The 72,089-nt window shown below is 46.1% G+C and overlaps 1 protein-coding gene across 1 annotated transcript; it reads right to left on the bottom strand.

Moving 5' to 3' along the window:
* Positions 1–8,960: 8,960 nt before the first annotated feature.
* Positions 8,961–24,575, bottom strand: LOC127295173 (uncharacterized). The gene is made up of 11 exons (XM_051325073.2): positions 24,358–24,575; positions 23,474–23,754; positions 23,159–23,353; positions 20,584–20,930; positions 12,681–12,972; positions 11,777–11,935; positions 10,723–11,088; positions 10,064–10,129; positions 9,734–9,782; positions 9,527–9,650; positions 8,961–9,389 (listed from the first exon to the last, which is right to left on the bottom strand). The coding sequence occupies exons 1-11, from the start codon at positions 24,521–24,523 to the stop codon at positions 9,314–9,316; spliced, it is 2,121 nt and encodes a 706-aa protein (XP_051181033.1). The 5' UTR covers positions 24,524–24,575; the 3' UTR covers positions 8,961–9,313.
* Positions 24,576–72,089: the final 47,514 nt, after the last annotated feature.

The following is a 72,089-nucleotide window of genomic DNA, read 5'->3' on the forward strand; positions in this document are numbered from 1 at the left end:
TTGGAGATATGCCCGAGAGGCAATAATAAATTGGTTATTGTTATATCTTAGTGTTCATGATAAATATTTACACCCCATGCTATAATTGTATTAACCGAAAACATTAATACATGTGTGTTGTGTAAACAACCAGAGTCCCTAGTAAGCCTCTCATTTAACTAGCTTGTTGATTAATAGATGATCATGATCATGAACATTGGATTTTATTAATAACAAGATCATATCATTAGGTGAATGATGTGATGGACGCACACCCATAGTAAGCATAGCATAAAAGATCAAGTCATTAAGTTCAACTTGCTATAAGCTTTCAGATACATAGTAACCTAGTCCTTCGACCATGAGATCATGTAAATCACTTATACCGGAAGGGTACTTTGATTACATCAAACGCCACTGCGTAAATGGGTGGTTATAAAGATGGGATTAAGTATTCAAAAAGTATGAGTTGAGACATATGGATCAAGAGTGGGATTTGTCCATCCCGATGACGGATTGATATACTCTGGGCCCTCTCGGTGGAATGACATCTAATTACTTTGCAAGCATGTGACAAGGTTACAAGAGATGACATACCACGGTACGAGTAAAGAGTACTTGTCGGTAACGAGGTTGAACTAGGTATGGAGATACCGATGATCGAACCTCGGACAAGTAAAGTATCACGCGACAAAGAGAATTGGTATTGTATGTTAATGGTTCTTTCGATCACGAAGTCATCGTTGAATATGTGGGAGCTATTATGGATCTCCAGGTCCCGCTATTAGTTATTTATCGGAGAAGAGTCTCGATCATGTCCGCATAGTTCTCGAACTGTAGGGTGACACACTTAAGGTTTGATGTCGTTTTAAGTAGATATGGAATATGGAATGGAGCTCGAATGTTGTTCGGAGTCTCGGATGGGATCCAAGACACCACGAGGAGGTTCGGAATGGTCCGGAGAATAAGATTCATATATGGAAAGTCATTTTCCGGGGTTCGGAAAAAGTCCGGTGTTTTGACCGGAGCTTCTACAAGGTTTTGGAAGGACCGGAATAGTCCAGAATATTATGGAAGGTTCCGGAAGTGTCCGGGACGACCCGGGCTTTCTAAGGAAGTCCGGAGGGTTCCATAATAGGTGCAACCACGTTGCCTTAAGGGAAAATGAGTCTTTACTTAATGCAATTTCGGAATTGGCAAAAGAGTCCGAGTAGGAGTAGGTTTTTGGAACAGGAAACCTGTCGGAACTCAGTCAAACTTGGGGGCAGGTTTATGGACGACCCAAGGGGCTTGGCCACCTATTTAAAGGGACCAAGGGGCACCCCAAGGGCACCACAAGTCGCAGCCCAAGCTCTCTCTCCCAAACCCTAGCCTCTCCCCTCCTCCATATTCTCCCGCGGTGCTTACGGCGAAGTGCTGCCGGAGATCTCCACCACCACCGTCACCACGCCGTCGTGCTGACGGGATTCCGAGGAGGATCTACTACATCCGCTGCCCGCTGGAACGGGGAGAAGGACGTCGTCAACAACACCGAACGTGTGACCAAGTACGGAGGTGTTGCCCGACTGTGGCACCGTCAAGATCTTCTACGCGCTTTTGAAAGCGGCAAGTGATCGACTACATCAACAACGAGATCTAATCTCGTTGGCTTTGGAATCTTCGAGGTTAGTCTCATGATCTTCTCGTTGCTACCATCTTCTAGATTGGATCTTGGCTTGTTATTCGTTCTTGCGGTAGAATTTTTTTTTCTATGCTACGAATCCCATCAGGCAGGACCAGTCGTGATCCAAAATATATAGTTGATTGGTCCATGCACTGAGATGGAAGAAGGTCACCATCCACGTTGACACCACTACTGTCCCATGGCCTTTTCTACTGAACTTCACATCTTTGAAATGTTTTTTTATTTCATATGTATCTCTGCAGGCCTACTTCACCGTAGCGGTAACCCTCCGGTGACCCTGGACATGGCAGCACGGGGAAGGGCCAGATCTGGGTGAACGGCCACAACTCAGGGCGCTGGTCGTACAGGGCGTCCGACAGCTGCAACTACACTGGCACCTACTGCGAGACCAAGTGCCAGACTGATCGCGGCGACATCTCCTAGCAATGGTACCATGGTCATGGCTGAAGCCCAGTAGGAACCTGCTCGTAGTGCTCGAAGAGTTCAGTGGCGACCCAGATGTGTGAATAGTTTGTAGAGAAGTGGAGAAGGTTGTGGACATAGAGACATGAAGATATATCAGTTCATCGTACATTAATTGGTTTTCTAAGTTGTTAAACCTGCAAGTACAATGCTCAGACATTGTGATTGGAGTGCACTACCATGACATGTTGCTATTTCATATTTGCTGATCTTTTATTTATAGGTTGTGCTTTAGAGGTGTCAGCTTTCGTAAATAATAATGAACTATACTCCACTGAAGTTATAAGAGTCTGTTGTTTATCAGAAGCATCCAGGTTGGTGCTTGGATGTTATTTGGACGCAGATGACCAGCAAGGAGGCGCCCTTACCCAACCACTAGTGTAGAGATTACGTTCAAAGAGAACCCTCCTCTGGCTTTAAGAGAACCCTCCTCTGGCTTTCTGAGACGAAATGCCCTAAGAAAAACATCAGATTGACAGTCCCTAGAGGCTACAAATGCAGTAATAAGTTCTTAGGTTAATTATGGAACAAATTTATTTTGAATTCTTTGGTTGTGAAGCTACTTGCATCAAATAATTTCGATCACATTGCAGTAACTAGTTATTGCTAAATTCACTGACACAACTGGAGATTGAGCATATACATGACAAGCTGGATAACCAAGGTTTTATCCGAGGGGTGCTAAATAGTTTGATGATATAACAAAAATGAAATGACAAGGGTCATGATACAATTTTCGCAAAGTGCTTTTCTCGTGGATGCCACACATTTTCTCATTTTTTTTAATTTCAGCAACAATCATACGCAGAATTGTGGATTTGTTGCTAACAACTCGACGAAACTCTCACTCTCCTCATAGCCACCGCCTTCACCATCCATGTCTGAAAATTGATCAGAGTAAGATTCACGCTAGTAAATTTGAGTAGTAAAGAAATTAAACAAAGATAGTTTTCTCATGCCATAAAAGAGTAATAATAAAGAACACTGAGATATTATTTTCAGTAACTGTAACAAGGCATAGAGTTTCAGCATGAAGAAACAGAACGACAGAAGAGTTTCAGCATAGAGTACAAGTTCATTTTACCCCACACCTGTAGCCTATTTTCGGCACTGGAAAGAAATCGCAGAGCACAAATCTTGTAGTACTAAGATAGTAAGATATAATCTAGTCATCTCAAGCTTCCGGTATTCCACATGATTCACATAACAGTTCAGTAAAACGATGGGCGGTCATAGAGAAAGCTCCTATTGTTAACAAAAGAACCAACACTAAACATAGCTAACATATAGCTGGATTAAACTTTACACGTTAATACTACTATCAGGAATCAACCGACGAAGTGCAGTATGGTTTGATTTAACACGGCACAGAGGCTAATTATTTGATTCACAAGTGCAAAGTACATGGATTCAGCTACTGATATAAGTTCAGAAAAGCAGCAGCTCGTGGCGAGAACATTAGCTGCTATAGGGAGGTGGCATCGGCGGTGACTCCATCGTCTTTGTCTTCGTGTGGGATGGCGGCGGCGTCCCTCCTCGGCTCCTCCTGTGGGCGGGTGGGATGTGGCGGTGGCGGCGTCTAGGAGGTGCAGGCGGCGGCAGCTCGTAGATTTGGGGAGCGGAGGAGGAGGCGGTGGCGGCGTCTAGCAGGTGCAGTCGCCGGCGGTGTCTACGAGGCGGCGGCTCAGTGCAGGCGGCGCCGGCTCGTACTGTCGTACAGTTGGGGAGCGGAGGAGGGAGACGGTGTCGAGCGATGTATTATTTTTTTCCTGTCGGTTTGTGCTGAAATTTAGGACTAATGGGCCGGATGGGCTAAATATACATTGAACAATCTGAGCCGTGCGATTTTTCTCTACTTCTCCCTCTCAGATGGCAGTAGGAGGTACCATAAAACAAGCCTTAGAATATGCAGATATCGTCACGATGATGCTATATCCAATGTGCTAAATTTGCGCCCGTTTCCGTGACAAACAATTTTGGAGTGGACCTGATAGGAAATTGCAGGCCAGGTCGGTGTACCTTCACGGCACAAACAACGCTTGAATAAGTCGTGCTACCATCCATCCAGACGCAGCTTGCAGACGAAGTACTCTATGCTGATCGGTCAAAGACAGACACGCTGGCGTACTGGTTTTGTTGTCCTCCGCAGACCGCGGCCCCCACCGCCCATGCAAATTAGCTTCCAGAGACAACACGATTTTTTTCGTACGTATCGAAGAGTAAAACATGTTAACAGCGTCACGGTGAACAACGGACTTGGTCTGGTCAACGTTCGATGGATGTTCCCCCAAGCCTTCTTTTACATAGCTGGAGGTTGACCACCATCTCCTCCTAGTAGCCTATAAGATCGAAGCTTTTCTCTCCCTCAACTAGCTAGCTAGCAGCGCAGCTACTACTTTCATACAACACAATGGAGAAGGCGTTCCAGATTTTCGTGATTGCAGTTTCCGCCATGATCGCTGTTGTTGCACTCTTGACCATCATCGCGAGATGCTGCGGCCTTGGCGGGCCCAACGGCAATCGCATAGGAGGCTCCGGTGGAAGGGGTGGCACGGACTTGGAAACTGGAGACGGTCCAGACGATGGAGGTGGTGGAGACGGCGTAGGTTGGGGAGGTGGAGGAGGAGATGGTGGAGGCTGGGGAGGTGGAGGAGGCGGCGGAGATGGAGGTGGTGGAGGAGGAGGCGGGGGCGGCGGAGATGGAGGTGGAGGTGGTGGCGGAGGAGGAGGCGGGGGTGGTGGTGGCGGTTGCTAAGAAGTGCATCATGCAAGCAAAATACAGTAGTTCTTAAAAATCAGAATAGGAAGTCATGCAATTATAATAGGACAGCCAATGTAGCAACACTATACTTATTGTGTTGTGTACCTTTATGTATAACATAGAATTGTTTGTGAAAGCATTTGACATCTTGTACTCTGTACAGAAGCCTTTTCAACACAATTTTCTCGGAAACTTGGTGAATCCCAGATAAGCAATCTAATTGATCTTCAGACTATCAGAACTACGGAGTACTAACTCAAATGGGCATTGGTCTTTTGGGCAACAAATCCCAGGTGTCCATCTGAATAGAAGAATGAAGCCAAGTTTTACATCCCACTTTCTAAAATGCAAAAAAAATCAAAAACAATGCTAGAAGGTGCCCAGCGCCTTGAGGACAAACGTGCAAGTAAAGGCCCCGCAAAAAGGGAAAACGTGTAAGAGCATGTCTAACAGGCCCCTTATAACCCGCCCACCCCGTAAAATTCCGGCAGGATACGGGGCAGCCGCGGTTTGGGCCGTCTAGCAGGCCCCGTATTCGGGCCGGCCCGTTTCGGCGGAATACGGGGCTCAGGAAATCCGCTCCGCCACCCCCTACTTAGAGCATGTCTAAGAGGCCCCTTATTTCTCTACCCCGTATAACGCGAGTTTTTCACCCCGTATCAGAAAAGTGCGTCTAGCTGAACCATTCCGTCTAGCAGACCCCGTATTTTTAAAAATTAAAACCCCAGAAAAATTAAAACCATAGTTCATCTTCATTGATCATACGCTGGATCATACATAGATAGCGGATTCTACACTGCGATCATATCTAATCGTCGAGGATGACGAATGGCACGAACGGCCCCCTGGCGGCAGCCTCCTGCGCCTCGAATTCCGCCATGGCGGCGATGGCCGCCGCCTCCTCCTCTGCCTCCGCCCGAGCCTTCTCGGCGGCCTCCGCCTCGGATGCGGCCACCGCCTGCAGGAACGCCGCCTCCTCCTCTGCCTCCTCCGCTTCCTCCTCGCCGGCACGCGGATCGCCTCCGCTTCCTCCGGCGCTGGTGCTGCCGATGCGTGCCGCCCATGCCGCCTTCGCCGCGCGCTCACGCTCCCACTCGGCGCGCCACTTCTCGAAGGCGCCGCCGCTCATCGGCTTGAGCGGCGAGTCTTCTTTGTACCACCGCCCGCCCGCGGCGAACTCACGGAGCGACGACGGCATGTACAGCGCGCCGGCGTACCGGCAAGCCGCACGGCGACTCCCGACGGCGGAGCGCTTGCATTTTCGTCGCCACGCCTCCTCGACGGTGTCCTGCGAGCGGGATCGCTTCGATCTGCTCGCCGGCGAGGCAGTACTGCGGCCGCGTGCGTACATGCCGAACGGCGGTCGAAATGCGGAGCTGGGGTGGGCGGGATTTCTCGCCGGAGCTAACTGGGGAGGCGGCGGCGCACGGCGGAGCTAGGGTTGCGAGTGAGGGGTTAACCCCTCACTCGCACCTTCGCCCCGTATAAGTTGGGGGCGGCGGAGCGGATTTCCTGGGCCCCGTATTCCGCCGAAACGGGCCGGCCCGAATACGGAGGCTTGCTAGACGGCCCAAACCGAGGCTGCCCCGTATCCCGCCGGAATTTTACGGGATGGGCGGGTTATAAGGGGCCTCTTAGACATGCTCTTATACCGGGCGAAGGTGCGAGTGAGGGGTTAACCCCCTCACTCGCAACCCTAGCTCCGCCGTGCGCCGCCGCCTCCCCAGTTAGCTCCGGCGAGAAATCCCGCCCACCCCAGCTCCGCATTTCGACCGCCGTTCGGCATGTACGCACGCGGCCGCAGTACCGCCTCGCCGGCGAGCGGATCGAAGCGATCCCGCTCGCCGGACACCGTCGAGGAGGCGTGATGGCGGCAATGCAAGCGTTCCACCGTCGGGAGTCGACGTGCGGCTTGCCGGTACGCCGGCGCGCTGTACATGCCGCCGTCGCTCCGTGAGTTCGCCGCGGGTGGGAGGTGGTACAAAGAAGACCCGCCGCTCAAGCCGATGAGCGGCGGCGCCTTCGAGAAGTGGCGCGCCGAGTGGGAGCGTGAGAGCGCGGCGAAGGCGGCATGGGCGGCGCGCATCAGCAGGACCAGCGCCGGAGGAAGCGGAGGCGATCCACGTGCCGGCGAGGAGGAAGCGGAGGAGGCAGAGGAGGAGGCGGTGTTCCTGCAGGCGGTGGCCGCATCCGAGGCGGAGGCCGCCGAGAAGGCTCGGGCGGAGGCAGAGGAGGAGGCGGCGGCGGCCGCCGTGGCGGAATTCGAGGCGCAGGAGGCTGCCGCCAGGGGGCCGTTCGTGCCATTCGTCATCCTCGACGATTAGATAGGATCGCAGTGTAGAATCCGCTATATATGTATGATCCAGCGTATGATTAATAAAGATGAACTATGGTTTTAATTTTCCCGGGGTTTTAATTTTTAAAAATACGGGACGAAATACGGGGTCTGCTAGACGGAATGATTCAGCTAGAAATAAGGGGCCTGTTAGACATGCTCTAAGTAAAGACATCCTGTCATATTTTCTCGAATAAGCAAATTACCAACAGCTAGGGACAAAAACAAAATATGACAGTGTCCATTTTTTAATTCAGCACGCTATGGCTGTAAAACCCAGAACGAAGTGCTCAAAACTAACAGAAATGACAATGAATTAACTCCCCGACTTGGAAATGAGGTGTGCTCCAATGTCTCCCCCTCCTCTCCTACCACCATCAAAATTGAAGCAATAAGTTTGGCCACGAAGGGATATCGAGAGATCATGGGAATCAAAATTTGCAAAGGGGGAACATCGAAGCAAAACCCTTTAGAAATACATCCAAGAGCACGACAAAACTTTATGCACACCACGAGTCCGTTTGCGGGTGGTAACTGGTTGTACTCTCTGTGAAATCAGGAGCAAAAGCTCTTTAATTAAAAAAAAAAGGTCACGTGGGTGGTATCGCCGGAGGAGAGAAAGAAGACATATTTGATATGAGTCCACCGTGACCGTGATGCATGACAAGTCGTAGCATGCATGCTGATGCAGATGCAGGCCGCCACGCGCTTGCAGATGCAGATGAATTACTATATGTAGTTCGGTCAAAGACGACACGCTGGCGTACTGGTTTTGTTGTCCTTGGACGCAGCCTCATCCCTCATGCAAAAACAACGTCACGCTAGCGGAGAGTGGCGTTTGACTTGGTCTGGTTAACGTTCGATGTTTCCCCAAATCCATGTTGTAGTAGTCGATCGGAGGTTGACCACCATCATCTCTCCCCCCATATATAGCCTGCAAGAAGCTTTGCTCTCCTTCCGAACCAAAACGAACAGGAAACTTTGCTCTCACTCAACCAATTAGCTAGCAAGCAACGCAGCTACTGCTTACAATGTTGATACCGTTCACGCTTTTTCTGATTGCAATTTCCGCCATGATGGGTCTTGTTGCAATCTTGGTCATCCTTGCGAAATGCTGCGGCCTTACCGGGCCCAAGGGTATTCGCACGGGAGGCTCCGGTGACGACGATGGAGGTTTTCTACAAGCGGGTGGCATGGACTTGGAAACTGGAGGTGGAGGTGCAAACGCTCCAATTCCAAACTTAGTAGATGGAGGTGGGTCTGGAGGTGGCTCAGGCTGGGTAGGGGGAGATGGAGGTGGGGCTGTCGGTGGCGATGGGACAGGCTTGGGAGGTGGAGATGGCGGAGGCTGGGGAGGTGCAGGCGGTGGAGATGGAGGTGCAGGTGGAGGAGGTTACGGTGGTGGTGCTTGTTAAGCAGTGCATCATGCAAATAGGCACCGGAACGATGTGGTCTTCAACGGTGTGGTGGCTTCGCAGTTCACCATTAGAGACAGGATTAGTCTGGAGTTTGATAGGTGGCGGTTGGCCAAGCTCTTCCGTGGCACCCTTTTTGTTTTTCTTGATCCTAGTATTCTCCCGTGGCAGCTAGGAGAGTAGGCGTGCGTGGGGAGCTGCTCCCCCTTGTGGGCAGCATCAACTTTGCCTTCTTTGGCTTTCTTCTATGCGATTGATACACCTTTCCATGGTGTATCCTCGAAAAAAAAATGCAAATATGCAATGCAAGAGAATTCTTGAAAATCAGAATAGCAAGTCATGCAACTAATGATAGGACAGCCAATGCAGCAACATGTGTTATCTACATTTTGTGTATAAAAAAGTTGTATTCATGTGCGCGTGCGTCGAATTGTTTGTGAGCTTGCTGCACATTGTACTGTGTGCGGAAGCATTTTGAACCGAAAACCTGTTTTGCCAACGATTTTCCAAGGAACTTGCTGAATTCTAGATGGAACAATCGTATTGGTCATCTCACTACCAGAGCAACTACTAGTTCAAATGGGCCTCGGTCTTTTGGCCAGCAAACCTGAGGTGTCTATCTAAATCAAAGTTCACCTTCTGAAATGAAAAAATAAATGCTGGAATGCGCATCACAATCAATCCCTCTGTGTCATGCCCAGAGCCTTGAGGATAAACGCGTAAGTAAAGGCATCCTCTCGTAATTTCTCGAATCTGCAAATAACCAACAGTTAGGACAAAAACAACACATGATGTTGTTCTTTTCTTTATTCAAGGTGCTATGGCCGCAAAACCCGAAACGAAGTGCTCAAAACCAGCATAAATGAATATGGACTAACTTTACTTCTTACCTCCCCGACTTGGAGTTGTGTCCAGCACCTAGTTCACACTTCAACAACAGAAGATTGTCGTCTGTTTTCAATTCCCTCAGCTTCGCCACAAATTTAGCAGGTTCGGAGTACATCACGCAAGGATCTGATCATCACAAAGCAATGAGGTGTGATACGACAACTATCCATAGTCAACACAACTTCAGAATTAATGAGAAGAATGACTACCATTTAAGCCCGCAGTGACGAGAATATGGGGATACTCTTGTGCTTTCACCTGCAGTATGGACAAACATGATACCACGGATAAACATTATAACACTTAATATATATGGACTTCCCAAGCCAGGAAAAATAAGAGTCAACGCATAGCACTCTGTAGAAACAAGCCACACTGTAAGAATCGCACTTCTATTCATGCATATCTTTCGAAAATCTAAACCAATAAATAAAATTATTCTTACTGCCTCTGACATAGGCACCAGAAATAAACACATATAGTGTGCAATCCTAGTTTAGTAAATGCTTGCAATCTAGGAATGTAAAATCAGCACTTACGTTATCAACAGGAGAATATGATTTCATGTAATAGTAGTATTCTTCTTTTCTTGGATCACCCCACTCCTGAACCAAGGACATGAGTTGATGAGAACAGAAACAAAACTAGAGTAACACAAATAAGTTGAATAAACCAGATCTTATTAAACCAGATATAATTAAGGTAGAGCCCACCAGGGTGTAACAAACTATAGGTGCCCAAATTATATGAAAAGGAATCCGATGATAGATATTATAGCAGGAGTAGTGTGTCCTCGCCTAAGACCTGTTGAAGAGGTGAAGGCCAAGCTATCTTTCCCTAAGCCTAACTCCAAACTCCCGACCATAGGCCAACATAGCCTAGGCCAACCTCAAGCTAAGTAAAAAAACAATCGAGCTTGACTCATCTGGACTTTTTTTTCAATAAAGGGAGCTTTATCAATCATCGCATCAAGGCGATATAACCGCATAGAGTTTACACCCGGCCTCTACATAACGAGATGCACACCACCCAACTCATCTGGACATATATAAAAAAATGGTATTGACCTGCTGGAAATCACTTCATAGAGGGGTGATTTAGTTATGCCTAGACTATTTAAACTAGTGTATAAAGTGACAATATGATTGTGAAACATCGAAATAAAACTAATTACAAATGTACCAGAGGATATGAATACCTCCCATTCAGCTGTAGTCAACGGGATAGTTGGATCAAGCATAGTTGTGAGTGCATCAACGAAAGGAACCTCAACAACGGCTGCCTTGAATAAATCAGGCCTCATATTTAGGGCAGCACCAATCAATAGGCCACCTGCACTTTTGCCATGAATGCAAAGCTTTTCCTTCGAAGAGTATTTTCTTTCTATCAAGTGCTCGGCACAAGCAATGAAATCAGTGAAGGTGTTCTTCTTCTTCAACAGCTTTCCATCTTCATACCACTTCCGGCCCATTTCACCACCTCCACGAATATGAGCTATCGCATATACAAAACCCCGATCTACTAGAGAAAATATTGATCCACTGAAACTCAGATCTATACATACCTGTTGGCATAGGGGATGTACAAAACATGGTGTTGGTTAGCATAATTGCACTGGACTGTACAAAACTTTTGGGAACACGTTAGAAACTTGAATCAGTTGATAGTGTGTTTTCCAGGTTGGCCAAGTTTTAATTTTCCAGAACACACAAAAGACTTGCCTGCCATTTTCATTAAGATTGGTAGAAAGTTTATATACAAGAGTTTATGTGTTCCGTGGGTGAGATTGCCAATGCAAAATCACCAAAAGCAAAAAAGGAAACTATGTGATTCTTCTATCTATTCCACTGCTACGCGCAAGACTAAGCCGGGTCAGCTCTGCTCTAATCTTTCCTGCGACAACTTGTTCAGGGTGGAACTTGTTTTCAAAAACTAGGTTGGCCAAGTTTATGGGTTGAAAATTGTTGTGTTTGTTCAGTTGTTACAGACTAGCAGACTTGACGAAATACCTGCAAGACTAGTATTGTCATAGCCAATATGTTTCCAAATATTATGCTCTGTTTGTTCAAGATTCCTGTACAATTCAGGCTTTCTTTTGTTGCATACAGCCCCTTAAATTACAGGCTTCGTTTCCAGATGAGTCATGTCCATCCAAGATGAACCAACGATGTTGGCATAAATTATAGACTGCTCTACAGAATAGTCTAAAATGGGAATTTTTCTTTCTGTTTCAAGAAGATACCATATTGTACCTCATAGGAGCCAAAGCCATATAGCAGCATGGGGTCTGAACCATCAAGGTTCACAAGATCTTCTCTGTATATAACGGAGATAGGTATCTGCGTACCATCAGAGGCGGCAGCCCATGTTCTGTCTGATACATAATTTGATGCATCAAATCCCCCTAAAACCTAAAAACAAATGTAAGGTCAAATCACCTGGAGTACATAAGACTTCTTTTCTACCTCAAGGGGTAAATAAATTTACATATTTGTTAGTGGGACCTAGAGCATTTACTATGCAAAAATATAATACTCACACATAATATATTCATAAATAAAACAGAAGTTCAAATTATTTAGCTCAGGTTAATAAAGACCAATGCCACTGATAAGAGACCCTTCTCACTCCTTTTCTTTTAAAATCTAAACCATTCTTGTGTATGTACATGCGGACTTTTGCAACTTTAACCACTAACTGAAATTTAAAAGAAAAACTGTCCACATGAAATTATGTAAGTAATTTTTTGCCGAATTACTTTCATAACACGTTTAATATAATTTGTGAAATTTACTAGCATGCTAGCGCAATTGAGGTAAACGTTGCATATTGAACAGCAGGTGAAGTCAAAATTGAATTACATGTGGAAACACAGAGTATTAGGTTTGTAAAGCAAAATCAGCACAGAGACTTTAGCATGAGCAATATATTATATAGACCATCACCAAGCATACTATCGGAAGCAATAGCATATTAAGGAAAGTAAAGCAGTAACATAAGCAACAAACAGAAACTACTCAACAACTTTTCATTTGTTGAAATAATGATATTCACTGGTATTCGGTTAACATGGCCAGGTATAAAGTGAATCTTAAGAAGCAGATGTGCAATTTGTTCCTAACAACATAAAACTAAGTGGTGCAAGTGATAGCTTACAGTATGAATTTTCTTCAGTACAGATACTCCTGAATCCATATCATAGTCAAAGACAGAGGGTGGTGTCTTCAGTGAGCTATAACGGAACCGAACAATAGATGAACGGAACTGTGACTCCTCAGGTTCCACTGCATATACTGGATCAACGAAATCAATCACCCGTCCACCCTGAAGTTGCCCAACTGACTCTCCACTGGCCGGTAGGCCATATACAGTTAATTTTGGTAGACCATTCTCACGCTCATAGACAGCAATATGATTCTCAAAGAGCTGGAAGTCCTGAATTTTCACACTGAAAGGAGCTTCAGATTTTTTACGCAGCTGTGCTAGTAATGTTGTCAGTTGGTGATGCATCATCGCTAATACAATATTACAGTTTTGCTATTTTTTAATTCAAGTACATACTTCTTCAAAAAATTCGAAACAGTTATAACTAAAGTCATCCTATTAATGATCCATCGAGCCGATCCACCCATGATTCGTACGAGGTGCACGAATATATGGTGGTCCTGCTTGATCAAGATAAAGCTAATGAGATCTACGACGATTTAGGGTTTTCACCGCATAATCGGATCATCCTACTCAGGATTGGGCCTCGCGGCCACGCACGGTGCTCGTAAGCCGATCCTAGATAGGGCCTAAAAACCAACACGAGGTTGATCCCCGGAACATCCTGTCTAGGACTAGCAAACGACACCCTACGTGCCGCTGGATCCTCCAGCCCTTTGTAAGGCCTAACTATTGCAGATATTAAACTAATCCTTGATGAACAAGGAGCAACCGTAACGGATCGGATCTACTAAATAATGATCAAGCGGGGTGCCGCCCCTACACCTAAGATAGGTGTAAGGGCGGCTAGATATGCAAGGGTTGCACTACGATAGCATGTTACGCGAAGAACTATGCTAACCCTAACACATCTATGATAACTACGTTGCTCGCCATCAAAAGGCTTCGATCAGCAACGCATGAACAACGTGGAGCTTGTGCTGCCTAGATCGCAAGATGCGATCTAGGCAGCATGTTGCTTACCGGTAGAAACCCTCGAGACGAAGGAGTTGGCGATGCGCCGAGATTGATTTGGTTGGTTGAACGTTGGTTGTTGTTTATTCCATAAACCCTAGATACATATTTATAGTCCAGGGGACTTTCTAACGTGGGAATAATCCCCACCGTGCACGATACAAACTCTAACTTTTAATCTAAGATACAATCTACCATAATTAAAGATACACGGGCAATCTAGCCCAAACTCTTCGTGCAAGGCCGCTTCAGAGATCTTCCACGTGTAATCTTCCAAGCCCATCTCCCTTACGGCCCACCTCCTGATTTGGCCAAAATCTGGTGATAACACATGCCCCCCTGGTTTTGGCAATGATAATTTCAAAACCACTGCTGTTTTCCTTCGAAGGGTCATGTCGTGGCGGAAGCACACTGTCGCAGTATTCTTCATCATGACGCCCTGTCTTTCCAGCTTCTCTGTAAAATTCGATAGCCTTGGCATCACTTCCTCGGAAACTGCAATGGCATTAAATTTCCACCAGATCTCTCATTATTTATCCGTGCCGATCGATTAGCCCTCTTCATCCCCTTCCTCTGTTCTAGCTACCGGCACCAAAAAACCCTCTTCTTCCATAGCCATGTCGTCTTCTTCCTCCTCTTCCGTCTCTCTCCAATCCTCTTCCTCAAGCGAGTTGGTTCCAGAGCACGACCAGATGGAGGCGTACAACCGCCGGGCTCCCAAACATTGGGACAAGCGGGAGTGGGACTTCGACTTCGTGCCGGAGGGTGAGGACCTTGTCTGGTCAGATGGAGCCACGCCCCTAACCGACGGGGAAGATGACCTCCCAGACTGGTTGACGAGCACCTTTGGAGGCGGAGAGCGATGACAACGACCCTTCCTTCCGGGGTAAATTTACCTCCGTTACCAAAGAAAAGGAGGACGACGAAGAAGAAGACGTCTCCTCCGACCCGAAGAAGGAACAGGAGGACGACACCTCCTCCGACGAACCACCACCAAAGCGTATCCGGGGCTGGGCTTGGTCAGACGAGGACGATGATGATGACGAGGAGGAGGCCTCTGCTGAAGGTCACGATGGCGACAACGAAGACCTCGCCGACAAGCAATGGCGGCGACTACCTCGGCGATGGCATCGACAAAGAACGGCCCTTAGAGTAGGGATTTGCTAGCATAGGGTTGGCGTAGTAATCCGTCCCCTTTTGTTGAACAATCGGCTTCTCCTTGTAAGAAATTTCATTATCAATGAAAACTTCTTTTGACTTTGCCGATGCCTCAGATGCTGATTCAGCCGATTCTCCCTCATCTGGCTTTGTCGACCGTTAGCCCAATCAATGTCCAATGACTGATGGCAACGCATCGGTCTCTCACGATATTCTGCGAGACAGGTCAATTCAATCATCCCTCCAAATTAGCCAGTCTTACCGATGATGATAGCACTGCCGATCGCAGATGGCCGTGGGTTTAGTCTTGAGCAAGTGTCTTTACAAGGACCCCGGAATCGTCGTCGAATCGACTTGGATGCTAAAGTCGATACCTCGTAGCAAAAGCACCCCTTTTCGTAACAATTGCGATGTAGAGCCACCGATTCCAACCAAATATGCTCTCTAGAGCCAAGAAACTTTCAAAGTAGTTGCCCCCAAGCCTCACCCAAGGCAAGAATAGTGACGAATCAGCTGAACACGTTACCATTGGCTTCCAAGTTATTAATATGGAACCAGCCGATTCCAACGAAATCGGCTTTCCAAAACAAAGAATTTTAGGGCGAGCTGCCCCCCGAGCCTCAATCAAGGCGAGAATACGGCATGGATGCACAGATCAAACAAAAAGGGCTCGACCTTAGGTAATCTGGTAATCCGAGATAGCCACCATGAAGAATCGGCCGGACTTGCCCCCATCGATCGGTTTCCTTAATCGACTTGGCGACAATGTGAGCCACGAGCACATAGCCGTAGGTCTTGGTCTTGTGTGATCGTACTAGAGTCGATGGTCGCGCATCGGCTGTATGTTATGAAATTTTTTTTTATTAGCCGATTTTTCCTAATCGGCCCCCAATGTTTCACTGCGCATATGTTTACACATGTTTATCTGCCTATACGTTCATCTGACTATATGCCCCCCGAGCCGAATCTGCCAGATGACTGCAGATATCGGCTTTTATGGTTAGCCAGGGCACTGCACTTGCACGTCGGCTCCGCAAGGATTCGTGCTGACTTTCATCCGCCGACGTGGCCGCTGCCCGATAGATCGATGCTTGAACACAGCGAGTAACATGTGGTGAAGATAATTTTGGCCGATTGCTTTGGAATCGGCCTCCATATCCATTGAAGCGGCCGACGAAGGTTCTGCAATGCTCCTTCATAATTTTTGGGGCCGATCACAAGGATCAGCCTCGCCCGTTTGCTCATCGGTTTGTTCTTGCTACTCGGTCGCTGGTGGATAAAACCAGCCCAACCTCGACTTGATGCGCCTGCTGTCGTCCACCTTGAGTGCATCGTAGAATCGTGGAGCACTAAGCTCCGTCGGAAGGACGAGCACCATGTTTGTACCAGCCGATGTTTCATCATCGGCTTTCCTTTGCTTGGGACGCCACTCCATTTTCCGTGGACGACCCTCTTCATCCAGGGTTCGCCGAACTTTCACGACCAGAATCAGTCGTGCCTTCCTTAGCGTATGCAAGTATAACCTTTCGGCTTCCTCCAGCCGCGCAATCGCCGAACCCTGCGCTTTTGTGAACGGCTGAGTCCATCGAGGCACCACCTTGGCCGGTGGTACTGTCTTCTTCTCCTTGTCCCTCGTCTTCGAGAATCCTCGAGATCCGCCCACCGAGGGGACTCGCCGCGTTTGCTTTGTGGCGGGAGAGGCCCTAAGCGCCCGAACACAGATACGTTGGCTGCCTCCTTCTTCTTCTCGGTTGCATTACGGGCAATTGCCGATTGTGGGCAATCGGCTCATTCCTGAATCCCAGCGAGTGTACGAAGAAGGGGCGGTCCCCACTGTCGTTGTCGTCTTGCTCCCTTGATTTTCCTACGGCACGGCGCTCGTGCTCCTCCTCATCGCGATCATGCCGACGATATCTTCTCGGCTTCTCTAGCCGGACGATCTCCTTCATCATCATAGCCGGACCGTCGGCGTTGGTCATCTTGACTTACATACTTGTTGAGGAGGTGATCGAGAGGGGTCGCGATATCTTATGTTCTTCACTTCTCCTCTCGTGACGTAGCGCTTGCCATCATGATGGAGCCGATCGCGTGGAGCGGCCTCCTCTCGTGTCCTTGCTACGAGAGCGGTGCCTCGTCTACATCTTTGCCGAGTGGTGCCCGGGTCCTACCATGTTGATGCCGAACAAGGATCCTGGCGGCAACCTTCAGGGTAAGTGCATTCTACCATGTTAACGGCGGGGAAGGGTCGGGTGTCGACCTTCATGGCGTGCGGTTGAAAATCGTACGCCCTTTTTCTATCGCCGCTTGGATGTGCCGACGCCATACCCTGCGGTCGTTGGTGGCATGGGAGAGCGAGTTATGCCATTTGCGGTATGGCTTTCCGTTCGCCTCTTGCACCGTGGGGAATTTGAGACCTTCGGGAATCGTCAAGCTGCTTCTCCTTGAGCAGAGGTCGAAGATTTGCTCGCCTTGGTCACGTCAAAATCAAACCCCGGGCGGGCTGGTGGCTTTACCCATTTGCGGGACACGGGAGTTCCCCCGAGTCCATTCGGCCACCGCTACCTCTTGATCTCCCGCAAATTTCGTCTTCCTCTGCATCGACCGGGACTACCGCACGCTTGAATTTGTCCTGATGCAGTCCGGTGGCGCTGTTCATATGCCGACGCTTACGAACCATGTGCGCCGGTGAGGGATAGTACGCTTGGGAGGCCATGTCCTTGAGCGGTGTTGCAAGGCCCGCTATCGCCAACTCGATCGCTTCCTTTTCGGTTATACGAACCGAATAACATCGGTTCCTAAGATTCCCGAAGCGCTGGATGTATTACGTCACGGTTTCTCCACGCTTCGACGTAATTGTGCTAGATCGGCAATGCGGACTCGGAAGCCTACGAATGGTGCGCATATGGAATCGCTCTTCCAAGCTGCTTCCAAGTCCGGATGGAGTGCGGTGGCAACGAGGTGTACCATCCGAAAGCCGATCCCGTGAGGGACCGTGAGAAGAGCCTCACGCGTAGTTGATCCGACACCGAGGCCGGTCCTAGTTGTGCCAAATATCGGCCTACGTGCTCGATGGAGTCGGAACCATCCGATCCACCGAATTTGGAGAAATCGGGGAGCCGATATTTAGGTGGTAGCGGGATCATTTCGTAGTCGTCGGGGTACGGCTTGGAATAGCCGATTGCCCTCCTTTTCGGCACCATGCCGAACTGGTCTCTCGCATGGTACCGATCTCGATCCGCATTGTCTTTGGCCGGGCAGAGTTGAACTCGAATATTCGCCGGGGTGGCGTATTTAGCTTGACCATGTTTGCTTTTCCAGCCTCTGAGCCAAGCTGCAGGAGCTGAACTCTGGAGGTTCGTCGGGGTGGCGTACTTAGTTAGCCACGTACGCTTCTCAAGATACTGTCGCCGACGTCCCTCCCGTTTTCCCGAAGTCCACGATGTTGTGGCCTGGTTTGTGAGCGCCCGATTACCGCAATCGGCACATACGTGCACGTGTACCCGTGAGGGATCTCCTTAGGCGCCTCAGGCAAGAAGCGGTAGTCACTAGGGTCACCACCGATCTTGTAGACGACGAATGCCGGTGAAGCGGCACTTCCGGTGCCGCCAACGCAAATGGCGGCGGTGGACGGACCGGAGTGGCAACTCTCCTTGATGCGTCCCGAGAGCTGGTCCCGACGGCGAGTACCGGTGCCTCATGATCTCCTGGATCACGCGAAGAGCGACACGCTCCAACGTGTTGACCAGGTTCTCGAGTGGCGGTGTAGCGAGTGAGCCACCAAGTAGTTGATCTCCTCGTCAGCGGGGACCTGGTGCGTTCTTCCGACGGGCGTAGAGGTCTATCCCATCGAGTGCACCATTAGGCGAGAACCCCTTCCACCGATGCCATGTGAACGGGTTACGTGGAAAGAGCCGATGAGGTCGGCTTCGAGGATGACTTTGATCTCGTCATAGTTCTTCTTGAGCTCGTCGGCCGGATCCTCGTATGTGATCGGCGTGCCGTCCGCCATCTCGGATGTAGATGGCGATGTGGTTGATGTAGAAGCTTGTCCCACCGGCGTGCTGAATGTGTTGACGTCCAGAACCCACCGGCGGGCGGCGACGGGCAACACCGTAGAGCCGGGAACAACCTAGGGCTGCGGTGGCCGAGGTCCCTCCGAGCGACGGCCCGCAAAGCCTTACGGTCACACGTCCGATGCCGATTGCAAGGGCGTGCCACCGACCTATACCTGGTCAGGAAGGTGATGGAGATGCCTCGCTTAGTTTCCTGCATGGCATACACGTAAACATTAAATACGAGCCTCGATCGGCTCTCAGGTTATCCTGTGGATCGGCTCAAGGAGCCGATCCACCCATGATTCGTACGAGGTGCACGAATATATGGTGGTCCTGCTTGATCAAGATAAAGCTAATGAGATCTACGACGATTTAGGGTTTTCACCGCATAATCGGATCATCCTACTCACGATTGGGCCTCGCGGCCACGCACGGTGATCGTAAGCCGATCCTAGATAGGGCCTAAAAACCAACACGAGGTTGATCCCCGGAACATCCTGTCTAGGACTAGCAAACGACACCCTACGTGCCGCTGGATCCTCCAGCCCTTTGTAAGGCCTAACTATTGCAGATATTAAACTAATCCTTGATGAACAAGGAGCAACCGTAACGGATCGGATCTACTAAATAATGATCAAGCGGGGTGCCGCCCCTACACCTAAGATAGGTGTAAGGGCGGCTAGATATGCAAGGGTTGCACTACGATAGCATGTTACGCGAAGAACTATGCTAACCCTAACACATCTATGATAACTACGTTGCTCGCCATCAAAAAGGCTTCAGTACGAGCAACGCATGAACAACGTGGAGCTTGTCTTTGCCCTAGATCGCAAGATGCGATCTAGGCAGCATGTTGCTTACCGGTAGAAACCCTCGAGACGAAGGAGTTGGCGATGCGCCGAGATTGATTTGGTTGGTTGAACGTTGGTTGTTGTTTATTCCATAAACCCTAGATACATATTTATAGTCCAGGGGACTTTCTAACGTGGGAATAATCCCCACCGTGCACGATACAAACTCTAACTTTTAATCTAAGATACAATCTACCATAATTAAAGATACACGGGCAATCTAGCCCAAACTCTTCGTGCAAGGCCGCTTCAGAGATCTTCCACGTGTAATCTTCCAAGCCCATCTCCCTTACGGCTCACCTCCTGATTTGGCCAAAATCTGGTGATAACAAATATATGGTGCCAATTGTACATGTAGTTGTAGTACAAGGGTAGTGTCTTTCAACTTTATCTTTAGCAGCAGGCTTCCGAAGAGAAAAAGGTCTATGGTGCAGCTGTGAAATATGCTTGTGGTTCCAGTATCCATATGTGGAATGCCCATATGAACACTAAAACAGAATTAAAGAGGCACCGCGGAAAAACGCTGGTGCTATAAAAAAATGTTTACATGGGAACAGATTTAATTTATAAGCTTGAATACTGACGCTAACCATGCCTTCTCTCCCAAATTGGATGCATGATGTACAAGTTCACAAATGATATAAATTTATCATTGCCAATTTCTATACCATTCAAAATATTGAATCAATACAATAACATAAATCAATTTACATTCAGAATGGTGCTTTCAGGAAAAAATGGGTGTTGTGCATCTATATATAGTCCAGAAACCAAAATAGTGAACTATTAAACTTAAATAGAAACAAAGTTGGTTACCTTTCTCTGTGTGGTAGCAAGACAGTGGCCTCAGCTACATTATTCAATGGGCAAGCAACCAGTTCGGAGTTGTAGAATTCTTCACTTAGCCTCTTAATATAGAAATGGTTTCCACGGTGACTAGCTGTTGTATCAATGCCATATAGACGAGGTGTCAAAACTAAAAGCTGCTTATTCTGTTTCGAGATGTCTATATGGAATATAAAGCTTGATTTTTTGCTTTCTGATCTAACAAATAAATATTGCTTGCTTTCAGAAGCTTGGAGACCAAGTGAAAACATGTCGTCTTTTTCATGATATAGGCAGCTATCATTCGATTGATCAGATCCTAACTTGTGTAGGCATACCTGCAAAAGCCAAAGCAATAAGTCAATAAAACTATCGCTGCAAAACACACAAGAACAACATGTGTCAGGCAATGGTGGCAGTATTAAAACTTGGTTTCATCATCCTTCTGAAGAAGAATGGGGCAACGGACATCAGCGGGTTTTGCCCGATCAGTCTTGCTCATGAATCTGGGAAGATCTTCTCAAAGACTTTGGCATCACAACTTTCTCCCAAGCTTGCCGCAAACCAGAGCATATTCATCTGAGGAAGATCAATCCATGACAACTTCATGCTTGTGCAAGGCTGTGAAATTCTAACACCGTAAGCGTGCACAAACTTAAACTGGACACTGTGCGGGCGTTTGACTTTGTTTCATGGTAGTTCTTATAATTCTTCACGCCAGGGGTTTCGGTCCCATGTTGTATGTCAGGGTGGTGCTTCTGCTATTCTCAGGCAGTATCGGCGTCGTCATCAACAGCAGCTCTCAAGAGGCCGTCTGGCATGCTCATGGCCTCAGGCAAGGGGATTCATTATCACTGCTTTGTCCCTGTCAGTTCATCGAGACACAGAGCTTTTGTGTTTTCTCGGAGAAAAAAAAAAAGTCATGGACATCCTCAACGCAATCGTCTGGAAGGCGGAATCCATGGTAATCTTCCAAAACTTCACACCAGCAACACCTATCTCATTTTGCGGATGATGCGGCGATGTTTCTGAGGAATCGAAACTGGTACCATAAAGGCCTTCTCCTCTGTTTTGGAGAGGCATCCAGACTCGTCGCCAACATGAGCAAGAGCGAGGGACTGGTGTTACCCAACCCCAGGCTTGCCAAACCAGCATCCCAAACCCCATTGTGCCATGGGCCCCCGCTTTACCAATGTCCCAGCACATCTAGGCCCAACCATAGAGCACTACAAGCTTATAAGAGGTCTTAGGCCCTCTCCCGCCAAAAGACTAGTCCGACAGGCCGACGATTCCTTGGCCAAGTGAGAAATTACATGTCATGCCACTAGTCAAGTTAAGTTTCTGCCCTTACCTCCCTCACGATCAAAAGGGTATTTGGGTAATCTAAGGAATAAATATTCCTATAGCATATGGACTATCCATTTTTGTTGTCCTTATCCCCAGTGACTATTTAGATTTGCAGTACCAAACATTTGAGTATGAGGAGGACTAGTCCGTAATTACATGTATACACCCTTTTGAGGCTAGCCCTCTTCTCTCCTCCTGCGGAGAGGTGTTCTGCCGATTAGGAGCACTTCTGCTATTCATCTGTGCTTCATGTCCATGTGGTGGGCCCGATCTGGGTTTTGGGGGCCCAAAGGGGCCCTGCTTTCCGGAGGCTGTTTAGTAGCCCTTCTTGCAGGCGTCCTATCTTGAACATGGTTTCCGAAGTCTGCAGCGGTTGTATTCTCTGCGAGCCTGCGAGGTCCAATCAACGGTGTTCTTTTCCTCCCTCTGGTGGTCCCTATGGTCAAACAACCATAGAGGGTGCATGTGTAAGTCTTAAGAGACCGGCACAACATGCCTTATATGAAATTTTTGCACCGATTAGGTGCAAGTCGTGGCCAGCTCCCACAACAATAGGTGCCACCCTCACCCTTATAAGTGTGCTTTGCCTCCTCTGAGAGGAATGTGGGACTAAACCCATCGGATATCTGCTCCTTGCAGAGACTGGGTGTAATTGGTATCTCTCGATATTAATATACTCCCTTTATCGAAAAATCGGATATCTGCTCCGCAACAATGACAGGCAACCATAGTCCCACCAAGTTTTTTATTGAGGCAGTTGGCCTCTAATACCACTTGTTATGTGATCGAAGACCGCTAAACCAGCGTCACATCCCCTACTATGCCGCACACTAGCTGGCAGACATATCTAGGCCGAACTACAGAGCAACACAGACTTAAAAGAGGTCAAGAATAACTGATTAAGCTGAACATGCCACACTAGTAATTCGTTAAACTAAATATGAAGAAGTCAAGTAACATTTTCCATTCCCGAGAAAAGAAAAGGGAAAAAAAAATGGCATGTATGGAACAGCACAATGCACAGCGCTACAATGTATAGCTTGAGAACAATGATGACAGAGAAATTGCTCTACTTCTTTTGTGATGACATTGCGCTACTTACATGATGGAACATCGATAGATTTCATTTATTTTACTCACATGCATCTACAGATCCCGTAAACACGAATCAGGACACATTTCATGTAGAAGTAATAAAGGAGAAGAAGAGTCCACGTACTTTATCTGGTCGATGAAGGCTGTCCATTGTTATGTAAACAAGGTAGTCATCACCAGCCCACTCAATGTCAGAAGTAACTCCTTTTAGTGGTTGCCCAACATATTTCCCACTCTCCACATCAATGACATAAAGAGTGTAGGTTTCATCACCGTTAGTGTCTTCTCCATAAGCAACTAGCTTACCACTGGGACTGACCTGAAAGGAAATTTCCAGATTAACCTAAATACGAGGACAAAGAAGAGACTCGTGTACAAGAAATAAAGGAGCACACATTCACACAAACACATGGAGGAAATGTAACAAAACAGTACATACCTTAAACGCCCCGATGCTGTAGTAGGCATGACCCTCAGCCTTTACATTCTCATCCAAAATAATATGCTCATCAGGTGCATCAGGTCCTATGGGCATCACATCATAGACTGTAATATGGCCATCAGTTGGTACAAGGCGCCTGCAGTGCCTTACATACTCCTTGCCATTCAATGTTCTTTCATAGTAGTAATACTGCCCTTTGCGAAGAGGCGCGTCTGTATCATCTTCCTTGATTCTTCGTCTAGTTTCAGAAAATATTTCATCCTCGATGTGCTTGACATCTAGAAGAAGCGAAATACAAGACATAACATAAGAGTATAATACTGCATAAGTTATATGATGAAGAATTGTTTGGTCCGAAATACAGCCTACCTCTTTCAGATGCATCTGTCAACAATCTACCCTACCAGTCTGCCACTACCTATCAAAGTTATGTGTTGTACCCACTAGCCAAATGAATTCCAAAAGCAATTAAGCTGAACAGTATGACAATCCAAGAATTAAACTTGGCTGATGCAACAACAGAAGCACAGGTTGATCTATCAGCAACCACATTTGAAGTGTAATTCCATTGTCATGACAAACTATTAGAGAATCTGGGCGGAGCCACACTAATTAATTTAATGGTGGAGACACTCTGACAAACACCAAAGCGATTCGCTCCAATCGACCTCACTAGTGCTAGTAGCATAAACATCAAGCAATGCACCAATGGTCCTCTCGCAGCCTCGAAGGCTCCAAGGTGAGGTAGGTAACCACGCAGGAGAAGGTACAGCAGCAAGCACGCTCAGAGTCTTACAGATCAAAGGCTGTACGCCAAGCCGAAAGAGCTACGCAATGGCGTCTACGGAGGAGAGGGGCAAAGAAAAGAAAAAATGTCTCACCGGACATGAGGGCGGCGGTGTAGTCGTTCTCGGCGCGGAGTTGGGCGAGGACGGCTGGATCGGAGCGGGAGTCGTCACGGAGCCAGTAGTAGTTGTCGACGCGGACGTCGCCGTGCTCCGCCAGCTCGCGCGGCACCTTCCTGTATACCGGCGGCGCGGCGGCCATCGCGGAGACGGAGGCGCACGAGTGCGAGGAGGGGCTGGCGTATGGTACCGGCGACGGCTAAATATCCGATTGCTAAATTGCTATGCCCGTTGACCGTACGAGACTAAAGGTCCTAGCTCATTCCATTCGGCTCCAAGTTGTTTACTTAGTTTCTTATTTATTCTACAGGTAGCAAATTGGTAGAAAGTAGTCCTGTGAGCTGCAAAGATAACATCGCAATTCGTTTTTAATCGATGTGTCGCTTAAGCTGAGGGAGATGCAAACTGGGTGTCTATTGGCTGACTAAAATCCAGCTTACTTTAGTCATAGTGGGAAGTAGTAGAGTAGTAACACGGTGCATGTTACTTACTACTTTATGTTACTACCTTCATAGTAGATAGTTAATTATATGTAGTATTATGCATGCTATATTTATTAGATTGTAGACTCATCTTATCTTGAAAAGTGTGATGTTATGGTAACATAGCTATAGTTACCACCTCATTCTCTTTTTTCATTTATTGTCATGCCATGTCACCAAAATGCATTGGGGTGTGTGATGTTACTAGCTATGTTACTCCCACTATGAGTAGTCTTAGTTGTCGATGCGATTGCCACACATATTTATATCTCACCATACTTTGTCCACCGACTCCAAGTAGCTATTATTCTACGTGTTGAAATAGACTTTTGATAAATGCACTGACCAACCTATTTTGTCATTTCAAATACTCCATCTAATTCAAATTAATTGACTCCACTTTATCTATATATGGATGTATCTAGATGCGTTTGTTGACTAGATACATTTGTCTGTAGAAAAAGTTTAGTCAATTAATATGAATCAGAGGGAGTACCGTTTTATGAACATTATATATTGAGTTCTTAATTGTCCATGTCCGTTGCACTTGTTAAGATTTTATTGGTTAATTTTTTTATTGGTGGTAGTTCGCACTGAATTATGGTCGTAATGTATGCACTGAATTTATGGGAATCCATATTTCTTGACAGCTGAGTGTCATCTGTACTATAACGGAGAGGTAAATGCAAAAGTGATGAATTGCTAGGTATACCAGATTCTCTCCTCTTTTTTCTCTCTAAATCTTACTAACTTCCTCTTGGTTTGGCTCATACTTCTCATATTAGGTTCTCTTTTTTACTCATGGTCATGTAGCCTTCTATATTCACTAAGAATGCTGACATGTATGCTGAATTGTTTGGATGCAAGCAAGGCCAATTTTCTATTAGTTATATCGGTATTCTGATTCATTGTCGGAGACTTTCGAAAGCCGGATGGAAATAGTGGAGGAACGGCTGCAAATTAGATTAAGCAGTTGCAAAGGCAAGTTATTCCCTAGGTGAAAGATTGGTACTCATTAACTCAGTACTAAGTAAATATAGTGTTGTATATGATATCTTTCTTCCAACTACCAAAAGGAGTCTTGAAAATATTGGATTATTTTCGATCAAGATTTTTTTGCCAAGGGGATAATGAAAAAAAATCGAATGGCTAAATAGAGTGTGGTCTGCCGACCGAAAGATCAGGGAGGGCTTGGAATCCAAGACCTTCAGGTCAAAAATAGGGCCCTTCTTGGTAAATGGTTGTTCAAGCTACTTACTGAGGATGGGATTTGGCAAACGCTCCTTAGAAGAAAGTATGTTGGCTCAAATGCGTTGTCTCAGGTTTTCTGGAAAGCCGGAGACTCTCATTTTTGGGCTGACATTATGGCGAGGAAGAAGTTCTTCTTCCCATATGGATCTTTCAATATTAGGAATGGGTCGCGGATTACATTCTAGGAGGACAAATGGTTTGGCAATGCTACTCTCCGTGAACAATATCATGCATTGTACAATATTGTGCGACATAAGAGCGATACACTCGCTAAGGTGTTGGAGTCTTCACCACCAAATGTGTCGTTCAGAAGAAGTTTGTTTGGTCCTAGACAAGCATCGTGGAATCTTACTGAGAATATCACTTTTTCGATAGATTCTATGTATAATGCTCTAACCCAACCTGATGGTCCAGTTGATAATAATAAGAAAATTTGGAAGATAAAGATTCTGCTCAAAATAAAGGTTTTTGCGTGGTATCTTCGTCGAGGGGTAATCCTCACCAAAGATAACCTTGTTAAGCGCAATTGGCAGGGAAGTAAAACGTGTGTCTTCTGTCATCATGACAAGAATATAAAACATCCATTCTTCCAGTGCAAATTTGCTAGATCTATATGGGCAGTCATCCAGATATGCTCTACCTTATACCCACCACGTAGCATTGTGAATATTTTTGGCAACTGGCTTAATGGTGTGAATCCTAGGTTTAAACTACTTATTAAGGTGGGTGTGATTGTAGTTATTTGGTCGCTCTGGCTACGTAGAAATGACAAGATTTTTAACAATAAAAATGCTTCTCTTATTCAGGTCATTTACCGATGCGCAGCTACGCTCTGTTTGTGGTCACTTCTACAACGTGTGGAGCATCGCGACCTCTTTATGGAGGTGTCTACATAGTTGGAGGATACGGTGAGGGATATTTTTTCCCAACATGGATGGCAGCGTGATCTCCGGATTAGACCTCCTTCCCAAGATGGAGGGCCATCGTGGCGGGGAGGGAAGCTCTAAATCTCGGTCTTCTGAATAGGATCGAAGATGGGAGTTCAATGTCGATATGGACAGACAAGTGGATACCTCGTATTTGAACCATGACACCATCGGCCTAGATTGGCAGGGATGATCTGAATAGGGTATCTGACTTGATCAGTGCTGAGAATGGAACATGGAAACTGGAATTGGTTAGAAACAACTTCACAGCACCCGAGGCTGATGCTATCCTCAATATTCCATTGAGGCGGGGTGGTGGTGATGACGTATGGGCTTGGGGACTGGAGAAGATGGGGATATACTCCGTTAAAACTTCTCAACGTGCTCTAATGACGTGTAACGAGCTTAGTACTCTAGCGGAAGGGACGGTAACGGAGACTTCAACTTCTGAAATAGAGTTGTGGAACCTACATGTGGTGCCCAAGGTGAGAGTTTTCTTGATGAGGACATCCCTACTACTACACCACTACCTCTCTCATTGCAAGATAAAGACGATGCTGCTATGAAGCTCAAGTCCAATGAAGTCAGGATTGGACCAATAACACGCGCTCGTGCGAAGCTACTTAAGCAACAAGTGAACTTGTTCCTATGTGATACTTTGATTGATGAGAACTTTATACTGCCTAAGTCGTATTACTTATGTATGATCAGGTATGAAGAGGAAACAAGCATCGCACGAGGAGAAGAGGAGCAGCTGGACAAGAAGCAGGACGTGAAGCTGGACATGGAGCTGGCCATGAAGCTGGACATGAAGACATCCCATGGAAGCGCGAGGGAGGAGAGGGAGGCATGCGTGAGGGGAGAAGAAGAAGTCCAGGCCGGCGCCAGGCTCGGTCAGACCGGCCGCCACGCCGGCGCGCCCGGTCCCCGGCCCGGTCCAACCGGACGCTCCGCCGGATCAACCCGGCGCAGACCGGACGCTACACTCGTGCCAACCGGGCACTATCCAGTAAGCCCGGAACCATCGCCCGGTCACCACCCGGCGCCAGGCCCGGTTTGAAACGGACTGGCCCGGTCCCAGGCCCGGTCAACCGGCCCCCAGGCCGGCTGAGTCCGAGTCTGTCTCGACCAGATCTATTCTGGGTCGGTTATTTTTTTATCTTTTCGACCTGAGGTCATCCTGAACCCCTATATAAGTGCCCAGGACGCCCACAAATTAGGTTTAGACCACGTTTAAGATAAACCCTAGTTCATAGTTGATTGCTTTGCAACTCTATTGAATCTCTACACTATATTGCATCGATTTGGTGTTGAACCCCTGAAAGTCTTGTGTGATCTGCTGTTACATTGGGAATTAGACGGTTGCAACTTACCGCTTCGTGGTCGGCGGCTACGTGCGCAAGTGTGTGGAGTTGCGAATATCTTGCAGGGTTGAGAGCTGTTGCATTGGCGACAGGGACCAATCGAGAGATCTCGTTGTGTCATACAAGTTATCATCTACATCATCATCAAGTTATCTCCGCTATGTTCATCCCGTGATCATCATCACCACCGTGCTTACTGAGAAGATCGGGCAACCCCTTATCATATTGGTATCAGATTCTCGGGTTTCCTAAGTAAGCCATCCACAATCCACCCCATAGTTGAGTTGTGGGTGTTTTCCTATCCAGAAAAAGCAAAAAATATTAGGGTTAGGGTTTGCCATAGCCTTAGATTGCACTAATTTCGAGTTTTAGTTGCTTTTCGTAGTTGTTTTTGCGTATCTTTTTGTTCCATCTAGTATTGTTAGGGTTGGTGTTTCCGTTTTCATCTAGAGTCGGGTTTTTTTTACTCTGAGTCCACATAGCATAAAGTGTGTTTGTCCAAACCATAGCCACGGCCTTTCGATATACGTGACTAGGAACTTCCCCAGAAGAGACTAGTTTTACCGCTCGACAGGCTGCTCATTAGAGTTTTGGTGCTTTGCATTATCTGTTGGCCGTGTTATCAAGGAGTTGAGTCATAAAATCAAAAAAAAGCAAAAAGAGCTACATAGCTGCGCGTGTTACAAAAAGAAAATCGAAAAAGAAAAAGTGTGAAGTGCTAGTAAGATCAAGTGAAGGCCTAGTTTACTTGTTTGCACCTGTAGTTGAGCAATCGTGTGCCTATTTCGTTGAGCTTTGCTAGTGTCTCTCGAGTGCATTGCAACCTTTCATCCATATAGTTGCATTGCCACATTTATCGCTGTCAACACCTGGATTTTTAAGTCCAGATGCCTATTATGCCATACATCGCAATCCCAGGAAGATTGTTGTTGCGAGACATAACAGTTGATATCATAAATTCATCATTCATTACAAACCATAGTCGTCTTACAAAAGTAGATCACATGATCCAATATTACACAAATAGTTGATCTAATGATCAACGAACACAATACATAGTGGAAGCGTAGTAGTAGTGGACTATCTAATCCACAGGCCAACGCTTGACGTCAGAAGATACTCCTAGTTGTCGTAGACGTCCTGCTGTCCGTCATCCTGATACTGCTGCTCCTCTTCATAGTCTAGCCATTTGAATAGCCAGGGACACAGCCGTGAGTACTTTAAAGTACTCGCAAACTAATACCAATGTAAGTACTATCAATTTTAGTAATGGGGTGCTAAGCTCTAGGTTTATTTGCATAAAGCCAATTTTAGTTCATGAGCATTTAGTAAAAGACTCTTCAATTGCTAACTAACTCAAGTGGGAACATTAGTGGCATTCCCACAACTCAGTTGTGATTCAAGTCAAGTTCACCATTCAATTCATCATTCCTTTGTAAGGAAAACATCTGACAACGGAACAGTATGGCCTTTCCAATCGTCCGTAACCATGGATACGGCTATTCGAATAGTTTTACACTCTGCAGAGGTTGTACTCTTGTGCCACAACATTTGATTACATCCGTCAGGGATAACCCTGAATAATCGTAACTCAGTACGCGGATCATCAACCATAACCTTTCACTTACATATCCTAGTATAGACACCTCTCCCCATGAGCTTGGCCTCCCAGTGAAGACAAACCGTCAACCTGAGAACTGCACAGGGCTTGGGCCGGACATTCACCTCATTTCACGTCATTTCACATCATTTCACTTTCAACAGAGGCAGCCTCGGCATAACCCCTATGACGCTTGTTTAGAGGGAACACATACTAAGACACATAAACTTCTAGTTAAGCCCTACCCATAATCAGGTATTGTGGGGGTACTAGATAATTGGAATGGTATCGCATCCGAACCCAACCATCAGTTTTTATCAAATTCGTCATGTCATTCAAGTCATATTCACCTTCAAAATCTTTCAAAGTCATTTCATTTCACATGTTCCCATATAGAGTAGTCACTTTTATTTGTTAGCACTAGCAACTAGTCATGAGGGGTGCTAACTAGCTTTGATTGCTCTAGGCTAAATTTGATACTCCTGTAGTACTCTATATTTAGACCAAAGTTAACTATAAAAGTAAGCTTTAATAATCAAAGTAAAAGCTTGTAAGAATAAAACTTGGGATGGGATCATGAAGCATAAAGTAATAGGTGAGTGTGCCTTTCTCTGGTAGAGCTTTGCACTTTGCAAGAATATTATCTTGCCTTGGCTGGTGTACTGATCAAAGTGGTCTTCTTCTCCCTGGAAGTAGACCTCCTCCTCCTCCTGGTACTCCTCTCGGTACTAGCGTCTAAAAACGGATACGAGATAACAATCACATATCAAAGCTTAAGAGCTACACTAAGCACACACAAGGTTCACACAAGCTAATCTAGCATCACAACATTACTATAATGTTGGTTGACTTGGTTTTCTTCTTAAGAAAAATAATTTCCTCTCATTACAAATATTGATTAGGGTTTCTATTTAGTTCTTTGAGAAATAATTTCCTCTCATTGAATCTTGTTAAGATTTAATCTCCTCAAATAATAATGTGTGAACCCATGTTGACCAAGGTCAACACTTCAGAATCATCATTTGGGAGAATGATTTAAATGAGGTGATACCCTTATGCAATTTAATACTAACATAGTAGTGATTTAATGTCATCCAATAATTCAATATGAGATTAAATAGACCATGGTCACTTACCTCATGTTGAGTTACTTGAGACAAGATTTAAAGGAGAGAATACCTCTCATATGATTTAATAAATATTTTTGGATAATTTAAATGGACTAGAAATAGCCATAGAACCATTATTTAATCTAGACCATGATCATACAAACAACTATGTCATATTTTTACATATTCAGATAGACAATATGAAATGTGATTTTTGAGAGTTGAAATCAACTCAAAATCATTTAAGGTTGATTTTTAATAAATGTTTGAAGTTTGAAAAGGCCCTGCCTTGTTATTTTTATCACATTAATTCTACAATGAGTCAAGGGTTGAGACCAGTGTAGTTATTTATATAATTTTCTAAGCTTTCCAAATATATAAAATTTATTAAATTTGGCCAAGTAGATTTGATTCTATTCAAATTTGAATATGGAACCAATAAGCAATTTGAATAATTCGAGAAATTGAATTTAAACGACTGGGCTTAGGCGGGAAACTAGCTGGGCCACAGAGAGAAAAATAAAACGGGCCGGCCCACTTCACGTCTAGCGCTAGCAGGCCTCTTGACAGCGGGCTCCACCGGCCAGCCTCACTTAAACAGCGAAGCGGTAAGGGCTGCTCTGGGACGCACGATTAGATTAGGATCTGTTGACTGCCAAAACCCACCGGCGGGCAGCGACTGTCAACACGGTAGAGCCGGGAAGAGCCTAGAGCTGCGGCTGGCTGAGACTCCTCCGAGCGACGGCCCGCAAAGCTCTTCTGGTCACACGTCCGATGCGAAGTGCAAGGGCGTGCCACCTGACCTATACCTGGTCAGGAAGGTGATGGGGATGCCTCGCTTAGTTTCCTGCATGGCATACACGTAAACATTAAATACGAGCCTCGATCGGCTCTCAGGTTATCCTGTGAATCGGCTCAAGGAGCCGATCCACCCATGATTCGTACGGGGTGCACGAATATATGGTGGTCCTGCTTGATCAAGATAAAGCTAATGAGATCTACGACGATTTAGGGTTTTCACCGCATAATCGGATCATCCTACTCCAGGTTGGGCCTCGCGGCCACGCACGGTGATCGTAAGTCGATCCTAAACAAGGCCTAAAAACCAACATGAAGTTGATCCCCGGAACATCCTGTTTAGGACTAGCGAACGACACCCTACGTGCCGCTGGATCCTCCACCCCTTTGTAAGGCCTAACTATTGCAGATATTAAACTAATCCTTGTAGAACAAGGAGCAACCGTAACGGATCAGATCTACTAAATAATGATCAAGCGGGGTGCCGCCCCCACACCTGAGATAGGCGTGAGGGCGGCTAGACATGCGAGGGTTGCACTACGATAGCATGTTTAAACGAAGAACAATGCTAACCCTAACACATCTATGATAACTACGTTGCTCGCCATCAACAAGGCTTCAGTACGAGCAACGCATGAACAACGTGGAGCTTGTCTTTGCCTAGATCGCAAGATGCGATCTAGGCGACATGTCACTACGATAGAAACCCTCGAGTTGAAGGAGTTGGCGATGCGCCGAGATTGGTTTGTTGGGTTGAACGTGAGTTGTTGTTTATTCCATAAACCCTAGGTACATATTTATAGTCCAAGGGACTTTCTAATTTAGGCGTGCACCTAACCGTGCACGGGTAAAACTCTAACTTCTAACTTAAGATACGATCTAATAAATTACAGATACAAGGGCAAACTAGCCCAAAGTTGGTACACAAGGCCGATTCACGTATTTCTTCCATGCACATATCTTCAAGCCCATATTGATCGCGGCCCACCTCTGACTCGGTCAAATTCTGGTGATAACACATGCCCCCCTGGTTTTGGAATTGGTAATTCCAAAATCACTCTGCTTTCTTTCGTCGGGTCATGTCGTGGCAGAACCGTTGCAGTATCCTTCATCATGATGCCTTGCCTTCTCAACTTCTCCGCGTGACTTGGCAGTTTTTTTTTCTTTAGGCACCACTTCCTCGGAAACTGCTGTGGCATTGAATTTCCACTATATCCCCTTTTATTTAACCGCTACGAACAGTTCTCCTCTGCATCTCCTTTGCATTAGCACTCCAAAATCCCTCCTGCGCCACCATGTCTTCTTCCTCCTCTGCCCCATCGGATCTTGCCAGCCAGTCCTCCACGTCCCGTGAGCCGACGCCGGAGTACAACCCGGCGGAGGTCCACGCGGCCAACACCCGCCGCGCCATTGCGGCCGGGGAGGAGTCTAGCCACGACTTCTCCATCTGGTCAGAGGACGACAAGTCCCTGACCGACGGGGAGAGCGACCTCCGCTTCCTCGCCGTTGGGGAAACGGAGGAGGAGAGCGACGACGACAGCTTCTCCTGCGACTTCACCTCTTCCGAAGAGGAAGAGGAGGAGCAGGAAGAGGAGGAGGATGACACCTCCTCCGACGAGCCGCCGGCCAAGCGGTTCTGCCCTTGGCCGGGCAACCTCAGCGATTTCGACAGCGACGATGACGCTGACGAAGAAGATGAGGACAATGAGGGCCCGGTCGGCGGCCACTGGAGCGACGACGAGCCCGCCGGAAGCAGCGCCGATAGCGGCGGCACGGCGACGACGAGGCGATGACGGCCCGTAGATAGGACCTCTAGAATAGGGCCAGTAGTAGTAGATGGGGCAATGTATCCCCTAGTATTTCCTTTTGAGAGCAATCAGCTCTTTATGTAAGAAATCTCGCCTATCAATGAAGAACTTTTCCCCAATTTGATTTTGCCGATTTCCTTTGAGCTTAATTTAGCCGATTCCTTCTCATACTGACCTTGCCGATTCGCCCCCTTTGCCAATGCGTAATGAGCCGATAGCAACGCATCAGTCCTTTGAAATTCACCCTTCCCTTCTTCAGCTGATGATTTTCTAAATCTGGTGGATAATGTAAAATTCTTCAGGAAAACCTTTGAATCCTTCCAACCAAACCCAATGGTCCTCTTCAATACTCATCATTTGTGAAGAAGGTTGCAATGAAAGATCAGCCGATGGTATCCCAATCGGCTCTTTGAACAGAACAAGACAGAGTATCCACCAGGCCTGCTGCCCCCCGAGCCTTACTCGAGGCGAGAATGTCAGAGAGAATGCGCCAAAGCCGATCCCCTTTCTTCCTTAGACAGCCGATATACCCCTTCTGTCAACACGGCTGAACTAATATCAACAAGAAGTCTCAGGAACCCGGATCAGCTTGAAGCAACTTCCATTGTTTTACTCCTGCGACAAAGCAGAAGGCACCACAGTTGGCCGGGATTTGGTGGAGATTCAGTAAACCTCGCATAATTCCACTAGAGTCGATGGCTGCGCATCGGCTGCTTCTCAATTCTAAAGTCGATGCCCTTGCATCGGCTGTCCAAAAATTTTTTTTTTTACTGGCCTATCGGCCCCCAATATTTCTTTGCACACATGTCCTCCTGCATCTGCTCCCAAGTTCATCGTGTTTAGGTGTCCCCCCCGAGCCGAATCTGTCAGGGAATGGCAGATATCGGCTCTGTAATTCGTATGTCGGCTCCGGTAGGAACTAGGACGAACACAAGCAGAACATGTGGTGAGGATAATTTTGGCCGATTGCTGGAATCGGCCTCCATATCTATTGGAGCGCTGACTGAAGGTTCTGTAATGTTCCTTCATAATTCTTGGGGCCGATCACAAGGATCAGCCTCGCCCGATTTGCTCATTGGTTTAATTCTGCTACTCGGTCAGGCTGGATAAAACCAACCCAACTTCTGACTTTATGCGCTTGCTGTCGTCCACCTTGAGTGCATCGTAGAGTCGTGGAGCACTAAGCTCTGTCGGAAGGACGAGCACCATGTTCGTGCCAGCCGATGTTTCATCATCGGCTTTCCTTCGTTTGGGGCGCCATTCCATTTTCCGTGGACGACCCTCTTCATCCAGGGTTCGCTGAACTTTCGCAGCCAGATCAGGCCGTGCCTTCCTTAGCGTATGCAAGTACAACCTTTCGGCTTCCTCCAGGCCGCGCAACCGCTGAACCCTGCGCTTTTGGGAACGGCTGAGTCCGTCAGGGCACCACCTTGGCCGGTGGCACCTGTCTTCTTCTTCTTCTCCCTCATCTTCTGAATCCTCGAGATCTGCCCAACGAGGTGACTCAGCGCGTTTACTTTGTGGCGGGAGAGGCCCTAAGCGCCTGAACACGGACACATTGGCTGCCTCCTTCTTCTTCTGGTTGCATTCTGGGCAATTGCCGATTGTGGGCAATCGGCTCATTCCTGAATCCCAGCAGTGTCTGAAGAAGGGGCAGTCCCAGTGCCTGTCGTTGTCATCTTGCTCCCTTGGTTCTTCCTTGGCACGGCGCTCGTGCTCCTCCTCATCGCGATCGTACCGACGATGTATTCTGGCTTCTCTAGCCAGACGATTTCTTTCATCATCATCGCTGGGTCGTCGGCGTTGGTCATACTGACTCACATACTTGTTGAGGAGGTGATCAGAGAGAGGTCGCTGATATCTTATGTTCTTCACCTCTCCCTCTGTGACGTAGCGCCTGCCATCATGATGGAGCCGATCGCGTGGAGCGGCCTCCTCTGTGTCCTTGCTATGAGAGCAGCTGCCCTCATCTCCATCTTTGCCAGAGTGATTCCCAGGTCCTACCATGTTGATGCTGAACGAGGATCCTGGCTGGCAACCTTCAGGGCAGGTGAACTCTACCATGTTAACGGCGGGGAAGGGCTGGGTATCGACCTTCATGGCGTACTGGTTGAAAATTAGACGCCCCTTCTCTATCGCCACTTGGATGTGCTGACGCCACACCCTGCAGTCGTTGGTGGCATGGGAGAGCGAGTTGTGCCATTTGCAGTATGGCTTTCCGTTCAGCTCTTGCGCCGTGGGGAATTTGAGACCTTCAGGAATCGTCAACTGCTTCTCCTTGAGCAGGAGGTCGAAGATTTGCTCAGTCTTGGTCACGTCAAAATCAAATCCCCTGGGTGGGCCTGGTGGCTTTACCCATTTGCAGGACACGGGGGTTCCTCCCCGAGTCCATTCAGCCAACTGCTACCTCTTGGTCTCCCGCAGAACTTCGTCTTCCTCTCGCATCGACCGGGACTACCGCACGTTTGAACTTGTCTTGGTACAGTCCGGTGGCGCTGTTCATATCTTGACAGTTTCGAACCATGTGCGCCGCCGAGGGATAATCTGCTTGGGAGGCCATGTCCTTGAGCCGTGTTGCAAGGCCTGCTACCGCCAACTCGATCGCTTCCTTTTCGGTTATACGAACCGAATAACATCGGTTCCTAAGATTCCTGAAGCGCTGGATGTAGTCTGTCACAGTTTCTCCGCGCTTCTGACGTAGTTGTGCTAGATCGGCAATGCCAGACTCGGAAGCTTCTGAATGGTATTGCATATGGAACTGCTCTTCCAACTGATTCCAAGTCCGGATGGAGTCTGGTGGCAATGAGGTATACCATCCGAAAGCCGATCCCGTGAGGGACTGTGAGAAGAGCCCCACGCGTAGCTGATCCGACACTGAAGCCGGTCCTAGTTGTGCCAAATATCGGCCGACGTGCTCGATGGAGCTGGAGCCATCTGATCCACTGAATTTGGAGAAATCAGGGAGCCGATATTTAGGTGGCAGCGGGATCATCTCGTACTCGTCGAGTACGGCTTGGAATAGCCGATTGCCCTTCTCTTCGGCACCATGCCGAACTGGTCTCTCGCATGGTACCGATCTGATCCGTCGTGTCTTGGCTGCAGAGTTGAACTCGAAGATTCGCCGGGGTGGCGTACTTAGCCAGCCATGTTTGCTTTTCCAGCTCTAAGCCAAGCTGCAGGAGCTGAGCTCTGGAGGTTCGTCGGGGTGGCGTACTTAGCTAGCCACGTCTCGCTTCTCAAGCTCGTCGCCGACGTTCCTCCTGTTTTCGCCGGAGTCCCCGATGTTGTGGCCTGGTTCGTGAGTGCCCGGTTGCCACAATCCGCACATACGTGCACGCGTATCCGTGAGGGATCTCCTTAGGCGCCTCGGGCAAGAACTGGTAGTCACTAGGGTCACCACCAATCTTGTAGACGACGAATGCCGGTGTAGCCGGCACTTCTGGTGCTGCCAACGCATATGGCAGCGGTGGACGGGACTGGAGTGGCAACTCTCCTTGATGCGTCCCGAGAGCTGGTCCTGACGGCGAGTACTGGTGCCTCATGATCTCCTGGATCACGCGAAGAGCGACACGCTCCAACGTGTTGACCAGGTTCTCAGAGTGGCGGTGTAGCGAATGAGCCACCAAGTAGTTGATCTCCTGCCGTAGGCCCCTGGTGCGTTCCTCCGACGGGGCAGAGAGGTCTATCCCATCGAGTGCATCTTCCGGTGAGAACCCCTTCCATCTGATGCCATGGGAACGGGTTCTCTGAAAAGAGCCGATGAGGTCGGCTTCGAGGGTGACTTTGATCTCGTCATACCTCTTCTTGAGCTCGTCGGGCAGCTCCTCGTAGGTGACTGGCGTGCCGTCCGCCATCTCAGATGTAGATGGCGATGTGGTTGATGTAGACGATGGTCCCACCGGGCGTGCCAGAATGTGTTGACTGCCAAAACCCACCGGCGGGCAGCGACTGTCAACACGGTAGAGCCGGGAAGAGCCTAGAGCTGCGGCTGGCTGAGACCCCTCCGAGCGACGGCCCGCAAAGCTCTTCTGGTCACACGTTCGATGCGAAGTGCAAAGGCGTGCCACCTGACCTATACCTGGTCAGGAAGGTGATGGGGATGCCTCGCTTAGTTTCCTGCATGGCATACACGTAAACATTAAATACGAGCCTCGATCGGCTCTCAGGTTATCCTGTGAATCGGCTCAAGGAGCCGATCCACCCATGATTCGTACGGGGTGCACGAATATATGGTGGTCCTGCTTGATCAAGATAAAGCTAATGAGATCTACGACGATTTAGGGTTTTCACCGCATAATCGGATCATCCTACTCCAGGTTGGGCCTCGCGGCCACGCACGGTGATCGTAAGCCGATCCTAAACAAGGCCTAAAAACCAACATGAAGTTGATCCCCGGAACATCCTGTTTAGGACTAGCGAATGACACCCTACGTGCCGCTGGATCCTCCACCCCTTTGTAAGGCCTAACTATTGCAGATATTAAACTAATCCTTGTAGAACAAGGAGCAACCGTAACGGATCAGATCTACTAAATAATGATCAAGCGGGGTGCCGCCCCCACACCTGAGATAGGCGTGAGGGCGGCTAGACATGCGAGGGTTGCACTACGATAGCATGTTTAAACGAAGAACAATGCTAACCCTAACACATCTATGATAACTACGTTGCTCGCCATCAACAAGGCTTCAGTACGAGCAACGCATGAACAACGTGGAGCTTGTGCTGCCTAGATCGCAAGATGCGATCTAGGCAGCATGTCGCTTACCTGATAGAAACCCTCGAGTTGAAGGAGTTGGCGATGCGCCGAGATTGGTTTGTTGGGTTGAACGTGAGTTGTTGTTTATTCCATAAACCCTAGGTACATATTTATAGTCCAAGGGACTTTCTAATTCAGGCGTGCACCTAACCGTGCACGGGTAAAACTCTAACTTCTAACTTAAGATACGATCTAATAAATTACAGATACAAGGGCAAACTAGCCCAAACTTGGTACACAAGGCCGATTCACGTATTTCTTCCATGCACATATCTTCAAGCCCATATTGATCGCGGCCCACCTCTGACTCGGTCAAATTCTGGTGATAACAGGATCGGACGGCTCACGACCGTTGTCATCTCCAGCGAGAGAGGGGTACTGGCGCAGCGAGGGTTGGGGGTCGGCGAGCTCACCGGTGCTCCGGCGAGGTTCGGCGAGGTGCGCGGGGACATTTTCGACGACGGCGAAGCTCCTGGTACCGGCGGCGTCTCCTGGGGCGGCGTCAATCTCCGGCGAGCTTCTGCGGCGGCTCACGGGCTCGGGCGATGAAATTGACGGGGTCTGGTGGACAATGTCGAGGTGGAGAAGGTGGAGGAGATCGAGTGAGAAGAGGGGAGCGAGGTGGTGTGGAAGAAATGAGCGGGGGAGTCCCCTTTTTATAGCGGCTGGAGGTGCCGCGGCTCTGTGGAGAGGGTCGACCATGGAGCGGGCGTTACAGAGTGCTAGCGAGCTAGGCGACGGCGTGGCGCTGTTCAGCATGTCCGGGCGGTCCTCCTGGTGGTAATGGCGAGGCTGGGCGGTGCCTAACACGGTCGGGACCAGGCGATGTTCTGTGCGGCCGTGGCGGCTTTCGGCTCCCTCTCCGGCGATGGCGGGCTACGGTCAGGGAAGCGAGGGTGTCCGTGATGCTCGCGGAGCAGTGGCGAAGCGAAACGGTGCAGTGCGGAGGCTAGGCGAGGGCTAGGGCAGTGGCGCGTCACGGCGTCCTGGTGCGCTTTGTCGGGCACGCGTCGACGTGGCTGGCACGTTCTGGCGACACTGGCCGTCATGGGCACGGTCTGGTCTGGGCCGTGTCGTGCTCTCCTTGACCAAGGGCGTGTACCAGCGGGTTCAGGGGAGCAAGGGGGAGCAGAGGGACATGGTTGGCAAGGCTAGAGAGGAGAGGGGCTAGATATGGCATGGTGCAATGCATGGCATGGCCGGCATAGGCATGTCCATGCCACATTGGCCATGTCTAGGGTTGCAGAGTAGGGGCATTGTGTTGGAGGGGACAACGAGACAATGTAGGATCTGATGCAAATCAAATTTGGGCCAGAACACTATTCAAAATAGTGATTTGTGTCTTGTGTGATTCCTGCCCACCAAGTGTTCGACACAATGGCCGCAAGAGAGAAACTTTCAAATTTTGAAATGATTTTTGGTGGAGTTGATTCATATATTAAATGGCACACAATGATGGTGGTGGTGTTCAAAATTGAGTTGGTTTGCAAGAATTCAAAATGTGTAAGATCTTGTTTTTGTTTCAATATTGCCACTTGGCTTGATCATAATTTGAATTTGGGCAAGAATTTGCAGGGGTGGTTTTGAGCAAAGTTGTTCACCTTGATGTGGTCTTCGATGAGGTGCAAAGAGTTGAGATTGTTTAGTTTAAAAATCTCTTAATATAGAGGCTCAAAGTAGGTGTCATGTTATAAATGGCAGATTTGACCATTATCTTATGTGAGCTCATTTTGATTTCAAATTTGATTTGATTTGAGTTTCTTTGATTCAAGAAGTGTTCTTAAGTGTTTAGTAACATTCTACAAGCAATGGCACAAGCTAACTTGGCCTAGATCAAAGTTTTGCAAAATGTCCATAAGCACATGTGTGAATAAAAGTTTTTGTTGGTTCTAAATTTTGAATATTGGAAACTCCTTTTCTTTATTTATTGAAATCTTGGGATGTTACAAACCCTTCCCCCTTACAAAAGATCTCGTCCCGAGATCTTAAAGAAAACTAGGTACTAAAGAGATCTGGGAATTCCTTCTTCATATCTTCGTCTCGCTCCCAAGTGGCTTCTTCTTCAATGTGGTTGCTCCATTGAATCTTCAGGAACTTGATACTCCTGGTGCGGGTGGTGCTGAAAGCTTTTTCCAGGATGCGAATAGGTACTTCGCGATACGTCAAGTCCTTGTTGATATCCACCGATCTGTGATCGATGTTCTTGAAAACTTCGGTCTTCTTTGGCACTTCCAAGCATTTCCGGAGTAATCAGATGTGAAACACGTCGTGCACAGCTGACATTTCTTCCGACAGTTCCAGTTGATAAGATACTTCTCCTCGGCGACTCAGAACTTTGAAGGGTCCAACATATCGGGGTGCAAGCTTTCCTCTAAGCTGGAATCTATGCATTCCTTTAAGGGGTGATACTTTAAGATAGACAAAATCTCCGAGCTCGAAGGTCATTTCTCGGTGTCTCTTGTCGGCGTAACTCTTCTGTCTTGACTGAGCAGTCTTGAGGTATTCGCGTATCTTGTGCACCTTTTCTTCAGCTTCTCGGAGAACATCTGGTCCAAAGACTTGGCTCTCTCCGACTTCCGACCAATTCAGAGGGGTATGGCACTTCCTTCCGTATAGGGCTTCAAAGGGGGCCATTTGTAAACTGGCTTGGTAACTGTTGTTGTACGAGAATTCTCCGTAACGCAGGCAGTCTTCCCACTTGGATCTGTATTCCAGCACACAAGCTCTCAACATATCCTCGAGTATCTAGTTAACTCTTTCAGTCTGTCCATCCGTCTGCGGGTGATACGCTGTGCTGAAATTCAGCCGGGTTCCTAGTCCTTCATGTACTTTCTGCCAGAATCTTGAGGTGAATTGGGATCCTCTGTCTGACACAATTGACTTCGGGGTTCCGTGCAGGGCGACTATTCTTGAGATATACAACTCAGCTAGCTTGGGGCCTTGATATGTGGTCTTTACGGGGATAAAATGGGCTACCTTGGTTAATCTATCGACCACTACCCAAATAGAACCATTTCCTTTACTTGATTTGGGCAATCCAGTGATGAAGTCCATTCCTACAGAATCCCATTTTCATTCAGGAATCTGTAATGGTTGCAGTAATCCTGCGGGTCGTTGATGTTCTGCTTTGACTCTTTGACAGATATCACACTTGGCGATGTAGCTTCCAATCTCTCTCTTCATTCCATGCCACCAAAATTGTTCCTTCGAATCTTGATACATCTTGGTTCCTCCGGGATGAATGGAGTATAGGGTGTCGTGGGCTTCCTTCAGGATAACTTGCTTCAACTCTGAATCTGATGGCACACATAGGCATCCGTTGTACCAAAGAACTCCTTCTTCATCTTCGGTGAATCCAGGTGCTTTTCCTACAGCTATTTGGCTCTTGATTCCGTCAATGCTGGCATTTCCTTTCTGTGCTTCTTTGATCTGACTAATCAAGGTAGGCTGAAGCTCTATGCTGGCTAGGAATCCTTCACTAACTAGCTCCAGTCTAAACTGCTCAAACTCTTGGTATAGGCTAGGTTGTTCTTCTGCTATCATGGAGTTCAACTGACACGGCAGTCTACTCAGGGCATCCGCTACCACATTGGCCTTGCCGGGGTGGTAGTGAATTTCCATATCGTAATCCTTGATTAACTCTATCCATCTTTTCTGCCTCATATTCAGCTCCTTCTGTGTGAAAATGTACTTCAGGCTCTTGTGATCCGAATAGATCTTGCATCGATTACCCATGAGGTAATGACGCCATACTTTCAGTGCTAAAACTACGGCTGCAAGCTCTAGGTCATGGGTTGGATAATTCTGCTCATGTTGCTTCAGTTGCCTAGACAGATAAGATATCACTTTGCCTCCTTGCATCAACACACATCCAAGACCAATCTTGGAGGCGTCACAGTAGATGTCAAATGGCTTGGTGATGTCCGGCATGATCAATATTGGGGCTGAGGTCAATCTGCTCTTGAGCTGCTGGAAACTCTCTTCACATTTATCAGTCCATTCAAACTTCTTATCCTTCTTCAACAGTTGAGTCATGGGTCTTGCTATGCTGGAAAATCCTTCAACAAACCTGCGATAGTATCCCGCTAATCCGAGAAATGCACGGACTTCAGTCTGAGTGGTTGGGGCTTTCCATTCTGCAACGGTCTTGATCTTTGCGGGGTCAACGACAATTCCTCCTGTAGACAAGATATGTCCCAGGAATCCTACTTCCTTCAACCAAAACTCACAATTGCTGAACTTGGCATACAACTTGTGCTGTCTAAGGGTTTCTAGGATAACTTCCAGGTGTTGCTCATGCTCTTCTTCTGATTTGGAGTAGATTAGGATGTCGTCGATGAAAACAACGACAAACTTATCCAAAAAGTCCATAAAGATCTTATTCATGATGTTCATGAAGTAAGCGGGGCAATTGGTTAATCCAAATGACATGACATTGTACTCATACAATCCATATCTGGTGGTAAAAGCAGTCTTGGGGATATCCGTTGCACGAATCTTCAGTTGATGGTAACCAGTCCTAAGATCAATCTTAGAGAACACTTTGACACCGGTCAGCTGGTCAAACAGGTCTTCTCTCTTTGGCAAGGGGTATTTGTTTTTGATGGTGACATCGTTAAGCTTACGATAATCCGTACATAAACGAGTGGCACCGTCCTTCTTATCCACAAACAAAACTGGTGATCTCCAAGGCGACGCACTTGGTCGAATCAGACCTTTGGCTAGCATATCATCCAGTTGCTTCTTCAGTTCCACTAACTCTGCTGGGTTCATGCTATAGGCTCTCTGGGCTATAGGTCCTGTTCCAGGGATTAACTCAATGATAAACTCGATATCTCGATCTGGGGGCATACCGGGTAGATCATCCGGAAACACATCAGGGTATCTACACACGACCCTTATCTGATCCAAAGTTGGCTTGGCTACACTTTGGTTGCAGGTAAACTTTCTGGGCAGTCTTTCAGACACATGTTCTACTAATACTCCGATGCTACTAGTCATGGTGATGGCCTTCTTGGCACAGTCAATCAATCCATGATGTTTTGACATCCAATCCATACCCAGTACTACTTCCAAACCTTTTGTTCCCAGAACAATCAAATTTGCATAAAAAGCTACTTCATTTATTCTGATAGGCACATCTTTGAAAAAATTTCTAGCTTTTGTTGTTGAACCAGGTATTTGAACTATCATGACATGCTTCAAACCGATTGGTTGAATTTTACTAGTGCATGCAAAATCTTCAGTGACAAACGAATGCGATGCTCTAGAATCAAACAACACTCTTGCAGGTACTGAGTTAACAGAAAACATACTGATACGGGGCAACTTTCGGTCTTCACCGCATCATGTGCTTCTTCGCCAAGACGGCACGCAAAGGTGAATCTTCTCCTTTATGTGTGCCTACAATCGCCTATGTGGAACGATATACTACTTCATACTCCGTCATATCTTGATGATAGGAACTCAATGACAAGTAAGGAGGGAAGAGAGGATGCCATGGAGACCCGAGGACGCAAGACCGATGTCATGGAGGCATGGAAGAGAAGAAGGAAGAGGAGGAGCTGGACGCCCCCGGCCGGCACTGCCGCTGCACCATGGTCGTCACTGCCGCCCCCTCCGGCACTACCGCGTGTCTCTCCTTGAGGGATTCTATCGTGATAGTGGTTCGAGCTATCGGGAGTAAACCGGAATTGTATCGGGTTGTGTTGCATGCGTTCGTTGTGTTATTCGTGTTTATCCCTCACCCCCTCTTGTTCTTGGTCAATTCGTGAGATCGGGCAACCCACGTGGCCTTAGGCCCCATCATATGGTATCAGAGCACATGTTGCCACGAATTTGACCCTCCAATTTCACCAATTTCGCCCAAAAAAATTCCCAAAAATTTTGCCCCAAAAATAGCTCGACATTGGATCTTCGAATTTGTTGAGTTTTTTCTGGTTTTAATCCACGGATCTGGTGTTACTAGTGCTGATCTATCATTCCCACCGTTTTTCCCCATCAATTTCATCAAGTTTAGCTCAAATATGAGCATTTTCTGTCCGTTTTTCGTCAAGAACATGAGTTGTTCTTCCTGGCTGTTCATCCGCGCGCGTTGACCTCCTGCCGCGCCATCCATCCGCGTCGCTAGCACCCCACCCTGGCCTCCGCTCGCAGTGCGCCTGCCCCGCCACCACGCCGCGCAGCTCCCCTGGTCCCGTGCTCAGCAGCTCCCTCCGCGGTCGCCCCGCTGAGCCTCACCGGCCACCACCAACGCACAACCGCCGCCCCCGCTGCAGCACCACCACGCCAATCCCGCCGCAGCAGCAAAGGACAACCACATCGAGCCCCCAGCCACCGCGCGCTACGCCGCCGCTCACCTGCGCCCCGCTTTCCCCAAGTCAGTGCCGCCGCTCGCCTCGCATCCAGGGCCGCGCCCGCGTTGACCAATTTTCCTGCCGCTGCACATCCACGTGCAACCACCTCTCCACATCGCGCGCCTACCGGCCGGCCCAGGACCCGGCCCAACCGGCCTCCAGACCGGGCCATCCGGTCTAAACCGGATCCCAGGCCGGCTGCAACCGGGAGCAGTTCAGGGGCTCCGGGAGCCCCACCCGGTCACCGTCCGGCTCAGCATCCGGTTTGAACCGGATGGGCCGGCCCTAGACCCGGTCCAACCGGCTCCTGGACCGGTTTTGACCCATGTTTCGTCCAATTTTGTCACATCTTTTTGCCCCAAATTTTGACAACTTTCCGGAGCCCGTTTGACCTCAAATTTTGACCATAATCCCACCATCTTAAGTACAAATTTTGACAATTTTCCCGAGCCCATTCGACTCCTCTTTTTGCCCCAAATTTTGACAACTTTCCGGAGCCCGTTTGACTCCAAATTTTAACAACAATCTCCAAATACTTCACATAGTCCACGTCTAATTTTTGACAATTTTCGGAACCCAACTTTTGACCGCTCGTTTTGACCCAACTTTTCGGGCATTGACTTAATTTGCCCGGTTTCTATTTTGGAGTGCAAGGATTGTCTACCAAGCTTCCGCGTCTACATCAACACCGCGGCAACACCTTCGGCACCCCGGATTCCGGTGCAACTTCGACACCGCCATCGTCGACACCATCGCAAGTTCGTGTGCTTGACACCGCCTAACCTTTTCACTAGGTATAACTTGCCCCCTTACACCTTGTAGCCAAACTTTCTTCCTTTGCGTACCTATCCCATTGAGAGTGGCTTTCCGAGCGTTGCAAAGCATTGCACAAGTGTCACGTCCGTGAGAGGGTGTGTGTGTGCGTTGTGTTGAGTAAAGCTCCGAAGCAAGCTCGGTGAGAAAGATACACAAAAGAAGAAAAAGTGTGACATATACATAGAGAAAAATAAAGCTTCTAAGCATAGGAAAAAAAAAAGAGAAAAAGAAAAAGGAATAGAAAAAGAGTGTGTGTCCACCGATACAAAGGAGTGCAAAGTTTGTGAGCACTAAGAGAGAAAAGAGAAGAGTGGCATCTTGTGCAAATCTTGTTGCTTCTCTCATATGCAATCGAGCTACCGTCTCTCTTGTGTTGGCGTGACACCGAGCATATAGTCTTTGTTAGGACCATCTTTGTCACTTGCTCACTTCCTTGCTCGCGCTAACCCCATTGTTCTCCGTTGTGTGTGTTTCTGTGTTTCCTTGACATAGATCACCACTCTTGACATTTGACTTTGGATCTTTCCCACATTTGACAATAGACTTTTCCGTTGGTCTTTTTCGTTTGCTATCCACTCCTACCCACCACATATAGAGTTCTTAGCCTTTTGCGTGTGCTTTGAGTGTGTGTGTGAGTAACCCCAATACATTTCGATTCTCTTGACTTGAACCATTTTCTGATACTTTCTTGATTGGTGAGATACTTGTGTAGTTTTCCTTCCACCACATACACATACACCTTTCCTAGTGAGAGCTATACAATATGACCCCACAAGAGCAAGCCGAGATGAGAGCATACTTCGAGGAGCTAGATGCTCGAGAAGCCAAGATGACACACAAAGATAAAGCCGAGTGCAACGCATACTTCAAACACCTTGAGAGCAAGAGAGATACACACCATGAGTCGAGTGAGGATGTTTCGATTTCTAACAACTTAACCTCTACTCCTCTTGTGTTGTCTTCCTCTTTGCTAGGTTGCTCAGACATCGACGACGCCATTGCCATGGAGATGAGGGACTCCACTATATGTGAGATGAGTGACTCCACTATATGTGAGATGAGCGACTCCACTATATGTGAGCTTGATGTGTGCCTCCACTTCGAGAGCATGAGTGATACACCAAGTGAGTTGAGAGTGGTAGTTCATAGGCCATGTGAGACCATTTTGAATTCTAACAACTTACCCTCTACCTCTAGTGTGTTTTCTTGTATCTCATTAGGTCCCATGGATGACGAGACGCCGATCATGGAGAAGATGTACATGGTGCATGAAGATGATGATATCACACCATGCTTACAAGAAGTCAAAGATGTCGACCACATGGATCCTACTACTCCCACAACGCCTACTTCAAATGAGTCGGACTACAAAGGTAACAACAAAGGTGTTGATGATGCCATGATCCCACTAGTGGACATGATGCTTGATGAGTGCTTGCATGAGTTGGATGATCCGATTGCTATGACATATGCTTCTTTCACATTCCCATGTGATACTTGTGATACACCTATTGTTGATCATGTGGAATTAGTTGCTTATGATAATATTTCCATGCCATGCTATGAGTCTTTCAAGTTACTTCCTCTTGCTTGCAATATGTCGAACAATTGCTCTTTCCTATGTGTTGCTTGCAATGATGATGATGATGATGATAATGATAATAATGCTTGTGTTGTGACTACCTTGCCGAACAATTGCTCTTTCCTTAGGTTTGTCGACAACAATGATACAATGTTGAACATGTTTTGTGCGAAATGCTTGCAATACTCTCCCATTAGTGCAACCAAAATGTTGAATACTTGCTCTTTCCAATGCTTGGTTTGCAATGATGTTAATATGCTTGTAAATGAGATTGCCCCCATAGCTCTCTCAAATCTTGGAGACTTTGCCTATATCCATGATGAGCATGTTCATGTGTTTACCCCACATATTCACCATATCTATTATGATGCTTTGCTTAACGCTAATGGTGATGTGCAAAAGAAATGGATCATCATGATGAATGATGTGTTCATATACCATGCACACACGTTCTTTTCTTTGCCTATTGTGTGTGTAGGTACAAGAATGCCAATGTCAACCTCGATTGAGCACGAGTTGACAAAGAGAGCTCTTGAGAGCATAATTCAAGTGAGTACAAGATCGAACCCGGATCTAATACCTTTCCCATGCTTTGCATTGAACATGCCGAACAATTTCTCTTTCTTGTGGTTCTTTTGCAAGCATGATGATGTGATTCTTACCGTTGGTGTTGCCTCAAACAAGTTGACCAATTTCTCTTTCATTTGGTTTGTTGGCACGCACGGTTGTGTAAATGTTGTTTTGGTGAACTTTTGGAAGCATGAGTTTTGTGTTGCAACAAACATGAGGACCAATTTCTCTTTCCAATGGTTTGTGTGCACACATGTGGATGATATTTTGGACAATCTTCCCTATGTGTTTTTGCCAAATTCTCCACTTATTGCTTCAAGGATGTTGAACAATTTCCCTTTCCGATGCCTTGAGTGCAACAATGAAAATGAATTTCTACATGAGATGGACACCATGGTCGTCTCACAACTTGGAGTTTTTTGTGTTTCCGGATTTGGAAGATGTTCATATGGAGTTCTTACACATTGACCTTGCACATGCATTATTCTTGATAAATTTGTGTTGTGCTAACGGTGTTGTGAACATGAAAGGACATGTCATCGATGATGTGCTCCAATATCACACACAAACATACTTTGCTTGGTGTTTGTTGTGTGGAGGTACAAGTGACTTGTGGATGAGCGTCAACGGATGGGTTCAACCCCACACTTCGACTACACAAGATCTCTCAATGAGAGCACACCGTCATTATGCTAAGGTGACCTCCTTATACTTGGGACATATTGCTAATCCCGTGGAACATTGGCTATGCTTTGAGTGTTCTCTTGCTTCTCTTGTGCTATTGATAGGGTACATGACTTTCAAGTGGACATTCAAGCGTGGTTCTCATCTACCTCCTATACAAGTTCATGAAGAGCTATCGTCGAGGATGACTCTTTTTCAAGTGGGGGGAGCTGATACGGGGCGACTTTCGGTCTTCACCGCATCATGTGCTTCTTCGCCAAGACGGCACGCAAAGGTGAATCTTCTCCTTTATGCGTGCCTACAATCGCCTATGTGGAACAATATACTACTTCATACTCTATCATATCTTGATGATAGGAACTCAACGACAAGTAAGGAGGGAAGAGAGGATGCCATGGAGACCCGAGGACGCAAGGCCGATGTCTGATGCGTGCAATTAACACACGTCCGTTGGGAACCCCAAGAGCAAGGTGTGATGCGTACAGTAGCAAGTTTTCCCTCAGAAAGAAACCAAGGTTTATCGAACCAGGAGGAGCCAAGAAGCACGTTGAAGGTTGATGGCGGCGAAGTGTAGTGCGGCGCAACACCAGGGATTCCGGCGCCAACGTGGAACCTGCACAACACAATCAAAGTACTTTGCCCCAACGTAACAGTGAGGTTGTCAATCTCACCGGCTTGCTGTAAACAAAGGATTAAACGTATTGTGTGGAAGATGATAATTGTTTGCGAAGAACAGTAAAGAACAATTGCAGTAGATTGTATTTCAGATGTAAAGAATGGACCGGGGTCCACAGTTCACTAGTGGTGTCTCTCCCATAAGATAAATAGCATGTTGGGTGAACAAATTACAGTTGGGCAATTGACAAATAAAGAAGGCATAACAATGCACATACATATATCATGATGAGTACTATGAGATTTAATCAGGGCATTACGACAAAGTACATAGACCGCTATCCAGCATGCATCTATGCCTAAATAGTCCACTTTCAGGTTATCATCCGAACCCCTTCCGGTATTAAGTTGTAAACAACAGACAATTGCATTAAGTATGGTGCGTAATGTAATCAACACAAATATCCTTAGACAAAGCATCGATGTTTTATCCCTAGTGGCAACAGCACATCCACAACCTTAGAACTTTCTGTCACTGTCCCAGATTCAATGGAGGCATGAACCCACTATCGAGCATAAATACTCCCTCTTGGAGTTACAAGTATCAACTTGGCCAGAGCCTCTACTAGCAACGGAGAGCATGCAAGAACATAAACAACATATATGATAGATTGATAATCAACTTGACATAGTATTCAATATTCATCGGATCTCAACAAACACAACATGTAGCATTACAAATAGATGATCTTGATCATGATAGGCAGCTCACAAGATCTAACATGATAGCACAATGAGGAGAAGACGACCATCTAGCTACTGCTATGGACCCATAGTCCAGGGGTGAACTACTCACACATCGATCCGGAAGCGATCATGGCGATGAAGAGCCCTCCGGGAGATGATTCCCCTCTCCGGCAGGGTGCCGAAGGCGATCTCCTGAATCCCCCGAGATGGAATTGGCGGCGGCGGCGTCTCTGGAAGGTTTTCCGTATCGTGGCTCTCGGTACTGGGGTATTCGCGACGAAGGCTTTAAGTAGGCGGAAGGGCAGGTCAGGGGGCGTCACGAGGGACCCACACGCTAGGGCCGCGCGGCCAGGACCTAGGCCGCGCCGCCCTAGTGTGGCGTCGCCTCGTGGCCCCACTTCGTATCTCCCTCGGTCTTCTGGAAGCTTCGTGGAAAAATAAGCCCCTGGGCGTTGATTTCGTCCAATTCCGAGAATATTTCCTTACTAGGATTTCTGAAACCAAAAACAGCAGAAAACATCAACTGGCTCTTCGGCATCTCGTCAATAGGTTAGTGCCGGAAAATGCATAATAATGACATAAAGTGTGTATAAAACATGTGAGTATCATCATAAAAGTAGCATGGAACATAAGAAATTATAGATACGTTTGAGACGTATCAAGCATCCCCAAGCTTAGTTCCTACTCGCCCTCGAGTAGGTAAACGATAACAAAGATAATTTCTGAAGTGACATGCTATCATAATCTTGATCAATACTATTGTAAAGCACATGAGATGAATGCAGCGATTCGAAGCAATGATGAAGATAATGAGTAAACAACTGAATCATATAGCAAAGACTTTTCATGAATAATACTTTCAAGACAAGCGTCAATTAGACTTGCATAACAGTTAACTCATAAGCAATAAATTCTTAGTAGAAAGCTTTGAAACAACACAAAGGAAGATATAAGTTTCAGTGGTTGCTTTCAACTTCAACATGTATATCTCATGGATAATTGTCAACACAAAGTAATATAACAAGTGCAATAGGTAAACATGCAAGAATCAATGCACACAGTTTACACAAGTGTTTGCTTCTAAGATAGAAATAAGTAGGTAAACTGACTCAACAATAAAGTAGAAGAAAGGCCCTACGCAGAGGGAAGCATGGATTACTATTTTTGTGCTAGAGCTTTTCATTTTGAAAACATAGAAACAATTTTGTCAATGGTAGTAATAAATCATATGTGTTATGTATAAGATATCCTATAAGTTGCAAGCCTCATGCATAGTATACCAATAGTGCTCGCACCTTGTCCTAATTAGCTTGGATTAACACGGATTATCATTGCATAGCATATGTTTCAACCAAGTGTCACAAAGGGGTACCTCTATGCCGCCTGTACAGAGGTCTAAGGAGAAAGTTCGCATTGGATTTCTCGCTTTTGATTATTTTCAACTTAGACATCCATACCGGGACAACATAGACAACAGATAATGGACTCCTCTTTAATGCATAAGCATTCAACAACAGTTAATATTCTCATAAGAGATTGAGGATTTATTGTCTAAACTGAAACTTCCACCATGATTCATGGCTTTAGTTAGCAACCCAATGTTCTTCTCTAACAGTATGCATACTCAAACCATTTGATCATGAAAATCGCTCTTACTTCAGACAAGACGAACATGCATAGCAACTCACATGATATTCAACAAAGGTAAAAGTTGATGGCGTCCCCAGAAACATGGTTACCGCTCAACAAGCAACTTATTAAGAAATAAGATACGTAAGTACATATTCTTCACCACAATAGTTTTTATGGCTATTTTCCCATGAGCTATGTATTGTAAAGGCAAAGAATGGAATTTTAAAGGTAGCACTCAAGTAATGTACTTTGGAATGGCAGAGAAATACCATGTGGTAGGTAGGTATGGTGGACACAAATGGCATAGTTTTTGGCTCAAGGATTTGGATGCACGAGAAGAATTCCCTCTCAATACAAGGCTAGGCTAGCAAGGTTGTTTGAAGCAAACTTAAGTATAAAATGGTGCAGCAAGACTCACATACGAACATATTGTAAGCATTATAAGACTTTACATCGTCTCCTTGTTGTTCAAACACCTCAACCAGAAAATATCTAGACTTAGAGAGACCAATCATGCAAACCAAATTTTAACAAGCTCTATGTAGTTCTTCATTAATAGGTACAAAGTATATGATGCAAGAGCTTAAACATGATCTATATGAGCACAACAATTGCCAAGTATCAAATTATTCAAGACATTATACCATTTACCACATGCGGCATTTTCCGTTTCCAACTATATATCAATGAACGAAGTAGTTCAACCTTCGCAATGAACATTAAGAATAAAGCTAAGAACACATGTGTTCATATGCAACAGCGGAGCGTGTCTCTCTCCCACATAAAGAATTCTAGGATCCGACTTTATTCAAACAAAACAAAAATAAAAGCAAACAGACGCTCCAAGCAAAGCACATAAGATGTGACTGAATAAAAATATAGTTTCACTAGAGGTGACCTGATAAGTTGTCGATGAAGAAGGGGATGCCTTGGGCATCCCCAAGCTTAGATGCTTGAGTCTTCTTAAAATATGCAGGGATGAACCACGGGGGCATCCCCAAACTTAGACTTTTCACTCTTTTCTTGATCATATTGTATCATCCTCCTCTCTTGACCCTTGAAAAACTTCCTCCACACCAAACTCAAAACAAACTCATTAGAGGGTTAGTGCATAATTGAAAACTCATATATTCAGAGGTGACATAATCATTCTTAACACTTCTGGACATTGCACAAAGCTACTGAAAGTTAATCATCAAACATAGCAAAACAGGCAATGCGAAATAAAAGGCAGAATCTGTCAAAACAGAACAGTCCGTAAAGATGAATTTTTCAGGGGCACTTAACTTGCTCAGATGAAAATGCTCAAATTGAATGAAAGTTGCATACATATCTGAGGATCACGCACGTAAATTGGCAGATTTTTCTGAGTTACCTACAGAGAACCCTGCCCAAATTCGTGACAGCAAGAAATCTGTTTCTCACAAAGTAATCCAAATCTAGTATTGACTTTACTATCAAAGACTTTACTTGGCACAACAATGCAATAAAATAAAGATAAGGAGAGGTTGCTACAGTAGTAACAACTTCCAAGACTCAAATATAAAACAAAAGTACTGTAGTAAAATCATGGGTTGTCTGAAAGAACATCTCTCATATTATGTTTTGAGTGTTTGATGTCAATATACGTGATACACTAATGTTTGGTTAAGTGGTACAGGGTTTATATAGATACATTTGTATGTGTGTTGGATGTGGTCAGTGCTGTCAAAAAGAATCAGCAAAAAGTTCATCAGGCCGGATAATCCGGGCCGGATATTTCCAAAATATCCGGCCCCCAGTTTTTCGACTAAGGACCTGAGGAATTGCTGCTCAGTATAGGGGCCGGAAATTTGCCCGGATATTGTCCCGGTTTTGTCCCAGGGCCGGATTATCTGGGCCGGACATTTCGGAAATATCCGGCCCCTCGAAAAATGGCTAAGGACCTGAAGAAAAGCAAGTCTGATGTGAGGCCGGATATTTGGCCGGACATTGTCCCAGTTTTGTACCTAAGGCCGGATTATCCGGGGGGGGGGGGGGATTATCCGGCCCCTACTTAGGCCGGAATATCTGCCCCCCGGGAAGCCCCAACGGCTGGATTTTGGGGAGGGGTATTTATACCCCTCTTCTTCTTCCTTCCTCCTTTGCTCAATCATTGCACAAGAAATCTGCCAAGCTTCACCTCCATTAGAGCCACCTCAAGAACACAAGATTTGCAAGATCTCCTTCCTCCCCCAACCAAAGCTCTTGATCTTTGGAGATTCGAAGGAGAAGCCACCGATCTACATCCTCACCGAAGCGTTTTTCATTTCCCCCTCATTTGTTTGAGGGATCTCATGCTAGTGTTCCTATTTGGTTCCCTAGTTGATTTGTGTTGATGTGTTGTTGTTGATTGTTGTATTGTTACAGATTTGGGAGCCTCCAATTCGGTTGTGGATGTGTGCCCCAAGAACCTTGTAAAGGCCCGGTTTCCGCCTCGAGGAAATCCCTTAGTGGAAGTGGGCTAGGCCTTCGTGGCGTTGCTCACAGGAGATCTGAGTGAAGTCTTCGTGACTGTTGGTCTGGCTTTCGTAGCGACCACACTCCTCCGAACGTAGACGTACCTTCTTGCAAAGGAAGGGAACTACGGGAATCATCTCCGTGTCATCGCGTGCTCCACTCTCGGTTACCTCTATCCTATTCTATCTCCTATATATTGTGTAGCTATATCTTGCTTAGTGATAACCTTGTCATATAGGTAAATCCACTTAGTTGCATATCTAGAGAATTTACCTTTGTGTCAAGCCTAAATTGAAAAAGAACTAAAAATTGGTTAGCACCTATTCACCCCCCGTCTAGGTGCGGCATACGATCCTTTCAATTGGTATCAGAGCCTCGGCTCTTATTTCGGGCTTAACCGCCTAAGAGTATGCCGGACGATGGGCCTTCGGAAGAGGCCGCTAAGATGGTCACCATGGAGGACATCAATTCGTTGAGATCCTCCATGGATGCTCAAATGGAAAGCATGAGAAAAATGATTTCCGAGCTTTTGACTCCGGTCCTTCCTAGGGCTTCCGCCGTAGAGGTAAAGGACACGGGTGTGTTAGAAGAGGGAGGTGCTTCGGCATTACCCTCCTCTACCAAACCCGTGGAAGGTGATAACTTAAACACTATCAAATCTCCCATTGCATCTCCTAGGGGAACTAGTGGAGGTGAGAGCTACAATCGAGTGGCTCCACCTTTCCTATCTCCCGATATACCGGTTCCCCATCCTCATATGAACATTCGGGGCGACCCACCTAAGTTTTCCATTGATAATTTCGATACTTGGCAATTTGAGTTTCGCTCTCATGTTTGCAGTGCCTCCAATGAACTTTGGAGAATCATCTTGGAAGGCTTCAAGCCATACAACCCCGACAAGTTGACTAGAAGAGAAGCGGTTGATAGTCAACTCAATGACACCGCCTTGCACATGATTCAAACTAGTGTGGGGACAAAGGACTTGCATCGTGTTCGGAACTACACCACCGCCAAGGAAGCTTGGGATGGTTTGGCCGCTAGTTGCATTGGAAGTGAGAGCACGAGGAGGAACAAGTATAATGCTCTTAAGAATCAAGCCGAAGGTTTCATGAGGCTACCGGATGAAGATCATGAAGTCATGTATGGAAGACTTCTCACCGTTGCCGATGCCTTCCGGCTTATTGGTGCCACCCACATCAATGACTCTTGGATCAAGGAGAAGTACATTGAATGCATGATGCCGTTTGTACCCATTGATGTCAAGACTCTTGTCGGGAGAGAATGCTATTCCTCTCTCACTTCTCAACAAGACGTGCACGAGATGCAAGCGCTCAAGGTGCTTGAGCAAAACTCTCATGATTCTCGCAATCGAGCTCTTGGGATGTGATACGTCTCCGACGTATCGATAATTTCTTATGTTCCATGCCACATTATTGATGATATCTACATGTTTTATGTATACTTTATGTCATATTTATGCATTTTCCGGCACTAACCTATTAACGACATGCCGAAGAGCCAGTTGCTGTTTTCTGCTGTTTTTGGTTTCAGAAATCCTACAAAGGAAATATTCTCGGAATTGGACGAAATCATCGCCCAGGGGCCTATTTTTACACGAAGCTTCCAGAAGACCGGAGGGGAGACGAAGTGGGGCCACGGGGCGCCGCCACACTAGGGCGGCGCGGCCCAAGGGGGGCCTGCGCGGCCCTAGCGTGTGGGGCCCCCGTGACTCTCCCGACTCCGCCCTTCCGCCTACTTAAAGCCTCCGTCGCGAAACCCCCAGTACCGAGAGCCACGATACGGAAAACCTTACTGAAACGTCGCTGCCACCAATCCCATCTCGGGGGAATCAGGAGATCGCCTCCGGCACCCTGCCGGAGAAGGGAATCATCTCCCGGAGGACTCTTCACCGCCATGGTCGCCTCCGGAGTGATGAGTGAGTAGTTCACCCCTGGACTATGGGTCCATAGCAGTAGCTAGATGGTCGTCTTCTCCTTATGTGCTTCATTGTTGGATCTTGTGAGCCGCCTAACATGATCAAGATCATCTATCTGTAATGCTATATGTTGTGTTTGTCGGGATCCGATGGATAGAGAATACTATGTTATGTTGATTATCAATCTATTACCTATGTGTTGTTTATGATCTTGCATGCTCTCCGTTATTAGTAGAGGCTCTGGCCAAGTTTTTACTCTTAACTCCAAGAGGGAGTATTTATGCTCGATAGTGGGTTCATGCCTCCATTAAATCTGGGACGATGTGATGAAAGTTCTAAGGTTGTGGATGTGCTGTTGCCACTAGGGATAAAACATTGATGCTATGTCCGAGGATGTAGTTATTGATTACATTACGCACCATACTTAATGCAATTGTCTGTTGTTTGCAACTTAATACTGGAAGGGGTTCGGATGATAACCTGAAGGTGGACTTTTTAGGCATAGATGCATGCTGGATAGCGGTCTATGTACTTTGTCGTAATGCCCAATTAAATCTCACTATACTTATCATATCATGTATGTGCATTGTAATGCTCTCTCTCTATTTGTCAATTGCCCGACTGTAATTTGTTCACCCAACATGCTATTTATCTTATGGGAGAGACACCTCTAGTGAACTGTGGACCCCGGTCCTATTCTTTTACATTGAATACAATCTGCTGCAATACTTGTTTTACTGTTCTTCACAAACAGTCATCATCCACACTATACATCTAATCCTTTGTTACAGCAAGCCGGTGAGATTGACAACCTCACTGTTTCGTTGGGGCAAAGTACTTTGGTTGTGTTGTGCAGGTTCCACGTTGGCGCCGGAATCCCTGGTGTTGCGCCGCACTACATCCCGCCGCCATCAACCTTCAACGTGCTTCTTGGCTCCTACTGGTTCGATAAACCTTGGTTTCTTTCTGAGGGAAAACTTGCTACTGTACGCATCACACCTTCCTCTTGGGGTTCCCAACGGACGTGTGTATTACACGCCATCAAGCATATTTTCTGGCGCCGTTCTTGCAGTGAGATCAAGACACGCTGCAAGGGGAGTCTCCACAATCCAATCTCTTTACTTTGTTTTTGTCTTGCTTTATTTTATTTACTACTTTGTTTGCTGCATTATATCAAAACACAAAAAAATTAGTTGCTAGCTTTACTTTATTTACTGTCTTGCACTCTATATCAAAAACAGAAAAAAAAATTAGTTACTTGCATTTTACTTTTGCTACCATGTCTAGTTCTGCACCTGTTACTTCTTCACCTGAGGAATTAGTCTTCACTTTTAAACAAGGGGATGAGGAGAGTTTTAAAGATGCTTGGTCCAGAATTTTTACTTCTTATCGTAAAGCTGAACCTCAAATGACTCTAAGTTTGCTCCTTAGTAATTTTTATTTTGGTCTTATGATTCGCTATAGATATGCCTTGGATGCTGTAGTGGGAGGAGATTTCCTTCATTGCAATGGGGATCAAGCTTTTAATGCCATAAAGAAGTTGGTTGCATCACATGATTCAGCTAATAACTTTGATTCAGCCCTTATTAGCATTTATAATAGATTAAACACTCTTGAGACAAGTGCATCTCGCTTGAATGAAAATTATAGATATGTTCGTAACCGTCTTGATCAAGTTTTAGTGAACTCTGAACCTTCATTATGGGATCCTACTATTAAAATTGTTATCGGTGACCAAACTCTTCATGCCAATTGTGATATTATGTCTGAATTTTGCTTAATGCCTAAGAGTATTCATGAATCTTTGAAACTTTGGGGATTCGTTGAAGGGGGAGAAGGAATAACTCTTATTGATAACTCTGTTATAATTCCTAAAGGAATAGCCGCGGGTGTGCATACAACCGTTCTTGGGAGAACAATATCCATTGATTATCTTGTTATTGAATGTGCAGGAACATGACAAATCACACTCGGAAGATCCCTACTGAAACTATTGGGAGCCGTCATAGATATGGGAGAAGGCACCCTAAAATTCACCTCTACACCCGGGGGTAGACATATATTCCCTAAATCAAAGAGTAAGAAAAGAACAAGAAAGGTAAGGGTAAAGCCCAAGGTAATGTTGATGCTTCATCTCTCGATAACACTTGATATACACTTTCTGCGCCTAGCTGAAAGGCGTTAAAGAAAAGCGCTTATGGGAGACAACCCATGTTTTTACTACAGTACTTTTATTTTATATTTGAGTCTTGGAAGTTGTTTACTACTGTAGCAACCTCTCCTTATCTTAGTTTTGTGCATTGTTGTGCCAAGTAAAGTCGTTGATAGTAAGGTTCATACTAGATTTGGATTACTGCGCAGAAACAGATTTCTTTGTTGTCACGAATCTGGGCCTAATTCTCTGTAGGTAACTCAGAAAATTATGCCAATTTACGTGAGTGATCCTCAGATATGTACGCAACTTGCATTTAATTTGGGCATTTTCATTTGAGCAAGTCTGGTTCCACTTTAAAATTCGTCTTTACGAACTGTTCTGTTTTGACAGATTCTGCCTTTTATTTCGCATTGCCTCTTTTGCTATGTTGGATAAATTTCTTTGATCCATTAATGTCCAGTAGCTTTGTACAATGTCCAGAAGTGTTAAGAATGATTATGTCACCTCTGAACATGTAAATTTTTATTGTGCACTAACCCTCTAATGAGTTGTTTCGAGTTTGGTGTGGAGGAAGTTTTCAAGGATCAAGAGAGGGAGATGACACAATATGATCAAGGAGAGTGAAAGCTCTAAGCTTGGGGATGCCCCGGTGGTTCACCCCTGCATATTTTAAGAAGACTCAAGCGTCTAAGCTTGGGGATGCCCAAGGCATCCCCTTCTTCATCGACAACATTATCAGGTTCCTCCCCTGAAACTATATTTTTATTCCATCACATCTTATGTTCTTTGCTTGGAGCGTCGGTTTGTTTTTGTTTTTGTTTTTGTTTGAATAAAATGGATCCTAGCATTCATTGTGTGGGAGAGAGACACGCTCCGCTGTTGCATATGGACAAATATGTCCTTAGGCTTTACTCATAGTATTCATGGCGAAGGTTGAATCTTCTTCGTTAAATTGTTATATGGTTGGAATCGGGAAATGCTACATGTAGTAATTCTAAAATGTCTTGAATAATTTGATACTTGGAAATTGTTGTGCTCATGTTTAAGCTCTTGCATCATATACTTTGCACCCATTAATGAAGAAATACATAGAGCTTGCTAAAATTTGGTTTGCATATTTGGTCTCTCTAAAGTCTAGATAATTTCTAGTATTGAGTTTTGAACAACAAGGAAGACGGTGTAGAGTCTTATAATGTTTACAATATGTCTTTTATGTGAGTTTTGCTGCACCGGTTCATCCTTGTGTTTGTTTCAAATAACCTTGCTAGCCTAAACCTTGTATCGAGAGGGAATACTTCTCATGCATCCAAAATCCTTGAGCCAACCACTATGCCATTTGTGTCCACCATACCTACCTACTACATGGTATTTCTCCGCCATTCCAAAGTAAATTTCTTGAGTGCTACCTTTAAATTTCCATCATTTGCCTTTGCAATATATAGCTCATGGGACAAAATAGCCTTAAAAACTATTGTGGTATTGAATATGTACTTATGCACTTTATCTCTTATTAAGTTGCTTGTTGTGCGATAACCATGCTCCTGGGGACGCCATCAACTCTCTGTTGAATATCATGTGAGTTGCTATGCATGTTCGTCTTGTCTGAAGTAAGGGAGATTTACCACTCATTAAATGGTTAGAGCATGCATAATGTTAGAGAAGAACATTGGGCCGCTAACTAAAGCCATGAATCATGGTTGAAGTTTCAGTTTTGGACATATATCCTCAATCTCATATGAGAACATTAATTGTTGCTACATGCTTATGCATTAAAGAGGAGTCCATTATCTGTTGTCTATGTTGTCCCGGTATGGATGTCTAAGTTGAGAATAATCAAAAGCGAGAAATCCAAATGCGAGCTTTCTCCTTAGACCTTTGTACAAGTGGCATAGAGGTACCCCTTTGTGACACTTGGTTAAAACATGTGTATTGCGATGATAATCCTGGTAATCCGAGCTAATTAGGACAAGGTGCGGGCACTATTAGTATACTATGCATGAGGCTTGCAACTTGTAAGATATAATTTACATGATACATATGCTTTATTACTACCGTTGACAAAATTGTTTCATGTTTTCAAAATAAAAGCTCTAGCACAAATATAGCAATCGATGCTTTCCTCTTTGAAGGACCTTTCTTTTACTTTTATGTTGAGTCAGTTCACCTATTTCTCTCCACCTCAAGAAGCAAACACTTGTGTGAACTGTGCATTGATTCCTACATACTTGCATATTGCACTTGTTATATTACTTTACATTGACACTATCCATGAGATATACATGTTATAAGTTGAAAGCAACCGCTGAAACTTAATCTTCCTTTGTGTTGCTTCAATACCTTTACTTTGATTTATTGCTTTATGAGTTAACTCTTATGCAAGACTTATTGATGCTTGTCTTGAAGTACTATTCATGAAAAGTCTTTGCTTTATGATTCAGTTGTTTACTCATGTCATTACCATTGTTTTGATCGCTGCATTCATTACATATGCTTACAATAGTATGATCAAGGTTATGATGGCATGTCACTCCAGAAATTATCTTTGTTATCGTTTACCTGCTCGGGACGAGCAGGAACTAAGCTTGGGGATGCTGATACATCTCCGACGTATCGATAATTTCTTATGTTCCATGCCACATTATTGATGATATCTACAAGTTTTATGTATACTTTATGTCATATTTATGCATTTTCCGGCACTAACCTATTAACGAGATGCCGAAGAGCCGATTCTTGTTTCTGCTGTTTTTGGTTTCAGAAATCCTACAAAGGAAATATTCTCGAAATTGGACGAAATCAACGCCCAGGGGCCTATTTTTACACGAAGCTTCCAGAAGACCGGAGGGGAGACGAAGTGGGGCCACGGGGCGCCGCCACACTAGGGCGGCGCGGCCCTAGCGTGTGGGGCCCCCGTGACTCTCCCGACTCCGCCCTTCCGCCTACTTAAAGCCTCCGTCGCGAAACCCCCGGTACCGAGAGCCACGATACGGAAAACCTTACTGAGACGCCGCCGCCAATCCCATCTCGGGGGATTCAGGAGATCGCCTCCGGCACCCTGCCGGAGAGGGGAATCATCTCCCGGAGGACTCTTCACCGCCATGGTCGCCTCCGGAGTGATGAGTGAGCAGTTCACCCCTGGACTATGGGTCCATAGCAGTAGCTAGATGGTCATCTTCTCCTTATGTGCTTCATTGTTGGATCTTGTGAGCTGCCTAACATGATCAAGATCATCTATCTGTAATGCTATATGTTGTGTTTGTCGGGATCCGATGGATAGAGAATACTATGTTATGTTGATTATCAATCTATTACCTATGTGTTGTTTATGATCTTGCATGCTCTCCGTTATTAGTAGAGGCTCTGGCCAAGTTTTTACTCTTAACTCCAAGAGGGAGTATTTATGCTCGATAGTGGGTTCATGCCTCCATTAAATGCAGGACGGTGTGTGAGAAAGTTCTAAGGTTGTGGATGTGCTGTTGCCACTAGGGATAAAACATTGATGCTATGTCCGAGGATGTAGTTATTGATTACATTACGCACCATACTTAATGCAATTGTCTGTTGTTTGCAACTTAATACTGGAAGGGGTTCGGATGATAACCTGAAGGTGGACTTTTTAGGCATAGATGCATGCTGGATAGCGGTCTATGTACTTTGTCGTAATGCCCAATTAAATCTCACTATACTTATCATATCATGTATGTGCATTGTAATGCTCTCTCTATTTGTCAATTGCCCGACTGTAATTTGTTCACCCAACATGCTATTTATCTTATGGGAGAGACACCTCTAGTGAACTGTGGACCCCGGTCCTATTCTTTTACATTGAATACAATCTGCTGCAATACTTGTTTTACTGTTCTTCACAAACAATCATCATCCACACTATACATCTAATCCTTTGTTACCGCAAGCCGGTGAGATTGACAACCTCACTGTTTCGTTGGGGCAAAGTACTTTGGTTGTGTTGTGCAGGTTCCACGTTGGCGCCGGAATCCCTGGTGTTGCGCCGCACTACATCCCGCCGCCATCAACCTTCAACGTGCTTCTTGGCTCCTACTGGTTCGATAAACCTTGGTTTCTTTCTGAGGGAAAACTTGCTACTGTACGCATCACACCTTCCTCTTGGGGTTCCCAACGGACGTGTGTATTACACGCCATCAGGATGACAAAAGGATCCAACCTTGCCTTGGTGGTCAACTCCGTTGAAGAAGTGTTTCCTCAAGAATCTTATAGGGCATCTTGGAGTATGTCCTATCCGGAAGACTTGGAACACCACTACCATGACCACATGGCATTCCATGCTAACTCTTTTTGGGTTGACCCATCCAAGGCCAAGGAAGACAACATCAAGAGAAACAACTCAAGAGGGCCCACAAGTTCGGGCCCAAGGACAAGATCGTGCTACAATTGTAATGACAAGCGTCATTTCATTGCCGAGTGCCCCTATGAGAATAGGGAGAATCATGGTGGAAGGCTCATTCCCAAGGACAAGAGCAAAGATTCAAAGGGCAAATATTCAAAAGCCCCCAAGAAGAAGTTCTACAACAACAAGACCAAGAAGGGCAAGAGGCCCTCAAAAGTTGTGCTAGTGACTAGGGAAGAATATTCTTCCGATGAGGTGGAAAGCTCTAGTGATGATGAAGATGAAGAAAGTTCAAAGGAAGTGGCCGCCATTGTCACCACCAACATTCCCTGTTCATCACTCTTTGAATCCCCCAATGAAAGTCCTCATATCAAGAATGCACATTGCTTCATGGCAAGGTCTTCCTTGGACACACATCTATCGTGCTATCAACTCAAGAAGAATATACCTCCGAAGATGATGATGTTGATGATGAAGAAGATGCCACCTCTAATGGATTGGTAGCTCTTGCCTCCCTCTCCACTAACTCTTCATCACCAAGTGAATCCCCCAATGAGGTTATTCATGTGGAGGAAGAAAGTTGCCTCATGGCTAAATCCTCCGAGGTATCATCTCCTAACCCCTCTACGCCTAACATTTCAAATGATCTAGGAGTTGATCTTGCTAGTCTAAAAGTGAAACAAGAAATGCTTGAGTTTGATGATTTCATGCTTAACCTACAAGGTAATACTAAAAAGCATGTTTCAAATCTCATGGTTCGTATGGCCCAACTAAATGGTACTCTTGAGAAAAAATGCCAAATAGAGAGAGAAGACGCTCTTGAACTACATGCTCTTAGAAATGCTCTTGAGGAAAGTCAAGAAACCATAGCTTCTCTTGAAGAGAGGTTAGATAACCTTGGAGATCCTCAAGATAAAATCAACAAACTCACTAAAGCTAGAGATCTTGCTAGAGCTAAGTCTAAAATGCTTTCAAAGGAAAAGGCCAAATTTGGTGTTGATCATGAGAAACTTGTGAGAGATCTAGATGATCTAGACAAGGCACACAAAGCCTTGAAGAGTGAATACTCTCTCCTCTCCGAGTCTTATGAGCAACTTCAAATTAGGCTCGCTTCATATGACATACCTAGCACCTCTACTCCCTCATGTGATCATGCAAATATTATTGAGGAAAATGCTAGGTTGAAGGATGAACTTGCTAAGGCCTCCTCTCCACAAAGTAAACTTTCCTTGGATGATCTCTTGAGTAAGCAAAGATCAAACAATGGGAAGGAGGGCCTTGGTTACAATGCCAAGGCAAAGAAGGCAAACAAGCAAAAGGCCAAGCCCGCACAAGAAAAGAAGAAAGCCATCACTAATGGTGAAGCCCCCAAGGGCAAAACCATAAATGTTGATGATGCGGGAATTGCTAACCCTCACTTTGTTTTATTTAAAGATTATTATGGTGATGTTTATGCTAAATATGTTGGCCCATATGATGGTTATGTTGCTTGGTCTATTTGGGTCCCAAAGACCCTTGTTGCTAACAAAACAGGACCCATTGCGAAATGGGTACCTAAATCCAAGAATTGATCTCATGTAGGACTATGCCTCCGAAGGTTCAAAATGGGTACTTGATAGTGGATGTACAAGTCATATGACTGGCGGCAAGAACCTCGTCAAGGAGTTGAGGCCTAACATAAACAATATCACCGTCTCCTTTGTCGATAATTCTACATCCGAGGTATTGGGTTTTGGCAAGGTTGTGGTTGCACACAACATTACTCTTGTGGATGTCATGCTTGTCAAAACCCTTGGTTACAACTTACTTTCCATTTCCGCCCTTGGCAAGATGGGTTTGGCTGTCTTTATTGATAATGATATTGTGGTCCTCTTGTGGAGCAAGACTCTAAAAGTTGCTTTCGTTGGGTATCGCGAACATAATTTGTATGTGGTGGACTTTTCGGGGACCACCACTTCAAATGCGATGTGCCTATTCGGAAAGGCGGATGTGGGTTGGTTGTGGCATCGCCGCTTGGCCCATGTCAACATGAGAACTTTGCAAAGTCTTCACAAGGGGAACCATATTGTGGGACTAATGGAAAATGTGTCTTTTGCCAAAGATCGTGTTTGTAGGGCTTGTGTTGAAGGAAAAATGCATGACTCTCCGCATCCAAGCAAGACCATTATCTCTTCCAAGAGGATCTTGGAGCTCCTTCATGTGGATCTCTTTGGTCCCGTTACTCATGCAAGTCTTGGTGCGAAGAAACATTGCTTGGTGATTGTTGATGACTACTCAAGATACACTTAGGTCTACTTTCTCAAGACGAAAGATGAGACTCAACAAATATTCATTGACTTTGCTACCGAGGTGCAACGCCAACACAACCTCCTCATTACGGCAATAAGAAGTGACAACGGCTCCGAGTTCAAGAACTACACACTCAATGATTTTCTTAGTGATGAGGGGATTCGTCATCAATATTCCGCTGCTTACACCCCTCAACAAAATGGTGTTGCGGAGAGGAAGAACCGGACTCTTATGGATATGGCAAGATCTATGATGGCGGAGTATAAATCCCGCTATAATTTTTGGGCCGAAGCCATCTCCACCGCTTGCCACTCTTCTAACCGGCTCTATCTCCGCAAGGGATTGAACAAGACTCCATATGAAATACTCACCGGGAACAAGCCTAATATCTCATACTTCAAAGTTTTCGGGTGTAAGTGTTTCTACAAGATCAAAGGAGTTCGTTTATCTAAATTTGCTCCTAAAGCTTTGGAGGGTATATTTGTTGGTTACGGTGCCGAATCTCACACTTATAGAGTCTATGATATAGCCTCCGGGATTATCATCGAATCTTGTAGTGTGAGGTTCGAAGAAAATGATGGCTCCCAAGTGGGGCAAGTTGATGTATGTGCAGGTGATGAAATACCTCAAGATGCCATAGTAAGAATGGGTGTGGGATTTTTCCGCCCCATTGAGGGACACGGTGTGGCGTCTCGGGAAGGACTATGCTCTACCACGGTGGAGCCCTCATCTTCTCAACATCAACAAACCCCATCTCTTGAAGCAAATAATGCACCAACCCAAGAACAAGAACAAAACCCTCCCTCTTGTGTGCGAGATCAAGGACAAGATCAACCACGGATTCATGATGGATCCGATGAATATCCTTTCAACATTCTCCTCTCACCGGATAATGTCCAAGATCAAGCACATGAGGATGAGCAACCTCAAGAAATTGAGGAAGCTCAAGTTGAAGGTCAAGACGGGGACCCAAATGATCAAGTTGATCAAGTGACACCTCCAAGGCCAAGAAGAACCAAGGAGGAGATCGAGGCCCGTCGTTTAGCAAGAAGAGATAGGACCCTTGAAATTCGTGGACACACACATGACAAGGTCCTTGGTGATGTTCGAGCAAAGGTCTCCACAAGAAGGCAATTGGCTAACTTTAGCAATCATCATGCTTATATCTCCGTAGTGGAACCCAAGAAAGTGTTTGAAGCCCTTGAAGATTCGGATTGGGTGGAAGCTATGCACGAGGAACACAACAACTTCAAGCGCAACAAAGTGTGGACCTTAGTAAAGAAGCCAAAGGAGTGCCGCAATGTTATAGGCACTAAATGGATATTTGATGCGTGCAATCGACACGTCCGTTGGGAACCCCAAGAGGAAGGTGTGATGCAGACAGTAGCAAGTTTTCCCTCAGAAAGAAACCAAGGTTTATCGAACCAGGAGGAGCCAAGAAGCACGTTGAAGGTTGATGGCGGCGGGATGTAGTGCGGCGCAACACCAGGGATTCCGGCGCCAACGTGGAACCTGCACAACACAACCAAAGAACTTTGCCCCAACGAAACAGTGAGGTTGTCAATCTCACCGGCTTGCTGTAACAAAGGATTAGATGTATAGTGTGAATGATGATTGTTTGCAGAAAATAGTAAAGAACAAGTATTGCAGTAGATTGTATTCGATGTAAAGAATAGGACCGGGGTCCACAGTTCACTAGAGGTGTCTCTCCCATAAGATAAATAGCATGTTGGGTGAACAAATTACAGTCGGGCAATTGACAAATAGAGAGGGCATGACAATGCACATACATGATATGATAAGTATAGTGAGATTTAATTGGGCATTACGACAAAGTACATAGACCTCTATCTAGCATGCATCTATGCCTAAAAAGTCCACCTTCAGGTTATCATCCGAACCCCTTCCAGTATTAAGTTGTAAACAACAGACAATTGCATTAAGTATGGTGCGTAATGTAATCAATAACTACATCCTCGGACATAGCATCAATGTTTTATCCCTAGTGGCAACAGCACATCCACAACCTTAGAACTTTCACACACGTCCTGCATTTAATGGAGGCATGAACCCACTATCGAGCATAAATACTCCCTCTTGGAGTTAAGAGCAAAAACTTGGCCAGAGCCTCTACTAATAACGGAGAGCATGCAAGATCATAAACAACACATAGGTAATAGATTGATAATCAACATAACATAGTATTCTCTATCCATCGGATCCCGACAAACACAACATATAGCATTACAGATAGATGATCTTGATCATGTTAGGCAGCTCACAAGATCCAACAATGAAGCACATAAGGAGAAGACGACCATCTAGCTACTGCTATGGACCCATAGTCCAGGGGTGAACTACTCACTCATCACTCCGGAGGCGACCATGGCGGTTAAGAGTCCTCCGGGAGATGATTCCCCTCTCCGGCAGGGTGCCGGAGGCGATCTCCTGAATCCCCCGAGATGGGATTGGCGGCGGCGGCGTCTCAGTAAGGTTTTCCGTATCGTGGCTCTCGGTACTGGGGGTTTCGCGACGGAGGCTTTAAGTAGGCGGAAGGGCAGGTCAGGAGGCGTCACGGGGGCCCCACACAACAGGGCCGCGCGGGCCCTATGCTGGCTGCGCCGCCCTAGTGTGGCGGCGCCTCGTGGCCCCACTTCGTGACTCCTTCGGTCTTCTGGAAGCTTCGTGTAAAAATAGGCCCCTGGGCGTTGATTTCGTCCAATTCCGAGAATATTTCCTTTGTAGGATTTCTGAAACCAAAAACAGCAGAAAACAACAACTGGCTCTTCGGCATCTTGTTAATAGGTTAGTGCCGGAAAATGCATAAATATGACATAAAGTATGCATAAAACATGTAGATATCATCAATAATGTGGCATGGAACATAAGAAATTATCGATACGTCGGAGACGTATCAATATTCAAGAACAAGCAAGATGAGTTTGGAAATATTGTGAGGAACAAGGCAAGATTGGTGGCGCAAGGTTTCTCTCAAGTTGAAGGAATTGACTTTGGAGAGACCTATGCTCCCGTGGCTCGCCTTGAGTCCATCCGTATCCTTCTTGCTTATGCATCGCATCATAACTTTAAGTTACAACAAATGGATGTGAAAAGTGCATTTCTTAATGGTCCTTTGCATGAAGAGGTTTATGTTAAGCAACCCCCGGGGTTTGAGGATCTCAACTTTCCTAACCATGTCTACAAGCTTGATAAAGCACTTTATGGTCTCAAACAAGCTCCTAGAGCTTGGTACGAGCACCTTAAAGAATTGTTGGTAGACCGTGGGTTTGATGTTGGGCTAATCGATCCCACTCTTTTTACTAAGAGGGTCAATGGGGAGCTTTTCGTTTGCCAATTATATGTTGATGATATTATCTTTGGCTCTACTAACAAAGCTTTTAATGATGAATTCTCAAAGCTTATGACTGATAGGTTTGAGATGTCTATGATGGGAGAGATGAAGTTCTTCCTTGGTTTTGAGATCAAGCAATTGAGGGAAGGAACCTTCATCAATCAAGCAAAATATCTCCAAGACATGCTCAAGAGGTTCAAGATGACCGAGATGAAGGGTGTGGCCACTCCTATGGTCACCAAATGTCATCTTGCACTAGATCCCAATGGTAAAGAGGTGGATCAAAAGGTATATCGCTCCATGATTGGATCCTTGCTTTACCTTTGTGCATCTAGACCGGACATAGTGTTGAGTGTTGGTGTGTGTGCAAGGTATCAAGCTTCTCCTAAGGAGAGCCACATGATGGCTCTCAAAAGAATCTTTCGATACTTGGTTGATACCCCAAGATATGGTATTTGGTACCCCAAAGGCTCAAGTTTTATTCTCAATGGATATACCGATGCGGATTGGGCGGGTGACAAGGATGATAGGAAATCAACTTCCGGGGCTTGCCAATTCCTTGGTAGGTCCTTGGTGTGTTGGTCTTCTAAGAAGCAAAATTGCATATCTCTCTCCACCGCCGAAGCCGAATATGTTGCCGCCGCAAGTGGATGCACTCAATTGTTATGGATGAGGCAAACTTTAAAGGAATACGACGTCATTTGTGACAAAGTGCCTCTATTATGTGACAATGAAAGTGCCATCAAGATTGCCTATAATCCGGTGCAACATTCAAGAACGAAGCATATTGAGATCCGGAATCATTTCATTAGGGATCATGTTGCCCGTGGTGATATTGAGCTTATCTATGTTCCTACCAAAGATCAACTTGCCGATATATTCACGAAGCCTCTTGATGAAGCAAGATTCTCTTATTTGAGGAATGAGCTAAATATCATTGATTCAAGGAGTATAGCTTGACCATCTTGCAAACACACCTTTGTCTCAAAACTTTATTTGGTTTAGATGTGGGCATGGAAATAGGGGGAGTGCGGTTTAAATTATTGAGCTATCCCTCCCCCATGATGCCAACATTAAGAAATCATTCTCTTAATATCATATGTTGATATGTGAGCTTCAATGATGAGTAGTGGCTTGGACCCAAGATATATCTTCGCGGTGCCATGTCACAACACTCATATATGGTGGCCTAGGCCACCACACTCTTCTTTGTGAAGAGTTGGAGTTATTTGGATCTTATCGCCTTTTATTTGACAACTCCATGTTCTTATGGGAAATCACCCTAGTTTGGCCTTATTTGCTCATATCTTGCAAACTTGAGTGATCATGTACCATTAACAGTTTGAGTCTTCTAAACCTAAGCCTACACTCATCTATAAGCCATTTCCATCTTGCTCATATGTCGTGTTTTGGTAAAAACTTGGAGTTTGAGGATTTTCGGTCGGATGATCTAGGTTGCCCCATCTTATTGGTAAATATGCTTCCTATATGTGACGTGATACATTATTGCATCACATATGAGTTTATGCAAATAACCAACTAAATATAGGCAGATTTTCTGGCGTTCTGGAATTTCCAGAAAACCGGATAATCCGGCCCCTTGGCGACCCGGAAAATCCGGCCCGGCCGGATTATCCGCCCTAAACTAGGGCCGGATTATCCGGCCTGGGCAGATCTTGAAAGGGCTGAGGACGAGGCCGCGGGGGGCAAACGGTTCATACCACCCCCCACGCGCCTCTCTCTCCTCTTTCTCCTCTCAAGGTCGCCGGAGCCTCTCCTCCTCGCCGGAGCCGCCCCGTCCACTCCCTCCCGGAGTTTTTGGGTATATCGGGTGCTCCTCCCCCCTAGCTACCTTCTCCTCCAAGCGGCTTTCGCAATGGATGCGGGTATGACTCACAATCCCTAACCCTAGGTGTTGTGATTTGTATGTGCTATTTTCTTGGTGGATTTGGTGTCTAGTTGTTCCAAATCGTGTGTAGTGTACTCCTCTTGCATGCTATAAGGCCGATCTATTCATAGACAAGTTGTTGATTGCAAAATCTGCTAGATTCGTAGGGCCGGATTATCCGGTCTGGCCGGATTATCCGCCCCCTTGGGGCACCGGATTATCCGGCCTGGAGCTTCATCGCCACTGCAGTTTTGATTCAATCTATCTTGTTTAGGCTTGTACCAGCTTATAGTATGTTTCTAGAGTACATTACTGTATCATACATGACTTATGAGCATTATCTTCTCTTTGCTATCCGTCTTTGCTATTCACAGGTCGTGTTTCTCGAGGTGCTCGGAGACGCCCAAGGGGTGATCGGTCAAGTGATGAGTTCGCGCCCAATGCTCCTCGCAAGTCCGCCGCATCAAGACTGAAGAACAAGGAACAAAGGCAGAACTACAAGGCTATGGACCCTGTCTCTTATGCAGCTCTCCGCATGAAGAACTGGTATGAAGAACTCCCAAGGGATGAAGAGACAGAGGGCAGGAAGTTCTGGTGTATGCAGCAGGAGTTCATCTATAAGGATATCTATGAGCCCATGAAGAAACTGCGACCCATGCAAGCTATCGATGTGGATCTTCTGGCAGTCAACAATCATTTTGAGGATGCCATCTGGGTAACTGGTAAGATGGGCTTGCAGGATCTCATGAAGATTCAATGTGACTATAGTCCAGAGTTGGTGAAGCAGTTCTTTGCTACTTTAGCAATCCAGAAAGATGATGACGGCACTATGGAATGGATGTCTGGCTCCACTCACTGTACGGCCACCTTGCGCCGTTTTGCTAGTATTCTTGGAGTTCCTGCAGAAGGAGGTCGTCGTCTCCATGGACCTCAGAGGGCAGATAAGAATGTGCTGTTTGATCTCTATACATCAGCTGGAAAAGTTGGTGAGACCAAGGTGCTGCTTACCATCTATGGTCAGTTACTCAGGTTCTTTCGGGCCACCATCTCTCCAAGTGGTGGCAACAATAATGCTATCCGGGGAACTCTTGTGGATCTCATGTACCTCAGCTTTAGGTGTGCTCGTGATGAGAATGAGGAAAGTAACTACACTATTGATGTCATGGACTTCATCTTCAATGAGATTCATGATGCCATGGTCTCCCGGACCACTATACCTTATGCACCATATATTCAGCTCCTCATCAACAACTCTGCGGGCGTGAGTGGTGAAGACTTGAGCGGGTACCCTTTGATGAAGCACTCTGTCAAGAAGGCCTACAAGCTTAAGCCAGTCTCATCTGCTGTACCTCCGCCTGACTCCTTCATGGGTGATGCTCGTTCTAGTGGTTTTGCTCCTGCTCGCCATCCTGACATCCCGGCTATGAAGAAACAAGTGAACAGGCTCAGTTGGTTTCAACGTCACATTCTTTGCATGAACGTTGAGATCCATAAGGAGAACTATGTGGCCAGCCGAGAGCGTTCTGAGATTAAGCATACTCAGGCGGTTATTCTGCACAAGCTCAGTGGTGAGCAAGGACCCCCTTCTCAGCCTCCAGTTCACCCAAGTTACAGTGGGTGGCATTCTGCACAGGTTCCGTGGAGTGATCTTGATGATTGCATTCAAAGGTCCCGCCTCACTCGCCGCTCTCCGGATGCCCCTGACACTTATGAAGAAGAGGAAGAAGAAGAAGCGGCATACGAGTCCAATGATGAAGATGCCTCCGAGTGATCCCCATGGGGCGAGTAGCATCGCGCTTGTTCCCTTTTTGGCGTTTCGATGCCAAAGGGGGAGAAGTGTTCTATTAGGAACTCTCTCGGGGATTTGCATGGTTTGGGCACAAGCATATGCGTTTATCATTCCTTTATTGCTTGTGTTCCATCTTATTTGAACTATTTGATTTGGTTGTGTTCCGTTTAAAACTATGTGCTATGTGGTGTGAGACATTGTTATGGTTTTCGGATTTCTATATGTTGAGATCAAGACTATTATATTATGTGTGATGCTATATCTCCGTATCATATATCTACACATGGGTATGATTTCTAGCATCCTATCTCAACTTCATATATGTATATGTCTCTTGTTAGAGCTCATGATGGATACCT

The sequence above is a fragment of the Lolium perenne genome, chromosome 4, assembly GCF_019359855.2.
Source record: "Lolium perenne isolate Kyuss_39 chromosome 4, Kyuss_2.0, whole genome shotgun sequence".
Lineage (NCBI taxonomy): Eukaryota > Viridiplantae > Streptophyta > Magnoliopsida > Poales > Poaceae > Lolium > Lolium perenne.

Excerpts from the sequence above, each read along its gene's own strand:
- LOC127295173 (XM_051325073.2), bottom strand. The coding sequence starts at position 24,523 with ATGGCCGCCGCGCCGCCGGTATACAGGAAGGTGCCGCGCGAGCTGGCG. Across the intron at positions 23,755-24,357 it reads CACCGCCGCCCTCATGTCCG|ATGTCAAGCACATCGAGGAT; the intron begins GTGAGACATTTT and ends CGCTTCTTCTAG. Across the intron at positions 11,089-11,776 it reads ATGGCTTTGGCTCCTATGAG|GTATGTATAGATCTGAGTTT; the intron begins GTACAATATGGT and ends CTATGCCAACAG.